Source organism: Saccostrea cucullata, unplaced genomic scaffold (assembly GCF_032062105.1).
Source record: "Saccostrea cucullata isolate Sc308-1 unplaced genomic scaffold, CSIRO_AGI_Scuc_v1 ctg186, whole genome shotgun sequence".
NCBI lineage: Eukaryota > Metazoa > Mollusca > Bivalvia > Ostreida > Ostreidae > Saccostrea > Saccostrea cuccullata.
The window spans coordinates 129,000-185,000 of NW_026926202.1; the positions used below are offsets into that span (position 1 = coordinate 129,000).

The 56,001-nt window shown below is 31.0% G+C and overlaps 2 long non-coding RNA genes across 2 annotated transcripts; both read right to left on the reverse strand.

Annotated features, from left to right (window-relative positions):
* Positions 1 to 5,323: 5,323 nt before the first annotated feature.
* LOC134271074 (uncharacterized) lies at positions 5,324 to 12,940 on the reverse strand. Its single transcript, XR_009992950.1, has 3 exons — positions 12,674 to 12,940; positions 12,319 to 12,390; positions 5,324 to 5,722 (listed from the first exon to the last, which is right to left on the reverse strand). It is a non-coding gene; the product is annotated as an uncharacterized LOC134271074 (long non-coding RNA).
* A 2,320-nt stretch (positions 12,941 to 15,260) lies between these two features.
* Positions 15,261 to 48,164, reverse strand: LOC134271081 (uncharacterized). The gene is made up of 3 exons (XR_009992954.1): positions 47,102 to 48,164; positions 19,656 to 19,791; positions 15,261 to 15,425 (listed from the first exon to the last, which is right to left on the reverse strand). It is a non-coding gene; the product is annotated as an uncharacterized LOC134271081 (long non-coding RNA).
* Positions 48,165 to 56,001: the final 7,837 nt, after the last annotated feature.

Sequence of the window (56,001 nt, forward strand, 5' to 3'; positions counted from 1 at the left end):
CCCTACCCCCGGGGGTCATGGATTTTACAATTTAGAATCTACACTACCCAGAAATATTTCCACATAAGTTTCAGCTTTTCTGGTCCAGTGATTCTTGCGGAGAAGATTTTTTAATGACCCCGCCCTATTTTTGTCTTTTCATGATTATCTCCCCTTGTGTAGGGACTTGGTCCTTTATTTTAACAATTTAAACTTTTACCTTACCTAAGGATGTTTTGTACCAAGTTTGGTTAAAATTGGCCCAGTGGTTGTTGAGAAGAAGTCGAAATTGTGGAAAGTTTACAGACGGAAGGACAGACAGATAGACAGACAGACAGCTAGACGGACGGACGGACGACGGACAAAATGTGATCAGAAAAGTTCACTTGAGCTTTCGGCTCAGGTGAGCTAAAAACTGAAAAAGGTCTGCTAATTACCGGACGCAATTGGTACCAATGGGAATCCCAATAGATTGTAGGAAGATCTGGCTCCAGGGCCATAAAAGTTAGACGAGCTCACTTTTTGTCTCAGTTTCACTTTTTAGCAAAGGAATTGATAGTGGAAAAGTGAGATGAGATCAAAAGTTTCCCTGTCTAACTTTTACGGCCTCGGAGCCAGCAGGCATGTTCATGAAGCTATCTTAGGACTATGGTGTGTCCTAAGAACGTCTTAGGAAATGTCCTAGTCTTAAGTCAGTTTCTCGAAGCTTTCCTAAATTGAAGAACTTTCCTAAGTTTTTCCTAACTTTAGGACAGCATAATACCTGTCCTAAGATCATCCTAACTTAAAGTTTGTTTTGATGCTTTTGATTTTGGACATTGCAAGTATCAGCGGTAATTTCTTGTTTCTCAGCAGTCCGTGTATGAGCTGATGATTTACACAAATAATTAAACAAGAAGTGTTACCAATAGGCCTCTTTTCATATATGCTATAAATTTCGCATGTGCTGTTCCGGATATTACCTAATACAAATTTTGGATATTATTATAATGAATATTTTCGGTATTGGTTGGAGAAATATAATACAACGCTCCTCGGGCGACGAAGTGTGGGGGGGGGGGGCTTTTATTATCGGTCGATCTGCTCATTGCATATCAAATACAAAGTAATTGAAGACAAATAAGGTTATTTAAATGAGGGTAATGTTGGAATGAAAAAAAGACTATGAAAGAAGTTGAAACCTAGACCCCACCCTCTCTCTCTCTCTCTCCCTCTCCAAAATAGGATTTTCGAGTTTGGACAATATTCTTTCCCTTTTTTAATTGTCTAGTTTTCTCACGTAAGTTAAATTTTTTCTCGCCCCCCCCCCTTTCATGACCGTTGTTATGTGACTGTCAAAGACATTCATCACAAACGTTGTATTATGACCGCCACCCCACCCCTTCTTATGTTTAAAATGTCATAATACATTGTGCGAATATATAAACAAATACCCCCTCTTTCATATGCTAATGATTGGTCTATAGATACAGATACAGTACAACTTATGATCATTCTAACATGACTTTTTTGCGATATACATATTCGTCATTTATCAAAACTTCCATCATAGATTAATACCAATAAACTTGTGAATAAAATAAGGAGGGGCCAGCCATCCACCCCCTATTATGAGACAACGAAGCTATCGACATGTTCTAATTTTTTAATTAACCGGTTGGGAGAACATACAAAATTTTTAAAAAAATTGTCATTCAAATATTTAAACTGTTGAGAGTTTTGTAATTCAAGAATAAAATGTTGGCTTTAAACTAGTGTTTTCCCTGATTGAATACTTTTTTAGTGTCCTACAAAATTCATTTTACTTTCAATCAGCTTATTTATCAAAAAAATTAAGTAAACTTTTATAAAACTTCATAACATAATCATCATCAAGGTAGATCACTCAGAGGTTATTATTTTTTAAACTATCAATCTTAATTACAATTTGTTTGTTACAATACGATTTACAAGCGGTATTAAATATTTTATAATATCAACAAAAAAAATGCAAACATTAAAATATACTGAGGTCATATGGAAATATAAATGGATTTCCTTTTCTAATGTTACATGTATTAATTTCTTTCCCGTAAAATGTCTCCAAAAATATACATTTATCGATAAATGTTTAAGAAAAAATTGTTCATTGTAAGTTAGGATGTCCTAACTTAAGATGTTCCTAAGTCACCGTCGAGATACATCTTATGATATGTCCTAAGTTGATCTTAGGATGTTCCTAAGTTTCTTCCTAAGTCATATCTTAGGAATAGTCTTAGGACAAATCTTAGGAAAGTTTCATGAACATGCCTGCTGGTCTCCAAAACCCAACATAGACATTGTCAATCAGAAACTCAAACAAAGACAAACAAGAACATGTTATCTGCTTTGTCAGCAGGGACCAGTACATACTGACCGTGTAATCAATCTAATTCTTTTTTCACTTCTAAATTACTGAACATAGAAGGGTATATGGTTTTCATTTTGCCCCTCAGTTGATTAACGCGAAATTTTAACACCTGATACATTTTATCCATTCTGAAAACGTGTCAATTCTTCTTCACCTGGCGTAATCTTCCACATCTTCCATATACTGATTACGTAAAAACAAATATTAGTATGTTAACGGCCCCTGTGTTTTGATGCTATACTAGTACTCTCTAATATCACAGGTTTTTATACAATAAATGAAACACCATAGTGGCAATTAAAAAGTGGCATTCTGATGTCACATAAATAGATGTATACAGATATTAAATCACAGATACATCCAGGTTTCAAATCACTTTTTTGTTTGTGATGTTCTGTCGATAATTTTTCACTCATTTTTGGACACCACCCATTGCAGGCGCAAAGTTTGAAAAATAGATCTGAGCATCCCATCAAAGGAACTAAGAAGACAAAATTTATTTAAAAACTGTTTAAAACAAGACTCTTGTAAAACAAAACATATGTATTGTACTTTTTTTTCTTAAATTTAAATTGTATTTTTGCAATTAAACTCGATTTTTTTGTATTTCAGAATATGTTAGGGAATTTACCCATATTTTTACCAAATAAAATCACTGTAATTTTGTGTTATAATTTAACCAGGTTTATCTATGTCGTGTACAATTAATTAATTGTACTGTTTTTCTATACACTCTTGTATAACATCGTAATTCTTAACTTCCTACATGTAATCCTGGTGATTATTGTTTGTGCATATTTAACATTTGATGATGTGTTCAACATTGAAATAGGCCCATATGGACATATCTAAATCAAAATTGTCAATTTCATAGAAAAAAGTTTATTTCTGCTGATATTATGTAAATTGATCTCTTTTTTATGAATATCGGGATTGATGAAAAAACCAAAATAACTTTTAAAATGCTTCCGTTTCATTTTTAAAAAAATTCTATAAAAATTGATTGTTTTTAGATATACACCGCACTAATTTGAGAAAATGATGATATCAAGTTCTAAACATACTAGGTGTCAAAAAATATTGTTTTATAATAAATTAATTCCGTGTTTACTTTTCAGTCTTCACTAGAGAGACGTTTACGACAGGCCTCTTCCTGTTTTTCTGTTTTTCTTTTTAACATTGTTAGTTAGAGAGTTTTCACACCTTAGATCTTCAAATTTTTCACAATTCCGATTGTAATTGTAGTCAGACCTTAATGGAAATGCCTTGTGATAAAAATGAGAAATGTGAAAAGACTATCTTAAACAGCGTAAAAAGAAGGATTTCTAAATTTCAAAATGAAATAATATGTACCATTTCAACTCTAAGGAAATAAAAAAGTTTTTTTTTAATCTTAAATACCTTTAAATATTCTATAATTTAATTTTAAAAAATATTCAAAATTAAATTTTATTGAAAAAAAATCGCAGGTTAATAATCATGTCTTTAAGGTTTGATAATATTTTTATTGTGAACAATTTTAACTTACCTCAATTTCTACAAAATTTTGGGTTCTTTTTAAGGCTAAATTTTGCTTTATTGTAATTGATTTAAATCGACTTTTTGGGCTTAGATTAATTGCATCTTCTAATGTTTTTCGCTAACTTTACGTACATGTATTATAAGGTTTTTTTATAATGTAAAAGATTATTAATAATAAGGTGTTTTTGTCTTACTCAAAAATGGAAGTTCGAAACCTATGTTTAAATATTTAACAAACATGGTCTTTCTAGAAGACTTGATTATATATATGTTTGATTAATTGAGGAAAAACTCTGCTACTTTTGGTGTTCATTCCTCCATTTATCTTTAATTGGAAACACCTTTAAATATTATTAAAGTCTGACACATTCGTTTCATATTTAGATATTTCACATGCAAAGGACATTAATGGTAATCTAACAACCAAACTTTATGATAACCATGATGAATTTAACTATTCAATCGTCAACTTCCCTTACTTATGTAGCATTATACCTACATCACCTGCATAAGGGGTTTAAATCTCTCAATTGATTCCATACGCAAGAGCAATTTCTACGTACGAACAATTTCTAAAACGATAAAAGAATATCAGCAATCTCGTTTAAAGACATCATTTCGTAAGTTCTATGGTCGATACAATGATCTTGTCAGCAAATACAATTTTTCATTAAGTCATATGTTGACTGACGGTTTTTTTTATATACTTTTTCCTCACAATTTTTTATTACCAAATTTTTTATTTCAATAAAAATTTGTGGAAAGAAACACAATTATACTATTTGAAAGGTCATAGTTTACATACGGTTTGTCTTGGATTTTTCCGTTACTTCCTAATCATGACAAGGAGCACACGACTGGAGTGACCGGTTGGCAAGAATGCTCACTCCTCAATGCACCTGATCACACCTCTGATGATTTGGAAGCCCATGTTTGCTCTGCTTCAATTTTGTATGGTTTAATGGACTTTTGATCTAAAATATTGTTAGTTTTCTTCATATGTTTCATTTCAATACTGTAACATTTGAAAAGTCAGGGTTGGTCATTTTTTTTTATCAAAGCATGCATGCATTATAACATCTTTCTCTAGAGGCAAATTTGAGAGGAGAAAAAGAGTCTGATAATGATTTAAACAGAATCAATTATAAAAATCCTAAGTAGGATGTTTTCACAAAATTTCCTCTCAATGTCAACTAGTTTATAGTTTTTGGCACTAAGATGTTAACTTTAGATTTCGTTGCTTCAGAGTACTTTATCTTGGATAGTCTAGTGCAACACTACTAGGACTATAGTCTATAACTGTATAGTAATTTTGCTCTAGACTAGCCAAAATGCATCAGAGTGTATAAGTTCTAGTGTTTTTTTTATGTAGTCCACAAATTCAAGAATAGACAGGGATCGAATGTGAATTGTAAAAGCAAAACAACTCATGTATTTTTGTAGTCAATTTTTACTAAAGTTCATTTTGCTGTACGTATTAACTACATGTCTGAAGTTTTTAATTTTATGACAGGTTTCTTTTATCTTGAGTCTTAAGTTTTACAGCATTGCAAAGTTTACATCACTGAGGTTTCTAGTTTCAGGAACTTTGGCATTGGGTATTCAAGAATTTAATTTATCCACATTTACAGCGGAAGATTAGAAAGGATGTTAAACGCAGTCTGGATTTTTTTAGTGATCATCAAGAATCATCCTCTAGGTTAGATGTGTAAGTCTCATGTGATATATTTGTCTGTACGAATTTTTATGGCTTGTTGACAAACTGTAAACTGTAGGTGCATTGTTCTCCTTTATTCTTATAAACATGTCAGTATCAACCGTCAGGGTCTTCAGCTGTGAAGAAAAGGGTGTGTACCTTTTAAGAACAAATAGCTACTTTACAGAAGATAATACACCACAAAAATAATAACAACAACATTGAAGTTATTTCATTTTCTTTATGTTTTTTTTTTTTTTTTTTTTTTTGAATACATGTGATTACAATATCTCCTAATAATCCTGTTATAAGATTCTCTTATTTTTTGTTTTTTGAAAATATCATCAAAAACTTTGTCTCAGTGTCTTTTGTATGTGTGGTTCTAATAATTGCTTTTTAAAAGAAATATGACAATTGAACTCATTAAGAATTGCATTTTACAACATTTGACACAACAAACGGAAAACGAAATAAATAAGAAATGTAACTTTTGTTTATCTATCAATATGGAAATTCCTTTTCTGTTTCTTGTAATAAAAAGGTAAGATATCCTTAAAATTGTAGTTTTTCTTGATTGATTAGTATAGAAAAAAATATATAAATAACAATGTACACAAATATCTTTATACATAAAATGCTCAATCCTTCGTGTGGCACCTAATCCAACCTGATCTTTTAGAGGCCTGTGATTTGTTCTTTCTGATTTGTATTGTTTGAATGTACTTTTGAGCTTGTACACTCTGTTTGTTGTCTCCATATATTTCTCGGATATCCCATATAGTTAAGCAAACAAAAAATCAAAAGAAAATCTTAAGGTAGGATTCTTCTCATATTTCTTGTATTTAAAAATTAATGAAATTTTCACAGAATCAAGAAGACAATATCAGTAAGTGATAGTATCAGTGAAATTAAATTTGACCGTTTTATATTAGAGGCAAGGTCAGGTTAAGGTCATTATCTTTTTCCTTGACATTATGAATAAAAAAAATACTGTTGCCAATCATGTGATGTCTACTTCTTTTTCAAACGTTTAGAGATGTTCTTTTTGCATAAAAACATATTACTATATCGGGTCTATAGCATGATGTTACCAAATTTACATAAATAATTTAACTAACCTGGATTTTGGTTAATACGAATTTTCTCTGTTTTTCTTAATTTTTTAGGATATATCAGTTATTTTGATATGCTTCCTATATTTAACTTATTCTTATTTTCACATATAATAAAGTAGTCTTATAAATGTACAAAATGATATAAAAACAAAAAGTTTTGATCGTTTAACAAGAGAGAAAATATACTTTTGGCTCAAATCTGTACTTTGATTGGAAGCGTTTAAAAGCTACATAGTTTTAGTTTAATTGCAAAAACATATTTATTTGATATATTTTAAAACTTTAGTCCCTTATTATTAATTTAACCTACATTTGAAAATTTTTTTCAAGTCTTTGATTGTGTTAAAATTATAACTTAATTCATTGTTCTATTAAAATTTTGAGAGGAAGAAAAGAGGATGTTTTCGTACGCCACTGTTCCTTCAAAAATATAGTCCCCTGCTAGTTTTCAAAGGGAGTTTACCATTTCTATTTGAAGTTGTACAATTGTGAGGAGAAAAGAAAAAAAAAGTCTTTTAAATCCCTTACACCTAAATATACAAGACATATAAGCAAATATACTTTGAATGTTTCATCTAGTCAGAAACCAGAGAAGAATCCTACCTTAAGTTATGAAACAAACAAAGCATAATAACAGTAGTACAGTTAGATGAAATGAAGTACAATTCTTACATGTATGATCAATTCAATAATTCAATTGATTTAAATGGAAAATTGAAAAAATTAGAATAGTGGAAAATATAGTTTCATATTACATTCTGAATTATATATACATTTTTTTCATTTTTTTACTGTTTACTAGTATATTCTTTTTTCAATTTATTTATATTTAGCTGAATTCATAATGCTTAAAAATCTTCTTTTGGAATTTTTAAGTTTAAAATTGTTTGTTAAAACTCATAACTTAAAAAAGACATTTTTTCTCTCTCTCTCTTTTTTACATCTTGAGTAAATTTTTCATACCTGCTTTCAAGTTCCATGTTCGTATAATACTAGTATTCAAATGCAAACTCAAATTGAAAATTTATTTTGATCATCAAAATTATTTTAAAAAGTTATATTTATGTGAAAATTTGTTGTTTTTTTTTTTGTTTTTTTTTTCTTTTACATTTTATGGTTTTGAGGCTAGGAAATTTAAAATAAATTTTCAATATGAGAAATCTAAATAAGAAAATGATATGCTCTTCAGGGTATACTCATATTTTTCCATGAGAAAAAAATGTGGTGGGTTATTTTCTTATTATGGTTATGCTATGCATGATTCTAATACCTGATGGAGATTTATAATTCAATATGTAGGCGAAATATGACAGAAATTAGATAACATTATCATAACACACATCGTAAAATATTAAATAACTGAATACTACAGTTACTGAGGTGCTTTTTGATCTTATGAATCTGTCATATTCAGTGACGTGAAATTTCTTAGCTGCAATTTTGCGTATGAAAGGAATACTGGAGTAAGTTTTGATATGAAAATTTAATCAAACTAGGGAAATGACTTTAAACAGCGTATCTTCTCTTCAGATCAGACGATTTTTTATCCTTTGCAATCCAAACTAGTTTTTAATCAAGAATTTTATGATAATGTACAATTTAAAATGATTTTAATCTAAGTTAGTACAATCTAAGAAAGAATTTTTCTTTAACTTTTCCAACACATTTATTCAAATATTAGTCAGGATTTTACATTACCCCATTTTTTTTTTTATTTTGGCTGAAGAAGCTTATCTTCTGATAGTTATAAATGAGAATGTAGCTTTAAAAAGTTAACAAATAATAAAAGGGTATTTTTCTTGCTTAACTTATTATTTGCTTGTCTAATATAATATATACATTGTTGGAAAAAACAAGAGTATTTTCTGACAATATATTTCATTCACAAAAAATATAACAAATATAAAAGTTGTTGAAGGAAAATACTGTATTTTACAAACCTAATTACATCTTCGCAAGCCATGGGTTTACGATCCGCTCCACTCCTCTATAGGAGGCGGTTTCGGTTTAGAGACCCTTGGCTAGCCAGGATGACCAGAATCATAATATAGTGTATAAAATTTTCATTGGGAAGTAGCTTAAGATATATTTTATAATTCACCCTCTGACACCTTCAAAGGACAATCTACGCTGATGGGGATCTGTTTCATGTGGATAAATAGGGGGGGGGGGTAAAGAAATAAATGAAGATGACATTTACGTGTCAAAAAGATAAGATGCAAATAATTCTTTGAAAATCTTTTTTTTTTTTTGGTTGTACATACTAATTTAATGCTTAAATACATGTTTGTTTTAAAAAAAATATTCTTATAATTATCTATTTAGTTTTAAAATTTTTATGTACGGCTTTTATGTTTTAATGTGTTTGGTTTTATTTTCATTAAAGTTTGTTTAAAATATGTTTTTAAATATTTGATTAAGTGATGACTGCATTAGACATAAGCTACAAAAAAGGTAATCCTATCTGTAAATAAGGTGCTAATATTAATATATATATTATCATTTTTTAAATATTTGCATTAGGTCTAGTTTTCATTTTATGACTTTACATTAATCTCATTGTGAATTATGAAAAATATATTTATTTGTAGCATTTTTAAAATCTTTTTTACTTGCATCGTTCCAAAAAAAATTATACTGTAATGTGGTGCAATTTACATTGAGCTAAAGAAAATGTATATATATCAACATGTGCTGGGTGAGAGTATATATAAAATTCACGAATTGAATACTCTTGTGATGTAAATTCTATAAATATATACTAGTACTTGCTACACCCAGTATTCACAAATAATCTTAAGCTTATTACAGGTTTAGAAGGAAATTAGTAGTGACATATCTATTCGTGTTAAAAGGATATTCACCATAGGCAATTAGTGTTCATTCTCATTTTCACTTTTGAAGGGTTATTTATTTTTGCTTTAAAAACCACTCTAACAATGTGAAAGAAAAAATGATTTAAAATAAGAAATGCTTAGAAGTTCTTAATTTTTCGATGGACATGTGTTGCAATTTTATTGGGTGATTTGATACTTTATTTAAACCATTCAACATTCCCTTTGTCTGAGAGAAAAATATTGTATAAATAAAAAATAGACGACATTACAATTATGTCTTTTCGAAAGGGTACCTAAAAGTCCGGACTTTGTCGTGTTCGGGCTTAAATGTCGCAGTGTTAATAACTTGTCTAGCACAGAAAAGATCTTATGTGTAGAAAACATAGACATCGACTTTTTTCAGCATACCTTAATTTGTCAGTACATATAGGGAAAAACTGATTTTTTCCACTTATTTGAGACAAATAGATTCAGAGAGATGGTTCGACATTTAGAAAATAATAAATGATTGGAAAATAATTGATTTTACAAAACAAAGAAGATTAATTCTTATTTTAAGCATGATTCTTGATACTTCGTTCGATCGAGAAAATGAGATTGACCAAGAAGCCCTGATTGTTTACTAGTATCACATCACTTCAAAACCTGTTTAACCAGATTTTGGCTCTTAACATTATTCAAGTACTGCAGACATGACGTCATTGTGGACTTATGTCAAGTATGTGTATACGTACATATAGACTCAACGTTTTGGCACAGTGCATTGTCTAGTGTAGAAAATGGCCTGATTGTCATACTGTCAAGATAGGCAAATGTTAAAACTATTGATAAATATTTTAGGGTACGGCCGGGTTATGACAGTCTCTCCCTCTCCATGCTTTTTATCTGTAAAATCAAACGCGATCACTAGGAAGGATTTTCGGAAAATATTTAACCTTTGCTGATATACTGCTTAGAGAGACCATCCAGTATTTAACCCCGAGAGAGAAGAACGATAAGGAGATGGGTTCAATCATTTGTCTTTAAACAATTTTTCACAAGATAGTTCATTCGCATTGCAAACAATTCGTTTCAAATATTTAAGGCTCACAAAGGGATGGAGTTAAAATTGGAGACTTTAAAATCGTATCCTCACTAAAACTACCTCTGCAACATGTTAATACACACGTACTTTTTAAATACTAACTCAGCACAGACAGATAATTATGGAGTGTTTACAAAATCTAATCAAACTTTTTATATAATCTTTTAGTCGCTCTGCCCTGTTTGCTACTAAAATTAGAAAATTCTAAATCTGCCTGGCTTATGAATTCAGCACATCTGTGGGGTCAATGCTCGTCTGAGACCTTACCGCTCTGTAAATTATATCATTGGCATCGTCTAAGAAACCAAGTCATTCAATTTACAAATAGCTGAGGGGTGCTTTTTGGAAAATGTTAATTAGTGTCTGTGTTTAGACCAATGAAAAAATTGCAAGCCAGACAGTTATGCGCAGACGTCTCGATTTTTGACATTGGAGTATGACGTGCTTGGCTTGGTTTAAAGCTTAGAATTTCATGGGGAGATAACTCTGGTAATCTTGAACATCAATAATCCGAACCTTGGTAAGAATTTTCCTAATGATATGAATTCAATAACAACAGTTTAGATAATGCTGAAAAACTACTTTTTGAGCAAAAATATTATTGAGAGAGAGAGAGAGAGATTTTCGGTTCCTTGGATATTCATAATTTGAAATGTCATTTTAATGAACTTATTGGGCAAATGTTTTTTGAACTGATTCATTTTTTATAGAGATCTCTGCATGCACAAGTATGTTTATATATAAAATTACACAATTTAGATTGATTTGATTTTTTTTCCTTTATGGAGTTTACGAAATCTTTCCAATCTTTTTTGTGTCCTTATTTCCAATGAAATCATCAACAGCAAATTAACGAAATTACTTACTAAATGTTAACTTTAAAATACTTTTTCTTTTAAGTTCATTATATACATGTACTAACATTTATATATAGATAACACTCTACAAGGAAAACTCGGTTATACTTTCCTGTATGTGTGTTTTAATGCATTTCATTCAGTTCCAATGATGTCTTAATTCAATGACTTGTAACGCCAGAGGAGAGGTTGTTAAAAAACCCACAAAACCGCAAATATTTCGCAAAATTAATAGAAAATACAAAAAACCTTCAGAAACGCGCTTGAATTGTTGTATTTAAATTTTTGAAGGCAACAAGTATGCGTGTGGTCAAATTTCTTTAAGTCACAGATATTATGGAAATAAAAATGTGTAGATAGAAGAACATTCATTAATTTAATGAAATTTAAAAAAAATTATAAAATCGAATACTTATATTAGTTTGTACAGGTAGGTTTTACAGCCTATATGTATCGACGAATAATGATAAGCTTTAAAATGATAAACATGCTGTTAGAGAAACTTACATGAATAAACTTCAAATCATATATAACAAATATTAAATACAAAGTGAAATCATGTTTTTAACTTTTTTTGTATATTGGTCCTATTGAAACTATATATCCGATGCAGATACTATGTAACCATAGAGTCTCGTAAACGTATGCGAGATAGGTAGGATATTAAAAGATTTTTTTTCTTTCAAGAATGAGACATTCCAGCCAAATATTATGTGTATATCCTTTTTTTTTTTTTAGTTTAAAACTCATTCTGACATGATTAACTTGTCTACTATTTCGTAGAAAGGTTAGTGTATTATATTTTAATTAATTTCAAGACCATTTTTAACAATTGGTTACCTTCTTTCGACTGGCTAAAAAGTCAAAACTCAAAACTTTTTGACCTCCAGGAAGCAATTTTCTTAATACAATCTGGAAAATAGGTTTTGAAAATTCGATTTGAAACTGAAATTTTCTGGAAAAAAATTATTACCTACCAACAGACCCATAGTTTATTACATTCTTAGTCAGGAGAGGACAAACAAGCAATATTTCAAAGTTGGTCTGATTATTTTTTTTTCTTATATTGTACGTCAATTAATTGTATGAACAGTTCAAATCAGTTAGAAATATTATTTAAGTGTTCAAAAAGAAAATCATTTTTTGTGAGTAACTTTTTATTCCATCATATCGATAAATTATGAATGGTTCTGACCTTCATCTGGCCTTGAGATGTCAATAATCCTGCTATCTCGCTATGCAGAGTAAAACAGCAAAATCACGCCATACAGAAAGGCGTTCCTTAGCCAGAAACATGCTCTATGGCATTAACATATATACATTTAACCAAATTAATATGACCATGACCTACATATGAAATGTATATAATATTACATATAGAAGCTACCAAATATTGCTATGACGATATGTTTCTACACGGAATGAAAGTGGCTTTCACAGATTAATCAGTAAGATTTAGACTGTAATTACAAAGCAATCAGAAACCAGAAAAGATTAAAAAAAATCATTTAAACAAATGTTTGGACTATTTAATTTTTATAAAACTGTTTTCTTTCATGGAAAATCAATGTACGGCTTCACAGTACAGACTAATCGTGACATTTTATCGAAATCTAAGAATTAATATTAAACATTTTTCTACTTTGTATGAGGGCAAAAGTAACCTTTTCAGTCCTAATGTATAAATTGTTTTTTGACAATTATCTATTCTTTGATTTCAACAATATTTTGAATATTTTGAATATACATGTACTTGGTTAACAAAATTTATTGCATTTTAAGGACCACAAGAACCTATACATGTAAAATAGAGGATGTAAATATCATTAATTTAGTTTTCATATTCAGTATCTATCAAAAACCAAAAAACTCAGTTTTACTATTATGAACAAACAAAGTCTACACGATTCACTTGTCTTTGTTGTAGAAGTTGAATTTACTTTAAAACGGTTTAAAAATCTTGACAAAGTAGATTATACAATAGAAAATATAAGTTCAAAATTTACAAAAACCACCTTGCTACAAAATACTTAAAATCCAATTGTTCGATATTGCTAATAAAATAAACGTATCCTAAAAAATAAATAAAATAATTTACGATCACCAAAAGAGATGTTTTCAAAGATTATATACTGTTTCAACCATTTTAAAAGAATTCTAAGAGATTCATCAATCATTTTTCTTCTTAGCGGTGAAATAGCCTATAGGAAAAGCAATGGTATAGCGATTTTCTGAATTAAATGAATCTAGAGGATACTAGATGTTAATGGGTTGTGTTTGGTTTTTTCCTCGTCTTTATACAAAAGTCAATGAATACTAGAATGTCGTTTTATCCCCCTCCCTTCCTGATCTTTGTGGAGAGCTATATAGAGGATATTTGTGAAGATATACTATCTTACACGTTTAAAGCAGTATCTTTCTATTTCTCACCTCATTTTTCATGACCGTTACTTAAAATGTCCATTGGTACAGTTATCCGTAATTAGCTTTGTTACTATCCATGAGACCATTTTCTTGTTAAATTGTTGGTTTTATTGTCACAGAATCAGTTTTTTTGTCGTTCATTTACTTGGTACTTCTTTTACAGTCAAAGGTATCAATTTATATTTTTAAAAAAGTCTGTCTGGTACAATGGAATGGACATTTTTTTATCAAGGATAAGTAAGATCAGTAACCGTAGATGGAAATAAATGAAGGGTATTATTTTTTCCATAGATATGTAACCTTTGATAACAGAAATGGATTCTGTTGCCCATGGATAAGTAATCAATTACAACAATGACACATCTGTTTCATAATTCGATGTTTTACTAGAAAAAACACAAATGGTAACCTAACAGCAAAATTTTATGATAAATCTTTTCTATCGTCAACTTTCCTTCCAGGTACCTACAAAGTATAAATTAGCAAAATATACCCTTATATTTACTTCCACTGAATATTTTCTCTTAAGTAAACCATTGCCATTTAACACCATACTCAGTATCACCTACATATATTTCTTGATCAGTGGCCGTTCCATCAATGAAACATACTATGACGTACATACATTAATCTTTTTCATCCCGCTTTGACTGATTATTAATACAGATATTAATATTAACAATAAAATGTCTTTCTTTGGCTGTTACTGTTAGTACGAGAATAAACATCGCAGCTACTGCAGAAAAAAAAATTACATTACCCACGGGTTGTATTTTTTCTGCAATAGCTGATACATTAGTTCCCGTACTTACAATCAAAGAAAGTATTTTATAGTTTAAATTACCTGGATATGGGATCCATACCTCCCAGTTGATTCAATACGCATGGGCATGCTATATGTACGAACAGTTCCGAAAACCATGCAAGTTATTGACAAACAAGATGATAAAACAAGAATACCAGAAGAATCGTTTAAATAATTAAGTCACAATTACGCAAGTTCCATATTCGATACGGTTATATTGTCAGAAAATACAAGATATCATCAATTGCTGACTTATAATTTTCGTACTAATTGTTAGGCCATCATTTATACACAGAATTGCCTACGGATTTTTCCGTTTTCTCAATTATGACAGAGTGCACAGAGCGGGTGTGATTGGTCATTAGGAGGTGCTTACTCTTCTCCATGATACCCGATTCCGGCTCACCTCTGGTGTTTTTTGAGTCCTGTGTTTGAATTGCTCACATTTCAATGGACCTAAGAGCTTGATTGCAAATTCGTTTTTGCATATTACATTTTTAAAGCATTGATATCATAATACAAATTTCAATATCTTTTAAAAACATTACCCTTATTAAACGTCCATATTCTGTTTTCGCTAATTTTTTTTGTAAATCCGTCAAATTATATAGCGTTGATGAGTTGCCTCATCATCGGTAACCCACGGGTGATTCACATCGATTCTCTCTATCATCATTTGAGGAAGCTTGCGGACTCTAGTTTGCGACGATGGAGTTGCCTAAGACAAGAATACATGGATTAGATTTTGTTAACTGCTAACATCTTCAGATTCTTTATTTTAGACTTAGATGTCACTCCATGGGTCAGTTACTTATTGTACATGCATGTAAGCATAAAGAATTATTGTGCATGAAAACGTTAATATTTGCTAGATCATCACCCTTATACGTATAGATATGGTTATCATGTTCAAACGTCGTTATTGTATTCTACATGTATTATTTTAAAATTTAAAAAAAATTATTTAAAATACGTAAAAAGAAAATAGGGACAAGTTTGAGACTGTTCTAATTACGAATTCACAGACTTATATTATCAGAATCACAGGTAAAAATCAAGGGAGTAATGAGAAAATGTTATAAAAAGAATATATAGGCCCCTATAGCAGATAACTTGATGTTACAAAACATTTAGACAATTATTTTACACCAACGAGGAATCCTACTGAAGCCCATTTAGGACCTATCAAGAAATATTTCTGAATTCGTTCTAACGATTTTTAGAATTCGTTATAACGAATTTAATTTGTTATAACAGATTTATTGAATTCGTTATAATAATTTAATTTGTTATAACAGATTCATTGAATTCGTTTTAACGAATTTAATTTGTTATAACAGATTCATTGAATTCGTTATAACGAATTAAATTTGTTATGTATTGAATTCGTTATAAAAAAGTTACAGATTTATTGAATTCGTTATAACGCAGTTTGTTGAAATAAAATTCAATTGGTTATAATACAACAAATCTTTAATAACATATTAAAATCGTTATAACGAAAAAATATTTTTTGATAGAGAGACGGTCCAATACAACATGACGGATTAAAAAAGAATATGACCGACTGGAGAAAAGAATCCCAATATTACAGAACATGTATTACGTTTAAAAAGTTACTACTAGCAGTATTTGAAATAAAATTCCTCAATGTTCCTCAAAATCCAAATGCTACCCAAAAGTCATTGAATCACGGTTTTATCTAATTTGGATGAACAATTTTGAAAAAAAGATAATACATAAAAAACAATATGAAAATAATATGATAATTTCTTGTACAAGTAAATGCTAATTAAAGAATTCAAGTTAGACTACATATCTAGTCCAAATTAAGTTACATGTAGTTTTATTTTAACTATTTTAACTACGCTTCAAATTTTCAGTTCTACCAAGGTGATATGATAATACCTTTACAGATTAACCCCTATCTAAAATTTAACATACAACCTTCCAAGAAAGGAAGAAAATCTTAAGAAACTATACGAAGGGAATTAATTAAATCTATAACATATTCTTTTTCTATATCCGTGTGTCTTCGCTCCATTTTTTCCCAAGTAAATAATTATCTGAATTTATTTGTTTAACAAAAACATGTTGCAAGAATCAATTCGATCTTTAGAACATACTTGTATGACAAAAATTTCGTATTTTCCCGAAAAGTAAATAAGTCCGGATATTAAAACAATACAAATATGTCAAGAGGGCATAAAATACGGACCCCTTGAAATTCGAGAGGTGGGATCAGGTGCCAAGGCGGAGTAATTATCCCCTGTTGACCGGTCATTCCCGCCGAGAGCCGTGTATTGATCGGGTATATGGAACTTTCCGTAGTCAAATTTCGTATAAAAACAAAAGCCTAACAATTATCATGAAACAAGTAAGCCAAAGTACGATCCAATTATAGGTTATGTTTGCTAACAAGGTCATTATAACGGTCATAGAAAAAGCGAAATATCGACGTTAAACGAGGTTGTTGAAATCCATGTAACCTCAACTTTTAAGTGAGTAGCATACCTCGCTTTGAACACTGATCGCACTCAGGGCATGCTCTTGAGTGACGAAAATGTTGGATAACATAATCACCGTAAGGAGGTGATAATGGAATATATCTGCACAAATAAGAAAAGTTGACGATGGACAGTCTAGTTGTTAGTTTGCTTTTATCGTCTATAGTCAGTAAAACTCTGTGGTGTCTTTTATTTCAAGTTTGAAATTTTGGTCTATTCGCCCGACACTCTATCCTCCTCCTCAAAGTACTTTAACATCTCAAACAGTAGCCAAATCTTGTTTTAAATATGATTAATGGTGCCTTGAACATGTGCATAAAGTTTTGAAGTTTTCAATTTCATGTAGGGGTTAAATGGGATTCTTACAAAAACCTGCAACCTTCTTACATTTTTGGCAGTGACACATTCATTTTTTCCTGAATTTGATTGGGTGTGTATATGTACTGCAGATGTGTTTTAAGATTTCAGAATTTAGATTTTCACTCTGGGGGCAATTCTTTTCTACAAAAGTCGGGTTTCGTGAACTCCGCTTTCATTTTTTTTTTTCATTTTTATTAAGTAACTATTATTTTCACCATGGAGTCAAATGGTGGCCAAAAACGTCATATTTTTCAACAAAAATGCCTCTAATCCCTGAACTCCCCTGTATTTTTAGTTGCTGAATTATCTGTTGAAGTGTGTTTGATGGTGCTTTGTACATATGACTATCCAATACGATTGTGAATTTATCATGTTCATTCTGGGCTTAAAAACGTCGTCCTTCATATCATATGAAGCCTAGATCCCAAAACTCATTACATTTAATGAAGTAACTCTTCATCCTTTTTTCAAGATGTTTATGGGTAGTCTGTAGATATGTAATAAGGTTTTTGAATTTTATTTTTCACATTATTGGCCAAGTAGGAAGTTTCATTTTACAAAACCTTGGGTCCAAGAACTCATCCATTTTTTTGCAGCAGCCAATTCATCTTTTGCAAGATGTTTGGAGATGTTCTACATATGTGCAATATGTGCACACTAAAGGACATGGGGTGGAAAAAAGGTCGTTTCCAAATTTCAATTTCCTCTTCAGTTTTTAAACAGAAAACTTTTCATTTCTTCTTTACTTCGAAACAATATTTAACTTCGGAGATGTTTTAAATTAATTATTTGAAATACATGTACCCATGGTAATTAATAAACTGACCTGTGCATTTTATGCTCAATTTAAAATTTGTATACATACTATTATTTTTTTTTATAACATACTTATTAATAATTACAGGATTTTTGCATATGCGATATGCCTGACGTCACAATAGCCGTATCAGCCCTGCAGGGCTGATATAGGTTATCAGTCCTGATACGGATCAATATCACACCCCTAGTAAATTAAACCACAAAAAAATACTTGTGATCATACACAATTTTTGGTGGCTTCATATTCTCTTAATTTTAACTTCTTGAAAATAAGGATAATCTAATTTACAAATTATATAGATTATTTTCAAATTACGGATCAGTGCATTGAAATAGAAGTAGAAACAAACCCAAACCGTATGAGACAATAGACCATGTACATGTATATAGAAGAAGTCAATGCATGATTATTTACTTATTTTCTTCTCAACTTAATGTATGCTGTATTTTATTACTAAATATGTAATAAACATAATAATACATACCCTTTTCCACATCACATCCTGTATCAGCCCCAGACACCAATATCAGCCCTCGGGCCTTTGGCCATTGGTGTCTCGTGCTGATACAGGATGTGATGTGGAAAAGGGTATGTATTATTCTCTATATATTGAATATAGATATATATATCTTTTGTTGCTGATTTATTACTGAGGTACAAACCAACAAACTAAAGGGATAGTCAGTTAGAAGCAAACGCTTACCTACAAGTATCACTGTCTTACATGTATGACAACGTTTAGGGGTTTTTTTGTTTTGTTTGTTTAGTTTTTTTTTTCTTTTTTTTAGCAAATTCAAATTTGTTCGAATAACTGTAAGCCTATTTTCAAATAAGCAATAGTTCACATCTCAGTTGGTAAAAAGCTCGCATTTTGCGGGGTTGATACAATGCTTAGTATTTTTGGCAATGTATTGAGGTCATTAAGAATATCAAACAAAATATCTTTCCTTTATGTTTTACGTTAATTTTTAGTCAAGAAGTTCAAATTACACATTATTAAGAAATATAACAACATAGAAAACTACGTACTCTTTGTCCTTTGGGTAAAAATGCTTTTGAGTGTCAAAAATATCCCATATGTATTATTCATATACTTCAGGGCTTTTTCTTTAATTATAGAAAGTTGATTTATACACCCAAAGCATTCACGATTTGAAAATTTTCTATCAATAAAGGTCAGGGACATGGAACTCTATATATACATGTAGTAACCTCTCTCTCTCTCTCTCTCTCTCTTGAACACAAATTTATTAAGTATTACCTCATTTTGGCATCCCTGATTTATACATGATGTTTCTATTTCACCAGGAATACACAAATGCAAAACTGAAAATGGGTCACAATTTTGACAAATGAGCATCACTGGTTATTTATCTGTTCCTTTCATCTGTGAGCACCTGAAACAGTAAAATAGTGATATTACTGAAAAGAACAAGACATGGTTACCCATTTATCGACATTGTTCTTTGTCACATACCGGTATTAATCTGCATCGCATCTTTTTATTAAACCTTCACAAACCCCTTGATTCTTATTTTATTTATCGTTATAAAATTTTCATAGATGGTTGAATTTTAGATACCTTTTTCACACATTTTTCAACAAAAAGATGCGATATTACTCATGTTGTTCGGGCATGTCAAAACTTATAAAAAAAAAACAACAACAAATAAATCAAACACAGTTTTACACACTTCTGTCAAGAGATATCTTTAAAAGTTGCGTTCGAGAATTAGACGGTCAAGTACAAAAATTGGTCAAAAAGTAAGAACCGTGCTCATGCGTGGATCTAGGATTTTCTTATTTTGTTTTATGTCTTAACCTTTTTCTATCCGTCAGTCACCTCCTCTTGAGTTGTCTCCGTTCTGAGCGTCAATTGAACAAATTGTAAAGCGCTTAATCTTATGTTTTAGTGAAATTTCCCATGCTTCTTGATATGTCAAAAATGTGGAAAATGGATGAAAGATATGCGAACTTAAATCAAAGAATCTCTCCCAAGTTTTTTGTTCTGTTCAGTCGACCTAAAAAGAATATGTCCCTACACTGTTCAAGGAGGTTGCCACCTGTAGTATCATTGTTATAATGATGATAACAAGGATGCTACTCAGATGACTGAGGCAACATAACCTGTTGTACTGTAAAATAAGGAAACAATTATTTGTATTTTAATAAATTAATTTGACTGTTTTCTATTCTAATGGTGTCAATGTAAAAGTATTAATTTATTATAAGGAACACTTTTGATTTATAATTCTGTTCTCTTTTAGAAATCTATACATAACTTAGTACTTAGTAGGAACTTAATGTGACATATAAAGAGATTACGAAAGGAATTCGAGCTTAAAAGTCCATTAAACAATACATGTAGAGCAAACACGGGCCTCTTAAACATCAGAGGTGGGATCAGATGCCATGGCGGAGTGAGCATCCCCTGCCGGCCGGTCACACCCGCCGTGTTCTCCTTTTCATGATCGGTAAATAACGGAAAAATTGGTCGACAATTTAGTGTATAAATAAAGGCCCAACAATTAGTATGAAAAATTCAGTCAGCATTTGACTCAAAGATAAACTGTATCTGCTGACAAAGTCATTATATCGACTTGTTCAACTTGTTATCAACTTGTTGGTCAATAACTTACCTCGTTTAAGAAATTGTTCGTACGTAATGCATGCTCAACTTATAGATATAAACCCCGTTATCTTTAATCTCAAGCTTACGGGGATGTATCGTGTCTATATAAGAAAGGAAATAACTACCTAAATGTCGAGTTGAAGGCCACAGCAAGTGTTTTCTTCTTTTCACGTATATACTGTATACAAGTGCTAATCGAAAATCCACTTGATTTGGATCACTTGCTATATTGCTTTGGGTACTCTGATGCATTGTGGGTAAAAAAGAAATTTGGCAGGCAAAATATGGGTAAAGGTAATTTTAAGCAATTAAGAAACCTCTTAAACCTTTATAGAATCATTGTAGATTTATTTGAGTAAATTTTTAAATGGAAACCTACAAGGAATTCGATATCGTAATATCGCGCTCGTTTACTAAGTTAATATGGAATTTTCGCTTATTTTGAATTATTTCAAATGTTCTTAATTTTTTCAAACTATATTCTGTTGTGCAAGTGATTGTATCTAACTTATCTCCCTAATTTACCCACGAAACATCATCTGATTTCTATAAATTACGCTTTTTAAAGAAATTGAGCTATTTTTGTTTTGCTTTAATAAGTTTGCAATATATTTTTGCGATGGCTACACTTTTTTCGGATCCTTTTTGTGATTTGCATGAAATTAAGATTTATTGATTTTTGATAATATGAAATTATTGTGATTTAAACAGTTTGAAAAAAAAACTTTGGCATACATAATCACAAAGGAAGCATTTATTAGTCGAACGAAGTTAAACAGAAATAAATAATTATAGAATTTGATGAAATGTGATATCATTTCTGGTGTTTGTGCGATACTTGACTTGCGTTTTGTCGCGATTGATACGGAAATGCTATGTTTGATTTGCCTAAAGTACTTCTTGATATGCTATGACTTCTATGAAAAAAGTTCCATGAATTTCTTCGAGAAAGTAGGTTTTTCGTGTTTGGATCTTTTAGTGTTATGGACAACAATGTAACCCCCCTTTCCCGTAGAAATTCTTGCTGGATCCAACGCTTATTCCGAAATGAAAAAGTGGAACTAAACATATTAACGAAATAAAAACGTCATTAGAGTTGCTTCCATTAGAAAGAAAAAGATATATAAAAGGTTCAGAATGTTTGCACCCTCCTTCGTACCTCAGTAACTAACCAAGAAGCCACACTACTTTTTCTATAATTTATATAAATACATACGCATCACACTGAGCATAAAACGCTCAAGGTGAGCATATGACCCATGGACCTCCTATGTAAGTATTTTCTATAATAATTTATGCAGTCTGAAATTTAAAAAAATATGAAGCATAGATTTCGTTTTTTAAAAAAATCTTTGAGGAAAATGAAATGTTCTTCCTATAATTGTTCCTAAGGATGAAAACCTTGCACATAACAACACCAGTCATATTCCAAAAGATGACTGGGCCAATGTTGAAATGTAAGATGAGTCTGAGGAAGAAAATTTTGTACAAGACTATTGTGAACGCAATGTACCATCAATAAATTATTTTACTAATTGCACTATAAATACTACATGTTTACTCGAAAAAAGTATAGCTGTCATAACAACAAAGATAACTTTCTGGATATTTTCTACGCAAACATAAGATAGCTCTCGAAAAGTTGGGTAGATACATACATGTATTTGATGTAATTGTCAAGATATAAAGAAGACCTTGTGGTCAAATTTGATAGCTGACTTTTGAGTAAGTTTCCAATGAAACATAACAATAAATATTTTATTTAAATAATGTCAACGGTGCATTCAAGTCAAGTGCCAGGATTAGTTGAAAAATTACCATTAGATGCGTGAAAACGCGTGCTACCGATGTTCAAGGAGGGGTAGATGACACAAAAATACGGTAATCTTTAAATATACCAAGAAGAAGTCTCATATTAGTTGAAGCAGTTTTATTAGTAGTAAGAAAACGTATTTAAAAAACTTTTTTTGTCTAAATGTGCAGACAGAAATTTCGAATGATCTATCAAAATATAGCTAGTGATCCAAATCAAGTAGATTTTCGATTAGCACTTTGTATAAAGTGGTATACGATTCTGAATAAATTCTGCTTCATATGAATACAAAAATAAGTCTGCTAATAACGGGGCAAATGATACCTATAGGAATTACAAAAGAGTGTTGGAAGACCAAGTCTCTAAAAACCACACAGATCATTTCAAAATCATTCATGTCAACTTCAAACTAATTGTGTGTAGCATCAGAATTTTTTAAACAATATTTTGCGAATTATCAATGAAAATTATAAGGAAATTTACGAGTTCCGTTTTTTTTTCAAATTGAAAAAGCAGCTTTTCAATGATGTCAATAAGCCTGGGGAGTGTTTTACAAAAGATCCTACAACTAAAACCAGAACTTTTATCACCTTAACTTTCTTATTTACATTAATTTTTCTTAAAATATAGTATAGAAATTTAAGACATTTTTACTCTAGCAATTTTAAACAGAATGGTGAATTTCTTGTTTTTTTTACTATCAACTAAAATTTTTGGTCTTAGGCGTAAGTTCTTTTGTAAAATGGGCCCTTGAACTTCATCGTGGGGAATAGTTGTATACAGAGTTGAAAAGTCAAAAGATGTTTTTTTTTTTATTTTGGTAAAATTTTATGATTTCAAATTTTCCAATAGCTCCTTGGAATAAATTTATTTCAACTTATCATACAAACAGTTGAAAATGAACATGACTGTTATCTAAAACTAAAGAAAGGGATGGGATTTTATCATAAATGAAAATTCAAAGATTAGGTAAAAAGGAAAAAAAGACAACAAAACATCAACAAATCAAGAAATTAATGCAACAAACAAACAAAAAAGACAAACTTCGTAAACTGATCTCTTCCCAACAATGCTTCAAATTTTGACTTACATGCTGATAAATGTAATGGATATACAGTATATACGTCGTAAATATTTAGAATTTTTACTAATGTATTTTACCATTAATGTCATGTTGTTGATGTTTACTGGAGTAGTTGTGCTCAGTACTACGCTATTATCCGTTTCCGAAAAGAAAAACTACAATTTCTCAAAATCGTCTTTTCTTTTCTAAAAATGTGTCTCGTTTTTTCAAAGAATTATCAAACAATGTTTTTAAGCAAGAAAATCTGTCTGTGTGTGTATGTTTGAACATTGCAACATGTATTTGCTACCGGATATATCAAAACTTAGAGACGTAATTGATTAAGATCATATATTTTGTCAGTTCCTACATGTAGGTATTGTAACACTCCAATAGCTTTAGATATTGGAAACAAGTACAACCTATATTAAAGTCTTATAACGTTTACATCCAGCTCCTTTTCCCTTCATTTTGGTTACTCATCTATAATGAAGTTCCACTATTGAATACCATATCAAAAATTAAAATACCAATAGTATTGTAATTCTGATTATTACTATGCAACGGTACATTATAATTTTGAAAAACTACATTTATTTTTAAACTAAAACCTATTTTTACTGGTATTAAGGACGCTTCCTATAAACAAAATTATATCAAAATTATAAATTATCTATGATGTTCAAAACTCATAAATCTTGTCTTTTTTTATTGATTTATACAATATATAAAATTTTTAATTAAAAAAAAACTTGGTGTTAAAGTTTAAACTTGTTCATTTTACTTGCATATACACAAAATTTCCTTCTATATATATACGAGGGGTTATCAAAAAGTTCGTGGACTGGGGCTATAAAATTAGTACTATGTTGTCTGAGTTCACAAAATTTATAAGGAACATAAAACAACAAACAATAAAGAAATGTTGAAAATTTTAGCTTGATACGTTCATTATTTCCCAAATTATCATAAAATAAAAACGACATTATATGACCACCCGGCGACGTCGCCGCTTAGTTTCATGACGTCCGACAACGTCATTATTTTTCATTGTCCGCTTCTTCGACCTCGTACACTTATTTTGATGAGATTCCCTACAGCTGTGGAAGGACTTCAACCCGTCTTGTTTTTATGACTTTACAATGTCATGAACAGCAGCTTTCAATGCATATATTATTGCAGATGGATTTATACATTGGGAGGGATCCTCGCTTGATTCTGCCAGCATATTAGTAATTTTATTTATAGTTCAATATTGCTAAAACACATGATAAACGTCATTATTTGACGTGATAGATTTTTCAAAAATTGACTACAAATCGACATTAATTTTGGTTCTCTTTTCTCTCTGAATCTATTTTGGCATTAAAAAACATATAATCTGGATGAATTTTTTTTCTCCCTAGCCAGTTTAAACAGTTCCTAGGTGTATAACAGTTTTCCAGGGACAAAACTTTATAGAATATTGGAAAATAAAACCCCTCCCCCCTTTTGACGTCATTTTCTAGGTAATATTTCTTTGAATATTCCATGTAAAATTTACAATAAAATTTCATAGAACTCCCAGAATGAGGTAAAAATTCCATATTTTATGGAACAATAGTGTCCCAACATATGCCTGAATTAACGGGATTTTTGGATGTCAAATGTTCATATCAAAATAGTTTATCTTAGTTACACTTAGGCCGAAAAAGCGTCGTTTTCGAGGTTGCGCCGCCTGGACATACCATTGCTTACAAAAACTTTACTAATTCATTTAAAAATAAAATTTATGATTTGTGGTTTATTCTATAGATAGAAAAGATGATGATAACTAAATATTTTAAAATTCATTGATGTACCTAAAGCGGTTTTAATTTTATGGCGCTAGTCCACAAAGTTTTTGATAACCCCTCGTATATATATACATACATGTATATTAGTTTTTTTTTTTAGTGTGTAACAAAACTCATGTTTCATTACATATACATACGTTCACCTACATGTGTCCGTTAATCAGATAATTTAGGTGCTGTAAAGGATGTCTTAAATGCTATATATCATATATATATATAAGTAGATTTTTAAACAACCTCATTTTCACAGATTTGTATTGCATTATTGTGTTTGAAACTAAAAAAAAAAAAAAATTTTGGAAAATGAACATTTGGATTTGTTAACTTTCCAACTATTCATAATCCATTTTTTTTTCAAACACAAATAAATGTAACCTCAGCTTTTATTTGTATCAGATACAAATGTAGGAGGACAGTCCTTGTAACAGTTCGTTTTACCCACCACTGGAGGACATTTTAAAAAAGACCTAAAGAAGAAAAAATTTTTCGCTTTGCATAAATTTTGCCCAAAAAAAATTAACTTGTGAGTTCATTTCTCATAATTACGATATCTTTTCTCGTCATGATGAAAATGTTCTCGTAATTGTAAGATAGATTCCCCGTTTTCTAGCAATAACAAGATTTCAAGTTCCTCATAATAACAAGGTGTTTTCTCGTAAGTTAGTTATATACATGTATAGCTCGTAAATACGAGATAAAGTGTTCCGTTTACTTGATACTGATAGATTTTCGTACAGACAATGTAGATTTTCATTTGTACAGAATCTATTTTATTGAGGCTGGTAATTTCATTAGATTTTTAGGATATTAATGTTTCTTTATGTGGGTACTTATTTTTTAAGCTTCATATATCATACTATGTTTCACATAGGTGGGATCATGTGACATCGAGGTATGAGCATCCCCTGCCGACCGTCACACCCGCCGTGTTTCTTGTCATGATCGGGAAATAACGCAAAAGTCCGTCGTCAATTCAGTGTGTAAATAAGTGCCTGTTTGAAAAACTTCATTCAGCATTTGACTCAATAATAAATTGTATTTGCTGACAAGGTCATTGTATCGACCATAGAACTTACGAAATGATTACTTTAAACGAGCATGCTGATATTCTTGTTTCATCAACTTGTTTGTCAATAATTTACATCGTTTTAGAAATTGTACATACGAAGAGCATGTTCTCGCGTATTGAATCAACTGAGAGATATATATAAACCGCGAATGCAGGCGATGCTGGATAAGTAAGGAAAGTTGACGATTGAGAAGTCAGTATCATCACCTTTATCAAGTAAATATCCAAATATGAAACAGATGTGTCAGACTCTATGGTTTCTTTTATCTCAAGCTGACCGGGATATATCCAGTTGACATAAGAATGGAATAACCATTTTCAGCAATACGTCTACGATATATCTAAATGTCGAGTTGAGGGCCACAAGTGTTTTCTTCTTGTCACGTTTTTTTTTTTTTTTTTTTTGACAAATTCTGCTCAAACATAATATGTTATTATGTTCCCCAAACGAAGTTGGGGAACATATTGTTTTTACTCTGTTTCTTATTATTATTATTATTATTATGTTCCCCAAACGAAGTTGGGGAACATATTGTTTTTACTCTGTTTCTTATTATTATTATTATTATTTTTCTTCTTCTTCTTCCTGGGTACTTTTTTGTCCGGGAATGATCTTGTAAACTGTTCGTCCGAGGTAGGTAAAACCTTTTTAGGGTAAGTAGACATGTTATGCAGATTTGCGGAATCAAGGTCATTTTGCGCGCACGTGCTTGCAAGAGCGTGCACGTGCAACACTTGAAATAACCAATATAATAGATATAGTCGGAACTTTTCTATTTTTTGATAAAATGCTTTGAAACTCATAATGTAAGGATACATTAGTAGTATAGACAAGATGGCATGGTCAAAATAGCAAGATCTCACGCGCATGCACGTGCGCTTCGCTCTGATTGGCTGAAACTAAAATCTCAATATCTTTCTTGTTTCTTGTCATAATCTTTTGAAATTTTGAACATGGTCCTACATTATGAAGATCTACAGCATGATATATTAAAATTTTAATAAAAGCATGCGCATGCGCGCGTGCTGTAATCTGATTGGCTAAAACTTTAAATGGCTATATCTCCTTTGTTTTTTGACGAAATGCTTTGAAATTTAAAACATAGTCATGCATTACGATATCCTAAAATATGATATAGAAAATATTCATGAAATCACGCGCATGCACGTGTGCTGCAATCTGATTGGCTGAAACTTCAAATGTATATAACTCTCTTGTTTTTCAACCAAACAGGATGGGATTTAGAACTTTGATAAATATAAGGGACTCCTACAAGAAGGTGTAATCATTATGCACGTGCGTGCACGTGCGTGCACGTGCGTGCACGTGAAATGAGTAAAATAAAAAATACACTCGAATGAGTGCATTTTTTAATACTTTTGGATTAAATGCTTTGATATTATTAAAATTTTAGATAGTGTAGACAAGATAATATGGTCGTTACGCACATGAACACGCGTGCAATGCCTATTTTTTTAAAATATATTTTGTATTTTTCTTGGAAGACCTTGATTAAGTCTAAATTCCATAAAGTATTTCTTATTTAATAGAGATAACAGGGAATATGGCACCAAAAGGGAGTTGGGGAGCGTTTGGGGAACATCTGTAACGGTCCCCGTTACAATTAGCACTAGTTATTATGTTCCCCAAACAGTTTGGGAACATATTGTTTTTACTCTGTTTCTTATTATTATTATTTTTTTTCTTATTTGTTCTCCGGTACTTTTTTGTCCGCGAGTGTTCTCAGAAACTGTTCACCAAACTAAGTTAAAACCTTTTTAGGGTTAATAGGTGTGTTGTGTAGGTGTGCGGAACGAAGGTCATTTTGCGCGCATACGCATGCACGTGCGTGCGCGTGAAGTGAGTGAAATGACTGATATACTTAATATGGCCATAACTTTTCCATTTTTTGATGAAATGCTTTGAAACTCATAACTTGAAGATATATTAATAGTGTTAATACCGTGACACTGTCAGATTAACACGAACTCAGGCGCGTGCACGTGAGCTTCGCTCTGATTGGCTGAAACAAAAATCTTAATATCTCTTTTGTTTTCTGACGAAATGCTTTGAAATTTTATACATAGTCATGGAATGGGATATCCTACAATACGATATAGAAAAAAATTCATGAAATCACGCGCATGCACGTGTGCTGCAATCTGATTGGCTGAAACTTTAAATGACTATATCCCCTTTGTTTTTTGATGAAATGCTTTGAAATTTAAAATATAGTCATGCATTGGGATATCCAACAATATGACATAGAAAAAATTTCATGAAATCACGCGCATGCACGTGTGCTGCAATCTGATTGGCTGAAACTTTAAATGGCTATGTCTCCTTTGTTTTTTGATGAAATGTTTTGAAGTTTAAATCATCGTCATTCCTTATGATATCGTACAATATGATATAGAAAAAAAAATCATGAAATCATGCGCATGCACGTGAGCTGCAATCTGATTGGCTGAAACTTGATATGGCTATAACTCCCTTGTTTTTTGACGAAATGCTTTGAAATCTAAAACATAGTCCTTCATTAGGATATCCGACAATGCGATATAGAAAAAAAATTAATGAAATCACGCGCATGCACGTGTGCTGCAATCTGATTGGCTGAAACTTTAAAAGGCTATAACTCCCTTGTTTTTCAAACAAACAGGATGGGATTTAGAACATAGATAAATATAAGAGACTCCTACAAGAAGGTATGGTCATCATGCACGTGCACGCACGTGCGTGCATTTGGAACGAGTTAAATTAAAAATACACTTGAATGAGTAATTTTTAATACTTTTGGACTGAATGCTTTAAAATATAGTATATTAAAATATATAGATAGTGTAGACAAGATGATATGGTCATAACGCACATGCATTCACATGCACACGGGTGCAATGCTAAAATTTGAATATAATTGGTATTCTTCTGTTAAAGTCAAAAATGCACAGAATTTGTCTTATTTACTGAAGCTTACAGGGAATATGGCACCAAAAGGGAGTTGGGGGGAGCGTTTGGGGAACATCTGTAACGGTTCCCGTTACAATTAGCACTAGTTATTATTATTATTCTTTTTTCTTCTTATTTCTTCTCCGGTACTTTTTTGTCCGGAAGTGTTCTCAGAAACTGTTCACCAAACTAAGTTAAAACCTTTTCAGGGTTAGTAGGCATGTTGTGTAGATGTGCCGAACGAAGGTCATTTTGCGCGCACTCGCATGCACGTGCGGGCGCGTGCAATGAGTAAAATGACTGATATATTTAATATGGTTGTAACTTTTATATTTTTTGATAAAATGTTTTGAAACTCATTATATAAAGATATATCAGTTGTTTAGATAAGATGACATGGTCAAATTTGCATGAACTCACGCGCATGCACGTGCGCTTTGCTCTGATTGGCTGAAACAGAAATCTCAATATCTTTTTTGTTTTATGATGAAATGCTTTGAAATTTCTAACATAGACATGCATTAGGATGTACTACAACATGATATAAAAATTTTTTCATGAAATCACGCGCATGCACGTGTGCTGCTATCTGATTGGCTGAAACTTTAAATGAGTATAACTCCCTTGGTTTTCAACCAAACAGCATGGGATTTAAAATATAGATAGACATAAAGGACTCCTACAAGATGGTATGGTCACCATTCACATGCATGCACGTGCGTGCACGTGCGCTTTGCTCTGATTGGCTGAAACAAAAATCTCAGTCTTTTCTGTTTTTTACAAAATGCTTTGAAATTTAAAACATAGGCACACTTTAAGATGTCCTACAATATGATATATAATAATTGTCATGAAAATACGCGCATGCACGTGCGCTGCAATCTGATTGGCTTAAACTTTAAATGGCTATAACTCCCTTGTTTTTCAACCGAACAGGATGGGATTAAGAGCATAGACAGACATTATGGACATTTACAAGAAGGTATGGTCATCATGCACGTGCGTGCACGTGCAAATGAGTAAAATAGTGTAGACAAGATGATATCGTCATTACGCTCATGCAATCACATGCGCACTCCTGCATTGCTTAGATTTGAAATACATGGTATACCTTTGGGAAAAAGTTTACGTCTTAAATGCATAGATTTTGCCTTCTTTAATGAAACTTACAGGGAATATGGCACGAGAAGGGAGTTGGGGAGCGTTTGGGGAACATCTGTAACGGTTCCCGTTACAATTAGCACTAGTTTATTTATTAGAGTCATATTAAATACAGATTTTATTAGAATGAAGCCTCATAATAAAGAAAATGCAAATTTTGTAGACTTTATGTAACAATGTTAAAAAGGCTACAAAATTTGTGATGTTTTCAGATACTATGTGTATACACAGAGTTAAGCAGTTTAAAGATAGCCAGATATCCAATGATATAGGATATACGTATTTCTTTTCTTTCCAAGAACTCTCTGTGTGGTCGGAAATCAACATTCTACACCTTGAGCTATTCTTGCCTGACCTCTTCATAATTACATAAAAAGAACATGTAACTTGATAGTTGAGGAAATTGAGCCACTGATGCTTGTGCAGAATTATATCAATTTATTTATTATGTCTTTCCAACCTTTTTGTTTGATTTAAATGAAGGAAATTATTGTAACCCAAGAACACCCCCCTTTGTTATATTTGCTACACCGTTGATTTTATGCACCTTTAAAGACTTAATAACCATTTTTGTTTTATAATTTACAAAATAAACAGATTTAAAATATACATTTTACAAGCTGTAGTAAAATTCTAATTGAATATTACTATGGAATGTTCCATATACATGATTTATGAATTACATATATAGGGCTGCCGTGGGCGCAACCAGACAACAAGAGATGCTTACTCCTCCTAGGCACCTAATCCCACCTCTAGAATTCCCAGGGGTCCGTGTTTTTGCCTTCTTCACAGATTTTTATTGCTTGTAGTTTTTAACTTTTTATGAGATCCATCATCGTTCGTTATCTTAATCTTGGAAGGGATATGTAAATCATGTCTCGAACCAGAAGAATTTACACGTTTCAGAATAACCTTAGCATTTATAATGTATACATGCATTTTTATTATTTGTTCATTTTATTTTGTTGAGATGGTTAGATTCGATAAGTCTACACTGGTTTAAATAGTGATTGATTGATAGTTGTTGCTTTACGCAGAGCAGGCAATATTTCAGCCATATTTCGGCGGTTATATGATTCCTTTATGTTTTATGTAACAACTTCTTAATCACAGCCTTGGACTGCTTAGAGAAGCTAGGTTAAGTATTGGTAACTGAATTGTCATGTTAACCGGATTCTCTGTGCATCATGAACTTTACAGAAACGGGCTTTAAGAAGTAGCGGGTATACTTACACTTAGAAAGCCTTATCACTAGGGAAAATTCATTCAATAATAAAAAAAAAAAAAAAAAAATTCCTTGATTACATTTTCGCATTTTAATTAGTATCCATGATTCAACGACACGTACTCAACAGATATATCGTGTTCAGGTAAAATTTAGGGACTCGCTGACGAATTTGTCATTCTACATTTTGGATGAAAAAGAACTCATAAACACAAACATTAACCGGTAATGCCTAGGTCACATTTAAGACGATGGTCGGGCGACTAAATTTTACTGGTCTTGTCGGCTGAAAGAACATGATCGGCCGACACAGTGTCGGACGACACGGAGCAGTCACATTATTTCCTAGGGACACCGATGACTTGAATAAGTAACACAATCTTTTTTCTTTAGAAATCAGTAATATTTTTTCATAGATCTATATTCAGATAGGTGACACGAGTAATGTTTGCAAGCCAAAGTGGCAAAATCTTATAAAATTGTGACTCAATGTTGAAAATGTGTGCAAAATTTTGTATGGAATTGCATAAAAACGACAAATGCGCATATCTAAGCAGCAAAGAATATTTAAGATTTCTTTATATCTTATGGAATAATTATTTATGTTATTTCCGTTCAAAAAATATATATCAATCCATGCATCAAAATTTTGCTTGTGTTATGTATCCTTAATAGGTTAAATATTCACAAGTCGGCCAATTGTCGCCCGATCATCGAGCTCTGAGCTACAGTTTGATTTTAAACGTCGGTCGAAATTAGGAACATCTTTTTTGTCGAACGACGGACGACCGTCTTTATAAACTGACTGCCGATGGTCGGACGATGATCAAAGGTTGGTCGACGGATAACTTCAATTGAAGAATCGGCCACCGACGCAGAATAAATTATAACTTGGACCGATGGACACAAAATTGGTCGGCCGACAATAAAAGAGGTCAAAATCGGGCAAGACAGCGGCCGATGAACTGCCGACTGTCACCCGAAGAATCCCATTTTTGCTTCAAAACCCGTCGGCCGGTGGTCGTTTTTGGAAATGTGACTGGGGATTAAAGAATACTGTACTGTACGTACTAAAGAGACAATTTTGCTTTTTGTCAAACTAATTGCTCGGTTCACTTTATGCATAAAACGGCCCTGTAAATATTATACAATTTATTGACTAATACTTTATGTTCCATTTTAAACATCAAAATAAAGTAGAAACTTAGTACTTTCATTTCCTATTAATTTTTTTTTCCATATTTTGACTTCCATTCACATTTGGTACTTTCTGAAGGTTTTGAATTTTCTAATGTTTATTTCCGTTATTAGATCTTTTAGAACTCGAGTCTTGTCTCGCTTTAAGCTAGATTTTATAGAAATTTAGTGGACGATCAGTCGACCTTTAACGTCACTTAATCTGGAATTTGAGAACAGCAGATACCGACTGGACAAAGTTCAAATAATTTTAGAACTACATATTCGACTCTGTGGCAAAACAGTTGTAAAGTTTATCAAATAGAAGCAAAGAAGATGTTATAAAGATTTGCGAACGAAAGAAGTGTCAAGAAAGAAATGTCAAACGACGTCGATAACGTTTATGCCGTGTGGCAATAGACCAAAAAACCTAGTTTTATGTTTATCTTATCATTTTAAAAAATATTATGAACTTGTATATAACTAAATAAAATTAAAAGGCAAAATTTAAAAAGGTAGAGCCATTAGTGTGTAAAATTTTTGCTGATAACAAAAGGTTATTAAGATTTTATTGCAGCTGAGACATTACTTTTGGATCAACCCTCGTGCATTTTATTGTAAAGACTGCCAGAGACTGTCATGGAAAATGTGTGCAAACGCTTGAAATTTCCGAGTTGGGCATACCCGTTGACGCCCGTTTACTTAATATATGTACTTGCTTGTCATTTTATGTGTGTGTGCAATATGAGTATTTTATTCATAAATATGCAATCATTATATATGTTAGATGTTATAAGCATCAACTGAGGGGGATTCTTCGCCCGTTGTTGAGAATTATGGACGAAAATTAATGCCAAGTTTTTAGCTTCATTCGCAACTGAGACATAAGCAGTCACCCACTAGACAATATTAGAACCATTGTAATGGAATCTCTCTCTCTCTCTCTCTCTCACACACACACACACATAGAAACAGAGGTAGTGTATTCTGTCCTTTCTATATTTAAATTATATACGACTGAGCATTCATAACCCAGATACATCTATCATTTAAGCTGATGATAAAAATAGGACTTGACATCTTGCTTGTCTCCTCTCGATAGATTTAGGAAAGTCTCTTAGTGCTTGTCGAACGTATTCATATCATTTCCTATTTTTCTCTATTCCACTTCTCTTTGTTTTTATTTGCAGTAGACGTGAACAGAAAAGGGTTCACATTGATAGAAATGATTGACCACTATTCTTGAAATATTAAATCAACTAAAGTAACGTCTACGTGATGTGGTACATGTGTTCATTAGTTCATTTGTAACCTTCAAAAATTCATAACTGATTTTTAAAAGAAAACTTAATTGATAAATTAAAGGGAAATTAAATGATTGATTGGAGAAGTCCGTGAACTCATCTTAGGGAAGTTAAACAAACTAGAATAAACTTCACATTATCTAAGTTTCCTTCAAAATTATTTACACTGTGCATTTGTAGTAATTTTGTCTGGAAAAACCTTCTGTTTATTAAAATATCTTCAAAATACATTTTTTTTTTTCTGTTTAAAAAATAACTGATTTTGATATTTGTATCCTTTTCCCCCGTTGCATAAATCTAATTTTTACACACAATACCTGGTATTGAATTGCCTACAGGTATGTTTTAGAGTGATATTTGCTGATAAAGCAAAATGTAATAATCCAAAAATGGTGTAATTACATTTTGCGTTATTACATTCTGTTTTTATCAGTACGGAAAATGTAATAATGCAAAATGTAATAATCCCAGTTCCTGATGTTAGTACATTCCGAGTTGTAACAGTAGTGTTTACCCAGGTGACGATCCCTCCATTACACCTCATAGAAAAACTTTATTTCAAATGAGATTATCTTAGATATATCATGCGCAATGCACCCACTTGACGATAAACGAGTAAATAAAACAAAATGTACTGAAAAAACGCAAGATAAGCGTTTTCTTTATCAAGATAAAGGCTAATATGCATACTTTTCAGTTTTCTGCTGGAAAAGTTTGAAAATAAAAATAAGTACATGACTTTATAGCACAGAGGTGCTATAGTAGATTTTCAAAATTAAAAATTGATCATTATCATTTATCAACCTAGAGATTTTGGCTTAATTAATACGGTTCTATAGCAAGTTTGGGATCATGAATATGTTAATGTTTTGGTGGAAGTGAATTACATCAGTGATTAAATATTCTTATTTTCAAATGACACAAAATATACATCCATAAAGTCAGAAATTGTTCTCAAAATTAAGAAAAGACTAAAATTTGCAGTTCATAAAAGCCTCTAACAAATACTACATTACTTATACTAGTAATAAGACTTGTAACATCAATTCTGAATCTGGAGTCAGAAAATAAATCCCAATAAAATATAGCTCTCGGAATACAACTGTACGCTCAGAATTAACTACACCAATGTGCATGTATATGATTAAAGACTGGAAAATGAGCCTCTCTATTACACTTTTTTAATCTTGTATATGCCTCAGTTAATCGGGTACTTACGAATTTGATGTAATCAATACTAACTTGTTTATTATGGTCAGGTACAGCTACATTGCATTTGACACAGCAGTATAAATGCCATTTTCTGTGTTACGTTAGTGATAATAGTATAATATATATGTGACGACTCATAGATTAATTGTAGTAGTTATTAAAAAATTCGCTTAGCACTTGTGGCAAATTGGAGTAAGCGTAAATTTTGTCAAATTGCTCAATATGCAGTTTATTTAGATTTCAGTCATTTCTAGTAAAGGAATAAGGGTGGGGTGAGGCACTTATTTAAAAATTGTATACGTGCAAAAACTAGTTTAACTTGCGCAAGGATCACTAAGTCTTATACTTGAGTAAATATTTCAGTTATATATGTATTTTAAATAAATACTGAAATTTGAAACTTTAGTGGAAAACAACTTTAGAAACGTGAATATTTTTTATGTTATCTGTAATGATACTTTAAGAAATTTTGAATCATGACCCTGGGGCCTGGATATTTAATTTTTTAAACGACCTGAAACTGGTCCTTTACAAATTGTCTGGACATTTTGGTGGATTGAAAGGACATTTTAACGTAAAATAATGGTCGTGTTAGCTAAAGGTTTTTAGGACTTTTAGCGGAATTTAAAAAAAGGATGGGGACATTTCAGCAGGAGAGTTTAGTCAAATATACTAATTGGAATATCTCTAACACTTAGGTGTTTACTCGCACTGTCCCTCTTTCACCAAAGGGAAGGTGAAAGTAGAATTTAGAAGAATAAATCTGAGTAAAAATAAATATATTTAAAACTTTATGGACCGGATATATGATTTGTTTCGATCACAGAGCACCTCCAAGTTTAAAAAAGATTTAAGCATAAATCCATCGACTTTGTACTGCAACCTTCTGTGATGATATCTTTTTTTAAAATCTCTGTCTTGTTTTTCCTTCACAACTTCCATACTTTTAGTGATCTAATTACTGATGAATATATACGTATACAATGAGCTTTATTCAAGAACAAATGTCCGATTTTCACTGTCGAAAATTCCAATATACTCATTAATCTGCAGGTCATTTTATTGCTGATTCTACATCAATTATTTGAAAAGATTTAAAATTATCTCTCTCTCATCTTTCTCTTTCTCTCTCTCTCAAAAAATGCCGCTAAAAATATCTAATGAATTTTAACATGTTATCAATTTTTTCCCGCTAAAATTCCATTCACGCCTTCAGAAAATGCTAGAGCCCTGTCAAATATTTTTTTTTGGAATTACATGTCTGCATACAGAAAAAAGTGTTAGTGTCCAACGTAGTTAGTCTGAAGAGGAAATTAATTGTGATCTATGTTTGTATTGAGAAATTACATTGACGGAGGTCCTGATATGCTCTGAGTATTTTCCTTCTACTTTTCAAATTCTATTTTTATTTTATTTTTTGTCATTATTCTTCTTTTTAAAATTTTGCCACATTCTTAAGAAAATAACTTTTTAAATTGTAATAATTTCTATCTTAGTGTATATATTAAGCATATGTACTGTAACAACTGTTTTCACACTAGAATATACACTGTAACTTAGTATATTTTTAGAGATTGGCGAAACTCTAAAACAGTATAAGGTGTATGAAGAAAAAAGTGATAAAGGATATTACACGAAAAATCCCCCCCCCCTCAAAAAAATAATTTAAGAAAAAAAAATGATCTGCTTAATATTAAATGAAGGAGCAGTTTGATTCTTCACGTGAAAGCAGCACTGAGGCAAAGCAACTACAAAACATAGCATTCTAGTATTTATAAATGAAGATTTGAAATATACAAGTATACTGAGTATCGATAAAAAAAATAAATTTCAAAAGAAGAACACAAATGTTCTACAGACCCCTCCCCCCTCCTCAATTTCTTAATGGCTCTTGCAAATTCTTTATTTTTTTTAAAATCTTGTATCGACTTTGATTAAAGTGAATTTCATTTACATGCACTTTTTTTTTTAAATTACATATATACATTTATTAATGCGGTCTTTTTAAAATTTTACTCCAAAGAATTCATATTTAGACTGTATTTAATTTTCGGGGTTTAAACGGATTTCATATTTTGTTCAAACTATAATTTAATTTAAATAAGTTATCATATGTACAAAATGACTAATACAAAGAGGATTCAGGTTTCATATTCTCTAGTGTTTTGTGCAGTTTTGTCCCTAAAAGGGATTTTTTTTAATTGTGGTAAAATTTCAACTTCATAAAAAAAATAAATTCAATTTTTTAAAATCGAATTTTGTCTATCTTTATGTAATATTTATACTTCGAAAATTTCATAGATTATCCAACAGACTATTCAGGATCGTTCTTATAGAAAAAAAAGTTATAAAATCTCACTTTTCAAGATTTTCATCAAATGGACCATATATTTTACAAGGGTCTGATTAGATCCGATTTCATAAGTGTTTCATAGCGGAATTTCAAACACTCAGATTTTAACTTTTTGACTCTATAAAAGTTCTTTTAAGCTCTTTAGCTCTTTTAAATGTTGTTTTTTTAAAAATAAATATGACTTCCTTTTCAATAGAATGCCACTAAAACATGATATTGAAAAGTCGATTTGTAAAACACTAAATATTAATACAAATTAAAAAAAAATAAACTTATGTTTTAGGAAATACTGTTTATAACAAAATAAATCGTGTAAGTATTTAGTTTTATGAGCTTTTTAATTTCGCTCAACAGTTATTCAATTCTCTTTCAAGTATTGGCAAATATGCAAGGTGCATATATCTTCTATTAAATTAACAAAAATAAATAGAGAAATAAAGAAAATTAGTTTTTGGAGAAATTTATGCATATTTCAATTTCATTTAAAATTTATACAAATAGAATAATATATTGACATAACTTTAGAACCTATTCAGAACATATTTTTAACATAAAATATATATATATATATATATATATATATATATATATATATATATATATATATATATATATATATATATATATATATATATATATATACATAATAAATAAAATAGATCTATGATTATTGAATTATTTATATATATTTGATTTTAAAGGAGAAAGATGAGATTGTTAATGTGAACTCTTCAATGAAAATCATTTATGATGGAGGGAAAACTCAATGAAAATCATTTGCCTGTATTCATCAAATTTTATTTCATGTTTATAATTAATGTTTTGCTGTTGTGTGTTTTGCATTGTAAAATTAAAAAAAATGTAGTTTATTTCCTATTTTTCTTTTTTAAAATTTTGCGATTTTCTATTTGAAATTGTTGTTTCACAAACGTAATTTTGTGAAAATTACAAAATTATTAATCATTATAAATTTCGTCGTTTTAACATTATATATAGTTTACTGTATTATGTACCCGTACATGTACTATTTGTGCCTATAATTTGTGCCAAATCAAGACTGATATAGGTTTGAAGTTATGTCAGTATACTAGTATTTTTCTACTTGTACAAATCCAGAAAAATCGATAGATTTAAATTCAATTTTAGTTTACATGAAAAAAATATATCGATTGCCTCTTTTTTTTTTTTAACATACAAAGAGGAATAATTCATGCAGCTTTCTTTCTGTCGCGCGCTTTCTAGTTGTTCGCTTTCATTTGACCGCCTTGAACAGGAAAAAAATGTGAAAGTAAAAACCATATTAAATTAACAAAAATACTATACATTAGAACACAGGGAAACATAGTATATTTTGGTAGGAATTTTATTAAAAAGAATTTAAACTATTAAGGATGGCAGGACTTTCGGTGGTACCTGTAATATCAAGACTGACGCCACTCATCCCGCCTGACTTGCTTTCATTTATATGGTTCATTAACAATTAGTCAACTGTTCACGTTTGAAAATAAATCTGGGAACAGGAATAAGGCATGCTCTTCAGAAATGTAATCGGACATTGCAGAATCACTGGTATTTACTGAAAATCCCGTGCTTTCCATACGATTTGTAAGTTCGTAAATGCTAAGATAATGTTTTACATGTTCATCTTTCTTTGTTATATATTCATATATTTTTTATGACTTATTTGAAATCGGAGGAAAATAAATCGCTTAAATCTCATTTTTCAGTATATATATATATATTTTTTGTTTTGTCCAAAGTAATAGATTTTGTAGAATAAAAAATAAACTATTCACCCCGTGTTTTGTGAAACTGGAGACATGCAACAGACATGCTAATGTTTATCTCCGATTTATATTTTTAAAATGCAAATAAATTTATCTCAGATTGAAACAGTTCACCTAGTAGAATATTATTTATTTTTAAGAAATATATTTTTTAAATAAATGTGTAAACATTTTACATTAAACGAGTTGGATTAATTATTTAATATAAATTCATAAATACCATTGTACTTGTAACAAATATTTACATTTAATATATGGACGCCATGAAAATCTTTGCTGTAAAAGTTCTGAAATATTGATTACATTCTGATAAACATAAATTTACAAAATATTGACAATATTCAAATTTTCAAAAAAAATATATTTCTCTGCATACGTTCTCCAAATTTCCAAACACTTCCCTAAAAAACTTATATGTATAATACTACGACATATTATATTTTAAAGAAAATCTATAAAAATCTCCTCTGTCAATTTCTCAAGAAAAATAGAGATCTGAACCACATGAAATATACATGTATATTATAATATATATAACATTTTCAAAAAGGTTTTCTTGGGGCAGAATACAAATACATATGTTTAATTTCATGGGAAGTTTGGATTTAAATTTTGCTTTTTGGGGGAAAAACAGATAGCCTTGATCATACATATTTGATATTAATTCCCATCTGGTGTATTTCTAATAAACGGGCCATAGACCATAGATTTATGATTGACGGTTAGCTTTTTATTGGTAATTTTAGTGCGATGCCAAGCCCTGTATTCAATTCTTTTGTTAGTTTTGTTTCTTAAGTATAAAAAAAGTACACCAAAAATCTCTCTTGTTGTTCTACTTGGTCAATTTTTTTTGTATTTGATATCGTGGTAAAAACTTTTTTTTGTATTTGATATAATGGTAAAAACAAAAACAAAGATACAGTTATTATACATTACATTTATGATCATCAAAGTGATAAAAATATTTGTTTTTTATTTCTTAAATTTCACAGATTTTCTTAAATTCATATTTCTTGCTAACTCGAAATTCAAAAACACCAATAATTTGCTCTGTGGTCACAAAAAATTAAAAAAAAAAAGCTTAGAAGACCAATTTCTGGAGAAGGTCTGTATATAGGTCTTTTGTTTCCCGTCCAATCCAATCACTGTGTAAAAAGAAATACTGTTTAAATTAAGAATTGATACACTTAGTAAAACTAATTAAATCATCCCAAACAAGTTCCTGTTACTAAATCAGGAAGCATTTATAACCAGGAAAATTGTACTCCATGTTTTATTAGCTACTTTGTTTAGATCCACGGGCACCTTACAATATATATGTATATACTATAGGCCTATCCTATTAGCGTAAGGAAATTTGGGAGAGGGGTGAACATTCATAGGTTGTTATATTTCTTGAAGAAAACCTCCAAAAACGCCCTCCTTCTGATATGAATAACCAAATGCAATACTAATATTTGTTCATCATATAATGAATTGTTAATTATAGGTTACAGCTTTGTATAATAAGATTCATAACCTGTTTAACAGGTATAGAAGTTTGCCAATCGGGAAAAGTAGTATTTTCCAAGATAATTTTCCTGTTCAATACTTGTTCATGATTTTTAAAAAAAATGTCTACAGACTTTGTTTCTCTTTTGGACGTTAATATCATTTAGGGATAACTGAAATCAGCCTTTATATTTCTTTATGTCTGAACTATATGAATACCATGTCAGAATAAACAATAATCATATATAGGTATATTTAAATTACAAAAACAACAACAAACATTATCAAACAATTACCCGTGCAGGAACTGAAATCTGTTTTGTTTCTAGGTCGACAGAAATTAAATACCAATGCAAGTTAAATATGAATTTAGAAAGAAGACAAATATATATAAGGAGCTTTATGTGTGCGTGTAAATGAAGAATTGAATTGTTTGATAGAAAAAAAGCTTTTCCGAGGGTTTATTCTTTCTGCAGCAACCTCCTAAAGTAGGCTTTGTGGTTTTATTTTAATTGACTCGTTTGCTTATCTGTAGATTTGCCACTAAAAGCTTGTTAATATGTGTAAAATGCTGGATTCATTTGATTGCGTTTTATTAGATGTTAAGTTTGTGGGTAGGATCAAATCTATTAAAGAGTTTGAGGTTGACCGCATCTGAAGAACTTTTGTTAAGTAAAGCTGGGACCGTCAGATAAAGATAATTGAGACTTTATCTGGGGGAAATAAGTGTTGTAATGTAAAAGAAAGGTTTGAAATCAGCAGAAATAAAACAAAGAATGTGGAGAAAAATATGTTAGAAATCAATTTTTAAATATTCAATGAATGCTTTTAAAATTTTGTAATTAACTAATATCTTCGTTTTATTCTCCGACAAGCAAAAAGAGACAAAAATCTGTGACAAAATTTTGGAGGGAAATTCCAGTCACATGATGGCGGTATAGAGCGTATGGTGTAATATGTAAAGAAGAATAATGTGTTTATATATAAACATGGATCTGGGGCATTAAATCCTCGACGCGGCGGTCTATAGAGTGCAGTTAAACTTCTTAGTATCTACCAGACGTATCTAGAGCGGGTCATTGCCCCTGCGCGTTTCTATATTTATATATTATGATATACGGAAACCAGACATGGCAAAAAAACATGTGTACAAAACTAACACAAATTAAAATTCTTTTTTCTTTCTGAAAAGTATATCAATAGTTGCTGATACGATGCTTTTTTGGTTATTTTTTAGCGAAACAGATGACGGAATTTTTGTTTGCACTAAATTCATTAAATTGAATGAATAAAAGACTTTAGATAGTAAGGAAATCTTGTGCTTGCTAAAAAAAGTATGAGGGTGAAAACCAAAATTGATGAAGGAAAGAAAATTTGTAAAGTGAATTATGACCCTGAAGAAGGTCATAAAAAGCTGACAGAGAAGGAAGCCAAATAGGTGAGAGATGTACAGGTACTACAGTACATCACAACACATCACATTAAAACTAATAAAAGGAGTATAACTCTCTTAGGCTTGATAAGAGAGAGAGAGAGAGAGAGAGAGAGAGAGATTTCAAAGAATAAGTGCGTTTATCATCTATTCTTCTTTTGTTTTCGTTCTTCATTTCTTGTCATTTTGCGATTAAACATTGGGTTACAATCTACAGTGTACATATAGAATTAATCTGATCTTGCATTGGTTTCTTGGGGCTGTGTGTTATGTAGAAATAAATTAGTTTTCATACCCCTTTACCCTCCAAAATATTTGTAAATTTATTTAAATATTTAACAATATGAGGAATTTTTTGGTTAGTTTTTTTTTTTTTTATATAGTTATTTTATCTCTTTCATTGTTATCGTTTAGTTGTTGGGTTTGTAATCTTGTCGCCCTAGTTGAATATCTTGGATTCTAAATTTTTATTTTACCTCTACTATGTGTGTTTTGAATAGATTCTTTCTTGAAATATATTAAACTAGGTCACGTAATTATTGAAAACATACATGTGCATTTAATCAATTAAAAAGTTCGGTTAATAAAAACTCTACAAATGCGCGCTCTTTTTTTTTCAAATATAAATCTTAACATTAAGTACATATATAAATATATTTTAATGCATATGTATATATTTGTATGTTAATTTTTAATCTTTGTTAAAAAAAAAATATGTATGATATACATAATACCCTGCTAGGAAATAAATATCTATTTTGTATTTTCAAAGAAAATTTTTAAAAATGTAATTAACGAATTCTGTTTCAATAAAAAACAAACAAAAAAAAACAACAACAAAAAAAAAAAAAACAAACAAACAAACAAACAAAAAAAAAACAAAAAAAAACCAAACAAACCGCATAGTAAAACATGTTTCTACATGATGCTATTATAATCCATTTTTTTTTATTATGATTATTTACATTATTAATGAAGGCAATTTTTGCTGAATTTTCATCTTTTACTCTCGATAAAACGGAAGCTGTTGTTTGTTTTGTTTTATTTTTTTTCTTGTTGTTTTGACTTTGTTTGTTTTTTAAAAATTTGTTTTAGTGTTTTTTTTTTCTTCTTCTCTTTCTGTTTTTTAATTTGCTTGGTTCTCCTTTTTTAGGAATATGTTTATATAATTTTTTAGTTGTTCAACGATTTATTTTAAATGATATTTTGGTTAACACATGGACATGCATCTGATGGGCACACTAAAATGAAAAGAATAATTATAAAAAACGTCAATTTATGTGTTTCTCATATTGATCATTTAAGAATTTTGATTTTTTTTTCACATTTTGTTTAAAGAAAAAAAAAACTCTTAATGTGCATAATCTGAACATAAATCAACCTCTACATTTTTTAAAACAAATTGTCCAAATATAACCTTCTAATTTGTTACAAAAGTTTGTGGTAATACTATTTATAAAGTGGTAATACTATTTATAAAGGTCATCAATATCAGAGTTTCTAAAGCTCAGTTTAATGTATGAAAATTGATATATTTTTGTACCCTATAATGTAAATATGGAATAAAGTTTTGTGAATAGCATATTCGTGAGTAAGTATGCTATTATTTAACTGAATTTTTAGAAAAAGTGAAATGATAAGGAATTTGAAATATTTCAAAACAAAGGAAAGGTACCTCTAAATTTGAGATTAATTTGAAGTTTTAAGAAAATTCAACGAAGAGAAAAGAAAGATTCATAGATTACATCACCATGTCTGACCTTTAACCTCAAGAAATGGCCTTGACTGTCATTGAAGACTATTAATATACGTGTCCAAAAACAAGGTCTATAGAAACAAAGGTTAGATTTTATTATAGGACAGGACAAACCGCACGTAGATGAAATATGTGCAGGCTCAAACAATGTCTTCAATATAAGCATGATATGGCAAAGAAATAAATGTCTATAATATTTATAAAAAGAAATATATCATTTAATAATGAATAGAGATTTCTAGTTATTTATTTCGTGTGCCTTAGAAGATATGAACTATTTTTGAATATGATTTCAACCGTGTTATGTATTACCTTGATTAGTAACAACAATTTTAAATATTATTCTCAGAAAAAAAATTACTCTTGTAGATAATATATTGATATACATTCGAAAAGTTGAAATACTTAATTTTGAAAGAGTAGTCAAAAATTAAGAAAAAAAAATTGTAGACATGAGCTTAGTAAATCTTTATCTCAACTCTTAAGAAAATATAATTATACTAACTCTAAAACACAAACATGTATTCAGAAATTTCACATTTTATGATCAAAATATCAATAGTTGTTTTTAAAAATCGTATTTTGATCTTTAACACTTCATAAAATGAATATTAAAAAACTAAGGAAGGGAAGGAACAAACGGTATTTTTCTATACTAGAAAAACAGTTAAGTTTTTAGGGCTATGTCAATTTGAAATAATAATTTAAAAAGGGGGAGGCTGAAAGAATGTCCCAAATCATATTCTATTAATTTTTTTTGGTATGACTTACAAATGCTAAATAATACAAATGCTAGAATTAGGATTTGCTACATCTATTCGTGCTGTTTACCTTCAAACATTTTTTAAAGATTTCATTCAAAAGCAGCATTCTTTTCAATTATAAAAAGCTTTTTCGACAAGTCACACAAAATTCTTATCAAATATATATTTGCTATGTATGGATGACAAGCATAAAACTTTTGCTAACAGTTTACAGACCCCCCTTCTTTTTTTTTCTCTTAATTTTAGTTCTTAATCTGTTTAACTATAGTTATTATATTTTTTCTCTTAAACAATAGAAATTGAATTAAAAAAAAACCCATCAATCATCCTTTTCTTAAAAGGAACAATATAATTTATAGAAAGAATCAGCATTATAAACATATCTTAATACGGACTAGTAATATGTTTACAAGGTAAAAAAGAACATTCATCGTTTATTCTTTTTAACCTTATCATTTCAGCTTAATTGAAAACCCAGACAGGGCGGTCCCTAACAGTGAAGGTTCCCAACAAATATAGATGGCAAATGTTTAGTCGGTTACTAATGGTTACCAAATCTATGCCAAGGGGTTAGGTTACTTGTGCATATTTCTTGCAACAGCAGATAAAAATCTTTATATTAGATGTGTTTTAAAACAACTCAAAAACAATTTTCAGTCACATTCTTTTTGTACTTAGACTTGTATTTAGATCATCGATTGGGTCTGATGAATTTTTTACTGTTATAGTAATTGATCGAATTTATGTCAATATCTGCAGTATTCGATTTTTTTTTTCATTATGAATGGACCAGACTTATGCTAGGTGTTTGTGCATAATAAATATAAATTTAGCACTTCTAGTGTGATTTTTTTCTGTTCAGTTTATATGCAGTAACAGTATTTTCATTGGATATGAGTACAACCAAGTTAACACGGTGCTAAAATAGAAGTTTGTTTTTCATTATGAGTATCATTAAAGTAAATGGTAGAAAATGGAAAAGAGGGTTTAAACGACTATATATCTAAAGTGATCACAAATGCTTTAGTTTATGAAATTTAAAAATGATAATTTTATGGTTTAAAAGCAGTTGGGAAACCAGACAAATCTATATAAAATAATTTCCAGTTAATGTGGAGCGAACAAACAGACATTTCCTGGAAATTTTATGGACAAAAAAGGGATTTCGTTTGTTGAAAATCTATAATCTATATCCAAATTAAGTTTATGTTTTATAATATTATTGGCCAGACTAAAACATATGTTCTGCTTCTGTGTGGAATATATATATATATTTTTTTACTAAATTCAAATATCTTTTTCTGTAATATGGTAATTTAAGAAAATTTCATATACATTAAATCCCTTATTAAATAATAAATTCTTTAATCATTAATGAATAAGTTGGTTATGCCAATTCAGGATTATTCACTAAAACGTTCAATTTTCAATGGAATTCATTTTTTTTTTTGGTCTTTTTTTTTTTAAAAACTACTGCAACAATTCAACGCACCAAAAACCGGGAAATGAAATGGTAATTAGATAAAGCATATTCTTAACTTGATGAATAATTACATTTTTAGGATTTTGAAAATCTCTCCAACAGTCTTGTGATGCTATTTTTAAAAAAATCCAATGAAATAATTTTCGTGGATTACGCCTATTTATTGCGCTAGTTTTAACCAATCAACTTATAGCTTACTTTGTAGACCGTGCCCTCTCTTTATGTCGTCACCAGTAGCAGTAGGGAGAATTAGGAATTCGTCTGCCCTTCTGAAGGAAGGTCAATCTATGGTTCTTGGCGTTTTGAATGTAATCATGCGAGTTATGTTTCGTGATACTTTTTGAAAACTTTTGAAATTGTGTGGATATAGCATCATTAATTTTAAGGATCCATCTGGTGAAAAAACTGCTGAGAACCTTTCCTAAGCCAGGCAGATTCCCATCGTCTCTTTGGTATGCCGGTAGGCCAGAACGCCCTCGCCAAGAGGGCATTTCAGGTCGTCGTGCTAGAGCGGGTTAACACAGACAGATGTTCGCGCTGACCTGGTCATTCGAGATCACTTGAGGTGAGCTTTCATACCACTCGATTTCATAGCGAAAAAACTTAGGCAATGCCTAGGTCTTTTAATTCCACTGATTGTGTTGATATATTTTCACGAATTGGAACGATCAATATATCTCCTATACTGAGGAATAACCACAACAAGCGTAACACTACAGCAGATGATATTGAGCCATTTTAATTCTCAGAAAAAATCCCAAATCGGAACAGAAGCTAATTCCTACTAAAGTTGTTGTAAAGAAACATCCAAGCTGCTAATTTAATACTTTAGTTTAAAATCGATGTTATTCAGAAGTTGCTCCATATCTTTGCATGAAAAACTGCAGTGTGCATCAAACTCGATTTATAAACAAATTGCGTAATAGTTGAGTTGTGCAAGTTGCCTGTATGCACCGGCGCAGTGTGTATTCCTGCACCAGCGAACGTTTAAACCTGCAGAAACATGCACTATTTATCATACAAAATGGCAGTTGCACAAATGCAGAATAACTATTAATAATCAGGTGTAAAACTTCAAGGAGATTACGTAATTTAAATACTTAACAAGCGAATCGGGGAAAATGCGCGCAATACTGGGGTTTTTGTTAGAAATTGTTAATGCATGCAAATTTCGTTTCCTTGCATATTTGACACTTTCCCGCCTATTCTGTCGCTCTAGAAATAGCGTACATGTGTGAGAGGATTATTTATTTCGCGGATGTTTTTTGCTGTATCATTGAAATTAATCTATTTATAGGTTTGTTGAACCATCTTTTTATAAATTTATTTTCTTTTTTTTTTAAATGCAGTGTTTGTATCCGAGAAATTTTTAATTTAACATGGAGAAAAAGCAAATAGAATGCAATTCAGTAGAAGTGTCAGTGGTTTGAAAAGAAGTTCCATTTCAAAAAGGCAGAAGAATGCAATTTCAAAGAAAGGTCTTGTAGTGCATTGATTCAGGGTTCCATTTGCAATTTAATAACTAGATTTATTGTATTAAAATTATCATTTAAACAGTCAGCCTTTAAATTTTGCTTCTTTTTTCTTTTGAGAGGCTTTCTTATTTTTATGAAATGTTTTCATGCATTTATTTTTCTGAAACATTCCTTTGAGGATATTTATATCAAGACTCTAAATCCCCAAAAGTCTGTTGATAGGGGGCACAACTCTTACAAAAATAGAGCTATCATTTTAATTTACCCCCTAAAACTAAATAATTTTCAAGTATAATGGACCTCACCCTTCCATTACAATTACTTTTTATAAATTTAATTATAATAATCAATTAAAAATCTGCAATGCCATGTTTTTTTTATTAAATTATATATGTATTGGGGTTGGGGTTAATAACTGGTCATTTCTGCTCATATAAAGTTTAAATTTGACCCCAAAAAAATATAAAAATGATGGTGCTTATTATTAAAAATCTCTTTGGTAAAAAGTGATAGTATATAAACATTGAGAAATTAATTATAGCCAGAATACCTTTATTTTAAGAATTAAGGGACATATAGCTCTGCAGAACATCCTTTGATTTGTCCTTGTTTTTAAAACTGTAATCTAACAATATCTCACTGTGTGTTTACTGATATTGGATGATTGTTTACTAATCAAAACTACATACCCAGTTTTATGTTGACTCATTTTTTTCTTAATAAAATGTTTTATATTTACAGTGCTCCATTTTGGTTTAAAACAGATCGCATTCGAGACCAAAAAATTGGTTTTGCGATGAAATTAAAACTATGTCGCATTTTGATAGAAAATTTAAAGGACGTTTTTTTTATGATCGGGATTGAGATTTACGTTTTCAAGATTCTCTATCAAGACAATGTTTGAAGATATACATTTTAACACACTTTACAAAGCGCCGTATTTTTGGATCACGTTATATAAATATACAGTTTTTTAGGGTAACATTTGAAATTGACACCCCAAGGAAATACCATTGTCAACCGACTGCAGCTACTTAGCGGAGGTTGAAAATCTTTTGGTAAAAAGTGATAGTATATATAAACATGTTAAATTAATTATAGCCAGAATACCTTTATTTTATTATATAAATGACTTATTTACGGCGTCAGCAAAAAAAAAAAAAAAGAACCGTCGATCGTCTTTACGTTCATGTATAGAAAGCTTTCACACTCACCGGTTCACTAATCTCCTTATTGTTTGTTTGATACTCGAATTAGTCATTAATCATATAAAATTTCAATATTTATGTTCGCAAGCATGTTTCCTACATAAAATGTTTTATATTTGTTGTTTTCAAGTAAGCTATATCGGACGCAAGCTTTTATTGACGTCAAGTTAACAGTCACATTTGCAAACGCGCAAAAAATTGGTTTTGCGACTAGAAATTGAACCGTATGTTGCATAATTTCCACGCATGTGGCATTACCGTTGTGTTACCCGTTGCCACGTGTGTTGCTAAGGCTCAGGGTAATCGAACGGATTGTTAACTGCATCTAAACCAATCAGATTTTAGTATTTAACATGAAAGTATAATAAAATGTTATGACAGCATGCTGTAATAGTAAAGTTTGATAGAACCAGAAATGTATATACATAACGTCTCTGAGAGAATGGCATCCAAACGTCGTAAACTTTCTAAAGTTTCTCTGACCTGGTTAATAAAGTATTTGGTCAATGGCTTGCATATCACAATTAATTATGTGTTTTGGCGGCATTGATAACGACTGCGTTATGGGTTAGATACTTGGTAGTAAGTAAACAGGTAAACATGATAAACGATTGGCAAAGTCCTGTCTCAACAACTGTCAAAGTTTTATTTTCTTTTGATTAAACTTTAATTCTAGGATCAGATTACGTGTGTTCTTCTGTGTACCATACAAAGGGTGGTTGTATTTAATAAAAATATATCCTTCAACTATCAAAAGATTTCTAGTCAGAGTAATCAATAATCTTTGATTTAATAAAAACATAACACATGTGTATGTTAGTTGATTGTTTTAATTGTGTTATTCACATGTTTTCATCATGGCGAGTGAAAAATTTGTTAATGGCGACCAAAAAAAGTTTTAGGTCGCCATTTAGCGACCTAAAAGTAAGTGCGACTTGGAGCACTGATTTAGCAAAAGAAATTAATATTGGAGTATTCAGAAAAAGATCTAGATTAAACTGAGCAATCAGTTTTGTTTTCTCCCAAAATTCAAGAAAAAAAAGGGGTTAGGGGATAAGATTATGAATCAAATCAGTTTATCTGAATACAAAATAACTGCAGCTCCTAGTTTCTTTAAGAGAAGTATTTAAGCATTGGATATGATAACCTCTCTCCTTCATTTTGACTTTTTTTGGGATGTAACCTTTAGGGCAGCTTATCATCATTTCTCTACCCTTTGTCGTAGAGTAATGCCTTTTACTGACAAAAATACCCCCTCCTTACCCCTTTGATGTGGGCATTACTACACTGTCCTTACCCCTTTGGTGTAGAGTTAACTTTCTACTGGCAATGCTTCTCCTTCTTATCCCTTTGATGTAGTGGAATGATTTCTACTGTCAAAACTACCCAGTCCTTACCACTTTGAGATAGAGTAATGCTTTCTACTGATATTGCTACCCTCTTCTTACCCCTTTTATGTAGTAGTTATGATTTCTACTGACAATACTACTTCCCTTACCCCCTTGATGTAGAGTAATGCTTTCTACTGTTAATGCTCCCTCCTTACCCCTTTGATGTAGATTAATGCTTTCTAATGACAATACTACCCTGTCTATACTCCCTTGATGTAGAGTAATGCTTTCTACTGACAATACTACTTCCCTTACCCCTTTGATGTAGAGTAATGCTTTCTACTGACAATGCTCCCTTCCTTATCCCTTTGATGTAGAGTAATGCTCTATACTGACATTGCTCCCCTTCATAACCCCTTTGATATACAGTACTGCTTTCTGCTGACAAAGATACCTCCTCCTTACCCCTTTGTTGTACAGTACCTGGCCAAAAGTCTGTCATAAAATGGCTGACGTAACGTAACGTGAACAACGTGAACGCAAAATTCTAAAATAAAAAAAAATCTATAAATATTAAGCACTTACCCTTTCATCTCTAGTATTTAGTTGCCTGAACCTTAGATTTAATAACTTGTCGAATTCGCCTTGGAAATGAAGCGTACAGGCTCTGAATGTAGTGCTGAGGCAAGGACCGCCATATTTCCTTTACTTTCAAGATGAGGTCTTCACGATTATGAATATTGTGTACCTGTCTCTGAAGACGTATTTTTATGGTTCTCCACACGTTCTCAATTACATTGATATCTGGAGATTGTGATGGCCAAGTAAGACATTTAATATCGTTTTCAGTTTTCCAAGATTTTGTGGCGTTAGAGGAGTGAACCGGTGCATTATCATCCTGAAATAAATAGTCACCATTCGGGAAATGACGCAAAATAACTGGCCATAAATTTGTATCCAAAATGTTAATGTATTTTTGGGAATTTTAAAATATTACCATCTACCTCTGTAAATGTTATTCCTTGTGGTGTACACCCCCAAAACATCGCCGAGTACTTTCCGTTTCCACGGACGCCAAGACACTCGGGTCGCCTTACCCGGGTCTTCTGATGTAAACTGCTTATTTTGGTCAATCACAACCTGGGTTTGTCTGAAAATCACCTTTTTCCAATTATTATTCACTGTCCAATGTAATTTCCCTCGACACCAATTTACATACAGATCGAATTCCCAGGGTCTTACCTGGTTTTCCTCTTGTAAAGTTTAAATTAAACGTCTTCTACCGTGACTAGATAACTTGGTAACTTCGAGTTCACTTCATCAGTTATTTCACCCAAAGTTTGCCGTCTGTTGAGTTTCACACATCGAAGTATCTTACGATCTCCTCGCACCTAGGTCGTCCGCTTTGATGCTTATTTTCGCATCCGCGCGTCTTGTATCGCTTGAGAAATGAAATCCCAGACTGGCTCAGAAAGAATAGCTGCAATGTCCTGTTGGGTGTATCCACTCTCAGACATAGTTATTATCGCATTTTTCATAGGGGTAGACATTTGTTTACCTTTAGTAGCCATCTTGTCAGTTGCTAAACATTTGACAGATAATACGTCACTTTTATAAAATGACGTCATAGAATTATTGTATACACTCTATAGAAAGGAACTATTCAGCAGCAGCTTGTATAGAGTGATTTATTTACCAACGCTAAAGAGAAAAAAAATTGGCTTCCAGAATTTTGATATTTCGGCAGCCATTTTTATGACAGACTTATGGCCAGGTACTGTAGATTAATGCTTTCTACTGACCACTACCCTGTCTATACTCCTGTGGTGTAGAGTAATGCTTCCTACTGACAATACTACCCCACCTTATCCCTTTGATGTACTTTAATGCTTTCTACTGACAATGCTACCCTGTCTATACTCCCGTGATGTAGATTAATGCTTTTTACTGACAATACTACCCCACCTTACCCCTTTGATGTACTTTAATGCTTTCTACTGACAATGCTACCCTGTCTATACATCCGTGATGTAGAGTAATGCTTTTTACTGACAATACTACCCTGTCCTTACCCCCACTGATATACAGTTAGCTTTATAGCTTTCCTCTCCTTACCCCTTTGATGTAGAGCAATAAATGCTTTCTACTGACAATGTTTTCCCTGGCTTTCTACTGACAGTACTACCCTCTCCTTACCCATTTGATGTACAGTAATGCTTTATACTGACAATGCTCCCCCTTTTTACCCCCTTTGATATAGAGTAATGATATAGAGTAACTAACAATGCTCCCCCTCCTTAAACCTTTGATTTTGAGTAATGCTTTCTACTGACAATGCTCCCCCTCCTCAACCCTTGGATGTAGAGTAATTCTTTCTACTGACAATATTACCCCCCTTCTTTATCCCCTCTGATATAGAGTAATGCTTTCTACTGACAAAATTACCACCCTTCTTTACCCCCTTTGATCTAGAGTAATGCTTTCTACTGACAATATTACCACCCTTCTTTACCCCCTTTGATATACAGTAATGCTTTCTACTGACAATGCTACCCCCTGATGATATCCTGTTCTCTCCATATGATGTAGAGTAATGATTCATGCTGATGATGCTGTCTTCTCTTCATTACCTTTAATGTATAATGCAGAGTAATGCTTTCTAGAGATAACACTACCTTCTTCCATTATGCAATAAGTAGGAGACATAGAGAAATTATAAGTCTTCAATTAATTAAAATTGAAATTTTTTTCCAGTAACTATGATTTTTTGATCCAGTTCAATTAATATTTGTGCAGTTTCTCTTCTAGCAGAGAACAGAATGATGTTTGGATACTGCAATTTTAATTTTGAGATATCAGACCAATAATGCAGTGGAATCAGTCTTATTCCTTGGGAGGGGGGGGGGGGGGAGAGAGGTGGGACTATTGCTCATGGATTTAATCATGGCTGACTTTTACCTATGAATTAATAGAAAAAACTTCTTTTTTTTTCAATGTATTGAATCTACTCTATAACAACCTAACCTCAAAATTATGTCCCCACAAGCTTGCAAAATTATGCTTTAACCCATAAACTTTTACCCCATCAAATTAAAACAATGGAAACAAGAATAACAAAGTCAATTTCAGCTATAAAATAATGTCTTTTGTTTATATATTTATTATTTTGCTATAAATTTAACATTAAAATCAATTAAAAGGAAGTCATTGGAATGTAGAATTTACAGATTCTTTACTTCTATATAAGAAACACTGTGAAAAGCAAAGAATTCCATATAACTGAGATTTCCTCATAAACAAGTTCTTTATAACTGAGTTTTACTGTACCCAAAAGAAGAAAAAAATATTTTGTGTAAAGAAGAATTGTCTCTAGATGTTGCTCCTTAACCTGATAAGCTTTCCAATAAGAGCACAGAGAGTTGTTTATGTTGCTTTTGTTTGATGTCTGGGACTAATGAGGGCAACCAACACATTGACACGGTTATCAGTCATGCGAGCTTGTCTGAATGAAAAGGGGGGAAAAGGCTTCTTGCTACAACCTATTGATGGATCAATACTTCTACCAACAAGACTGCTGCTAGAGATAAAAAAAAAAGATTCATTACTTCTAATTAGGTCATCCTGACAAAGTAGCAGGAAGGAGCCTTACTCCCCACGATGAATAGTTCATTCTGCCTTGTGTAGATCAATAAGACTCTAGGTCCTCTGTAGTAGTATTAACAAGATGTCAGTACGTAAAACCAGGATCTGTGGAAAGATTGGGCTGGTACAGTCTTCCATTAACTGCAATTTTGGTGTGGATTATACTATAAATATCTAATACCAAAAAATATGTATGCAAATAAATACATAATATTCTGCCAGTGGAACAGTGGTGAACTGTGCATGTATTGTAAAGTGAATCTGGTAGACTCATTATTAACTATTAACGATTTTCAATATATAGACACAGTTTTTCAAGAAGTTGGCAGATAATTTTGCAAATGTTACCTGAAAATCTTAAATTTATGAATATTTTATACACCGTATAAGTGGAAATTTTAGCGAGACGCAAATTTAGCGATTTCTCCTTAATAACTGGTATTTTATTTTTAGCGATATTCAATTTTAGCGATTTAAAAATGGTTATCACTGAAGATGCTATTGCAAATAAAAGGCAATTAATTTTTAGCAATATTCAATTTTAGCAATCTCAGCACCCTCCCTTATAATGCCAAAATTAAATCCTCAATAAAATTTCCACTTATACTGTTTTATGAATAAATAAATATTGGTGATAATAATCATCATTTCATAGATGTAAATAACCGAACCTGTCCATTCCATCATTTAAAGGTCTACAGATACATGTATACAATTTTAAATTTAAGCCCATTATCACTGTTGCTATTGTTATAATAATGATTGAAGAGGAACACTTATAAATAAAATCAAATCATAATCAGATGTCTTTGAAGAGACTGTAGCTCTGCTGGTTTTGTACTCAAAACAAAAGAGAAAAATAGCACTTGGGCTTAAAACTATATGCAACAGCAATAAATAGAATATTCATCCTGGGATTAGTTTCTTTTTAATAGCAATATTTATTTCAGTCGGACTAAAACTGCAGGAGGGGAAGCCTTTTGCAAGAATTTAAATGAAATTTCTTTTTGAAGTTACCAAGGCAACTTTCATCAAAGTAAAAAAAAAACATAAAAAGATTCCATATCTCAGAGTAGTGTACTTGCATTCAATTTTTTTTAAAATCAGACCTAAACTTAGGAGTATAATGTTTGAAAGTTTTCCTCAGCAATTTCTAATTGAAGTAACAGTTGCAATACTGTTCATCAAAATCAATAAACAAAATTATGTATCGAAGTGTAGTCTATTTGTGTTCAAAGTTAAAATTGAAATCAGACCTAAACTGAAGTATTTTAAAAGTATTTCACAGAAATTTTTATTTTAGTAACCATGGCAACATCCTTATTCCAAATCATAAACCGATATAGAGAATTGTGAATCTTAATGTAATCTACTTGTGTGCCAAGTTTAATATTGAAATCAAACCAAAACTGTATGAGACCTGCACCAAAAACTTTAACCTG